The 72089-nt window shown below is 39.1% G+C and overlaps 2 protein-coding genes across 2 annotated transcripts in view; both read left to right on the top strand.

The window, feature by feature from the left end:
* The window catches only part of marcksa (myristoylated alanine-rich protein kinase C substrate a), a 4599-nt gene extending 2248 nt beyond the window's left edge, over positions 1-2351 (top strand). Inside the window, exon 2 of the mRNA XM_077221181.1 lies at positions 688-2351. Within this exon, the coding sequence (XP_077077296.1) occupies positions 688-1284 (597 nt within the window). The 3' untranslated portion in view covers positions 1285-2351. The remainder of the gene's footprint in view (positions 1-687) is intronic.
* Positions 2352-35443: 33092 nt separating this feature from the next.
* Positions 35444-61831, top strand: cebpz (CCAAT enhancer binding protein zeta). The gene is made up of 15 exons (XM_077220223.1): positions 35444-35678; positions 38521-40022; positions 42007-42238; positions 43895-44048; positions 52799-52887; positions 52964-53017; positions 57613-57715; positions 57797-57865; positions 59080-59146; positions 59233-59339; positions 59424-59484; positions 60129-60304; positions 60711-60775; positions 61129-61210; positions 61417-61831. The coding sequence occupies exons 1-15, from the start codon at positions 35532-35534 to the stop codon at positions 61569-61571; spliced, it is 3063 nt and encodes a 1020-aa protein (XP_077076338.1). The 5' UTR covers positions 35444-35531; the 3' UTR covers positions 61572-61831.
* Positions 61832-72089: the final 10258 nt, after the last annotated feature.

The raw sequence follows: 72089 nt of genomic DNA, 5'->3' as shown, positions 1-72089 counted from the left end.
GTGTGTTGATTTCTTGAACGCAATGGCTAATCAGAAGCATTTAAGATAGACTCCCCTCACTGCTCAAAACTTTTTTGTTCAGTGCTGAATTCTGTATGCTGGCAAATCCTCTAATTATAACAAACAAAGTGTGGATATTATGAAAGATTCATTTGTGCAGTCAGCTTCATTGATAATAACAGATGTGTGAGATCGCGATGAACTGTCAGCTTTTTAGGAATTAGACTATTAAGGGAGCGCACTTTGGGCGCATTCAGTCATGTCAGACCATGCACGCAGTAACTTCTTGCTTTTATGTTAAATTAACAGTGGTTTGTGTGTTAATACGTTTATTATTTTACTCATTATTATTTATTTTTAGACTTGTTAAAACAAGCAGAGAAGAAAATAAAAACAGTCTTCTAACCTGTGTTCTAAAATAGTCTTCTGTCTTCTTTTCTGGGAGCCTATAGTTACTTTTGCGGTAGAAATATCGGTATCGGTATCGGCAAGTACACAAATGTAAATACTCGTACTCGTATCGGTTTGAAAAAAATGGTATCGGGCCATCCCTACTTCTTTCAGACAAATACAATCGGAGTTATATAAACAAAAAAATTCCCGGCTTTTCCAAGCTCTATAATGGCAGTGAGTGGAGGTTGAGAGTTTGAAGCTGGTTGTGTAATGATGCTCTGTGTTTTGCTTCAGGAAAACGGTCACGTGAAGGCGAACGGAGACGCGTCTCCAGCGGCGGCTGAGGAGGTTCAGGCTAACGGCAGTGCTGCTGGAGAGAAGCCTGAGGATCCTGCAGAGAAGGAGCCCGCGGAGGGAGAAGAGGAAAACACTGAAGCGAGTGCTACTGCTGAAGAGCCCGCCAAATCTGAGGATCCAGCAACTCCCTCCGCAAGCAACGAGACGGCGAAGAAGAAGAAGCAGCGCTTCTCTTTTAAGAAGTCCTTCAAGCTAAGTGGCTTCTCTTTTAGGAAAACCAAGAAGGAGACTGGAGATGGAGCTGAGGATGTGGTGGAGGAAGACAAAACTGAGGGAGCTGAAGCTGTTGAAAGAGGAGCTTTAGATGAGAACACCAAACCAGCAGAGGAGCCAGCTGGAGAAACCAAACCAGTAGAGGAGAAACCAGTAGAGGAGTCCAACGCTGCCAGTCCTGCCACTGAAGAGCCCAAAGAGGAGGAGAAACCAGTGGAGTCAGTACCAGATCCCACTGCCTCTCCGAGTGAAGCGCCTGCTCCCACGGGACAAGAACCAGGATGCAGTCCAGAGGACCGTCCGGAACCGGCCACAGAGTAAGAGAGAGAGATGGAGAAAAAGAACAGATAATCAAGGAATATTTCCATTGTACAATTGAGTAATGCCAGGGTATTGGACTTTGGAGAACTTTGTCTGCAACAAGGAATATTTTCATGATTTTTTATTAGTCTTTATTTTTTTTTTATATCTGCCCCTCCACAAATCTTGCTCGACCAATGTGGTTATTCCTAGAGTTGTGAAATCGATGGCTGAGTTGAATACAGAAAAAAAAGGGATATTTATCTATTTTTGGCATCAGTATTAACTCTTAGTTTTTTGGGGGGGATTTTTATACAAATAAAACTGTAAACTTATTTAAAATGTCTGGACATGACTGTGGATTACAGGCAGCTTGTTTAGGGGTCAAAAAGGGATGCAGGGATTAGAAATGGGAGGTTTATATACATGACATATACCTGTGGCACCTTGATCACTCATCATTAAACCACAGACGTAAAGAAAAGCCCAAAAACAGAATGACCATCAATTCATCCACTACAGTTTACAACACTAAAGTGATTTAATTTTTTTATATTCTAAATTCCAGCCAATATAATCAACAATGCCAAGTTTTAACCACATATTTTGGGAACTTTAGCTATCTGTGATTTCAGTAGGAAAACGATTTGCATATGCTTTATGGTGTATTGCTGGTTCTATGAGCTTATTAAAGTGTAAGTATGTATAGAAGGGGTGTTTTAACTGTGATTATTGTACAAATGATATCTTGATCTCAAGAAGCACATGCAGCTCTTTTATCATCCTTAGACCATTGGAGCAAATTTTGAAGTCAAACCCAAGCTGTGACACGTGTTCTGGTTCCTGTTTATACTGTGCTTTGTTTTGATTACAACAGATGATGCCTTTTGACAAAATTAAGGAACTTGTCAGATGCAATGTTTGTGTAGCATCTTGTCTCTTTCTTTTGTAAATATTGGAGAATCTTTTACGTTTGACTTAGAGATTGAATGTAACTTTGCCTACAAAATTTCAATGAAACTCACTGAAGGTGTTCTACATTTTTTGTGAGTACACTAAAAGCAAAATAAATGTGAATAAAATTTGAATTGTTTAATCTCTTTTATTTACAAGTCATTAATAATTAGTTGCCATTGATCTTTAAAAAAAAATTTTGTTTTAAAAATGTAAAACAAATATTTCAGATAATAGTATGTTGCATGTGGATCAAGTGAAGGATTTAAAATTTTTAAGTAATTTTGTGTACAAAAACCTTCATCCTTCCCTCGTGTTCTGTGACAAATCCTTTCCTCGCAGGTCAAAATGATCCGAAGGCCTAAAATTATACTTTTTTATTTATTTTTTGTCCAACAAGCTTAATTTATTTCATTTTGATAATATTTTTTCTACATTTGAATGCACTTTTTTATTTTTTATTATATATACCTTTAAATTACTAGATTTAAATAATAAATAAATACATAGTAATTTAAGCACATTCCTTACATTCTTTCAACTTAAATTCAAAATGTCAATTTCATTCATAAACATTTTAAGTCAGCTCAAAAATATCTTCCATTGGATGTCTGCCGACCTCTTGTGGAAAAATATATATATATAACATGATATTTCATGACTCTTGCCACTAGATAGCCTTAGCACTATATGGAGCAAATTAACTGTTTCCGTTGGGTCCTAAAGTCAGTTTTTCTTCAGTATGCTTTCAGATACACATGTAGACATTGTAAAATAATTTTTTGGTAAAGTTTTAGCATTTTTAGTTTGAATTTTGAGCATTTTTAGGTTTTTCTATGTGTACTGAAGCATTCCTCGCATTTACATTTATTCATTTAGCATTCCATTCATTCCTATGGATGAATGACAGGGGAACTCTGATCAATTGCTCCATTTCTTCCTTGCTGCTGGTCTGCATCTGTATGCTCCGTAGCCTATAGCTTTCTGCTTTGAATCTCTATTTACTATCATTCCTTGTTGTTTATATTGCTTTTTATAACTTACTCATCAACATATATTAGTTACACATTAATCTGACAGCGCTAGCTTTTATCTAAATCGTTATGGCTAGCACAACACGTTAGTATCTCGCTAGCCTGTTAACCTGCCATCCGTGCTTTGCGCGCGCTTTTTTCGAGTCAATTAAAGGTGCCTTTCGTAATATCCGCAAAAAAATTCAATTCATACTCCACATTCCATACCAGATGGGGGCAGTGTACCTCCAGAAAGCTAATTGGTCTACTGTAGAGTAACAAACGAGAAACAGCATAGTCTCTACCTTCACAACGACCCTAGAGCCATAGCTGAAGCCGAGCCAACTCCTAATAGAGGACGTTTTGACTCCAGAGGAACGTTGTTTGATGTCAAGTGATTTTTAAATGACATCTTCAAGCTACTCCCCTTCACCAGTGAATGTTCATATTCGTTTTGTTCATATTACATTTTTATTGTTAGTTTGAATTACATTAATTTGACAGACAGGATTCGCTGCTGTTGACCAAGCTAGCGCCATTCAGAGCTGCCTACTCTCACGAATTCACCGTCATCGATTCTGTCAATAATATTACGCAATTCAAACAAAAAATACCGTTTTGGCGCTTGTAAATGTTAACTTTACACGACAGATCCCTAGCGCACGTGAACCAATCATCTCTACTAGCTAATAGTAAAAACACACGAACACTTTTGAAAGATACAGTATGCTACAACTTACCAAAATGTATTCTTCATACATAATACCGACCAATCATTTTTTTAATCAGCGGGCAGAGATCAATAACATAGTGGAGAACAAATATGTCAGATTTACCTCAGGAAAGTAATTTAGTAAACATAATATAGCTCACGTAGTTCTCATTACACCTTTCAATGTAGCCATCGCTAACTTTAGAACTTATATCGAACAGCCTTCGATACATTTCTATGTTATAACTTCCCGAAAAAACTAAATAAACATATAAAACAAACTTCTAGCGAAATACTAACAGCATCTTACTTACCAATCCAAAAGAAATGTTGCAAGTTCGGAGTCAAACCTCATTTCTTTCATTTCCATTAGCTGTCTCCAACGATGGAAAGCAGTGCCAATGTTAACTCTGGTTCTGCTCCTTTTTTTATCCAATTTTATTTGTGATTCCGAGCGCGTTTTTTTCCCCTGCAGCGGGTGGTTGTGGTAAGGGTCTCTTGACAAGGATTCAGCCATTGTTCCACTCTCTTCGCTGAACTGAACTGTACTAGTGGGGTGTACTTTCCACACGATTGACATCAGGTTCAAATAAAAAATAAAAGGTTACCTCAATTCTGACACATGGCACCTTTAAACAACTGTGGTGAGTAGGATCACTCAACAAACAAGGTGAGTAAATGTCTTCTCCTGTTATTGTCACTTGCACTTCGTGTCACATGTATAGTATCGCCTTTTCTGTCAGCGGTGAGGACTACACATGTGATAAATAGAGGGAGACAGTCAGGCTGACGAAGAAGATTTCAGAACTAAAGACACGCATCCAAACTTTAATGGAGGGTAGTAAGAATGCAAGGGCTTTAGATACTGCTTTAGATGCGAATAGCTTAGTGAATTCTGTACATTGTTCGGTTCCGGTGTGGTACAGTGTTGGGTCCCGCTGAAGTGTTGGGTCCCAGCTTAGGACCCAAGCAATCCGATTGGTTCAAAGCACGTTTTATGGGTAATCCCTTTAGTGCCTGGTAACAAATCAGACAAAATCACTTTATTGTAGAAGACTTTTGAACTACGTTATAACGAGTCATTAATTTCTTTTAAAGGGTAACTAAACCCTAAACCAACTTTTTTTAGTTAATGATCTGTAAGAATGGGGCTTTATTAGTACTGGTCATTGATTCAAGTGATTTTTTTGACATTTGTGTATAAAGTGTTTTAATTCTACAATATATGGTGTAAAAACGTCTGAGTGCTGCCCTCTTCAGGTTGAACGGTGGCTACTGCAGTTGAATTTGCCTATTGGCTGTTTGCGTTAGTTCGTGACGTAAGCGGTGAGAACTGACGTAGGCAGCTTCCAGCTTACCACGCCCTTGGTACGAGCTACCACGCCCATGGCAGTATAAAAACCATCTTGTTTCGTCAAAACCACTGTAGCGTGTCAGGAGTTGGAATTGCGAGTATTGAAAACGATCAGGATAGAGTATATTAGCATCTATTTAGCATAGCATTTATATAGTTATTTAGATTATTTCATGTAGCCTAGGTAGGTAATTAGCATATTTGTTAGTGTAGTATTGTTAGAAGCATAGTTAGTAGCATAGTATTGCGTCAGTTAGGATAGCTTCAAGTTAGCGTAGATTATCTGTATTAAGTACAGTGGTCAGGATGGTACGTAGGTGTAGTGTTGCTGGTTGCAACGGCACTGCTGGACTGTATAGGTTTCCAGCAGACTTGGAAATTATGCGCCAGTGGTTGCGGGATTGCTTCTCCAATGTAATGGAGGTGGAAATGGGCTTCTCCACACTGCTCACGCTGAAAAGAGTCACAGTGCCAAACACTGCTCCTCCTGCATGGGGTCCACCGCCGTCTTGAGGTGAGTGATCATATATATTTGAATCACAATTTATGGTTAGGCTAAAGTTAATCCTCTGGGGTCGACAAACGCGCCGGTGCATTTTGCTGGATTTTTTCACATAGCGGCAAAATATGAATATGCCTACAGAGCGCACACTATTGACATCAACTCGATAAAACTCATCAGATCCATGAACATGTCGTCTTGCGACCGTGTTAGGAATAATAATAACATAATAGTAATACTCCTGGAGAAAATTACCTCAGAAGTTTGTGAGTTAATTAACGTTAACTAATAGTATTTATAAACATTTTAAAATCTCTAAAATTACTGAATATAAGACCGTAATTGTAAACCATAACACATTTTTTTTTAGTCTACTATGACCAGAGAAATTGGGTGCCAGACTGAACCAGTCAGCTTGGTCAGCTCCAGACCTGCAGGTGTGCAGGCTAACGTGAAGCCCATGAGGAGAAGCAAAGGTGATTTTGAATAGTATGGAGCTTTTGAATGTTTTTCATCATATAGTTAAGATTATATAATTTTGTTTGGTACTTTCGCTGCTTATTGACAACAAATCTATTATTAATCTGTGTAGCCACCCAGGTCAGAATGCCTAACAGGAGTGTGTCGTGTGACACAGGTACACTGATGGAGCCTTTCACAGAGTGTCCCGGGGCAACCTCTACACCATTAAAGAGGAAAAGATGTGAGGTGTCCACTGATCACTCCAGCTACCATCAAGATGGAGGTGATAGCACCATGAACAGTACAAGGTAATGCGTTTAGTCCCGTTAGGTTTTTCAAGTAGGCTATTTGAATGTTCTAATTTAGCAATTAACGTTACTTGTTTTTAAATACTTTTGATTTGTTGTCATTAAGTTATTTCTGATACATACACATTACATAACCAAATTATGATTATTTATGCTTTTATTTAAATTTGTTTCCTTTTTTTTCCTTTTACATAGAGTCTTTAATGAAGTATTACCCCACAAAGTGACTAAGTACATTGTTTATAAAGATAAACTGCTGGAGCTTTTTAGAAGATGCCCCGTCTGCACCCAGAGTTTGGTTGTTTCACAAAAAACCATTGGGACACTTCTCTGTGTCAAACAGCACTGTGCTTACTGTGAGTACTCCAGTGATTGGTCGAGCCAGCCAATGGTAAACAATATACCAGCGGGAAACCTACAGCTCTGTGCAGCTGTTCTGTTCACTGGCTCATCGTTTTGCCAGATATCGAAGGTGAGAGATAATAACATAGCGCTGTCATAATTGCACATCACCCCTTAGGTTATTATGTGAAGATGTATTTTTTCTCTTTTAGTTCTTGGATGCCTTCAAAATCCAGGGGATCCCTGAGCCGTGTTTCCACAAGCATCAGGCCAAGCTCCTTATCCCAACCATAAACTGGCAGTGGAAGATCGAGCAGGATAAAGCTATTGAAAATGCCATTGCTGATGGGGCTGTGACTCTTGGTGGGGACATGAGAGCTGATTCACCTGGTAATAAATAACTCATTAATTATATGTATGTGTATGTATATATATATAGAGTCCAACAAATGGTTCAATAAGAATACATGTATTGTTACACCCCTATATATATATATATATATATATATATATATATATATATATATATATATATATATATATATATATATATATATTAGACTGCTGTCAGGCTTTGTTGACGTTGGCTTTGTGCAAATAACACTATAGTAGGACATTCAGCAAAATATGGCAGCCACACCATGATGGACCTCAAAGTGGAGGATACATTGGTTTTTAATCAATTATTCCATTTTTTTTTATATACATTTATTTTTTTTATATAAAATTTAACCTTTCTTCCCTGGAACTAACCGGTTTGTAACTGTCTCTTCCATCTCACCATATAACTGTACGTAAGTGCCATATACAGCTTGTAACACATATGGGTTCAGTGCTACAGGCTCAAAGCCTGGATGTGCCGTTACACAGCCCACTCCACCAATCTGGTCACACCTGTGTACTACCTACAACATGAGAATTGTTTATTTCTACTTTGTTAGGATGATTTATTTATTATTTGGTATGTGGAGGCTGTGTTTTTTCAGGGTTCGTACAAGGTGCTGACAATGCTTGAACTTGAATTTGACTTGAAATTTATGAAATGGAGCTTAAAATATTGAAAGACAATATGTGAAATTAGTGTTTCACTTTATTGATAAAGCAACCTTTTCACAAAAAATTATATCTTTATGAGATAGGCTGAAGCTTTAGAACCATTTGCATGGCTATGAGTGTGATATTGTTCATAAATATCCAAGTATACTGTATGATACAGCTTTTATTCTTCAGGTCAACCATATTCATGAGGTGGAAATCTGTTTGAATGCAATATCTTTGTCATAGTAACCTTTCAATTGTTAAAGTTTCCATAGTAATTGCATCTTCTTCACTTTATTTTGTATAGCTTTATTTTATTTTGTTTATTTCTGTTTACCTAATTCTCTGTATGAACTTAAGTTAAGACCGCAGTTTGAGCCAACGGCTCGAATTGATATGGCTCTGGCCCAGTGTCCACAGACAATTCACCCTCCTCCACTTCAGGTGAAGGTGGGGGAGAAAAGTCCTCGACTCCAAATGACCGCTCTGTGGCAAAGCTACTTGCGTCACTCCAATCACTCTCCATTTTAAAGTCTGACAGCAGCTGTCAATGAATCCGTCTCTGCGGGTCTCAGGTGCACGCCCCAACCGACCCCCCTCCCGCAAGAAAAAAAATTCTTGGGGGGAGCGACAGACTCAGGGACAGGTTCTTTGACAGGCTCTGGAACAGGCTCTGGATCCGGGACAGGCTCAGGTGCAGCCTTAGGGACAGGCTCAGAAGGCTCAGGTTCGAGGCCAGAAGGTTCAGGCTCGGGAAGCATGATGTTAATAGTCTCTGGCTCGGTGGCCATGACGTGAGTAGTCTCTGACTCGGCGGGCATGACATGAACAGTCTCTGGCTTGGCGTGCATGACGAGAACAGTCTCTGGATCGGCGGACATGACGTGAACAGTCTCTGGCTCGGTGGGCATGACGTGAGTAGTCTCTGGTTAGGCGGGACTGACGTGAAGCGCAGGCTCGGCAGGACTAACGTGAAGCGCAGACTCTGCAAGACTGACGTGAATCGCAGGCTCGGCAGGGCTGACGCGAAGCTCAGGCTTGGCAGGGCTGACGTGAAGAAACTCAGGCTCGGCGGGAATGACGTGGAGATCGAGGTACGGCAAGGTCGACGAGAAGAATGTCAGGCTCAGTAAAAAAGTCTATTAAATCCATTTCCTTCGGGTCTGACACAATGATCGTTAAGGAGGGTTCAGGAGGGGTGATCTCGGCGGGACGAGATCCAGGAAGGGCGGTCTCAGCGGGAAGAGACTCAGGAAGGGCGATCTCAGCGGGACGAGATCCTGAAGGGCGATATCGGCAGCACGAAACCCTGGAAGGGCGATCTCCTCTACGTGGCTGTTGCAGAGCCCAACAGTGTATCTCTCATTATGCCACAGTACCCACTCCACATACTCCTCGAAGTTCCCCCGAGGCCCATCTCCGGCGTTGAGACCTGCCCAGAAGAACACACAGAGGCTGGTGTCATCATAATGAACAAACGGTACTAAGTCCAAATACCTCTGTGTGTGGGCCTTGAGGGACTGATCCTCCTGGGAGAGTAGGAGGATCTTCACTGCTGCAAAATCCATATTGTGGTCTGTCGTTCTGTCACGGGCTGGTTGAAGCTGGATCAGAAGTGGGATCTCAATTGCAGCAGTGTTTATTTAAACAAACAAGATTTTACATGGACAGGATTCAAAGGAAACAAAAGAACAGAACAACCACACATGTAGTGACGACGACAGACAACTAACAGACTGAAAACACCGGGCTTAAATACACAGAACAAACAAAAGGACATGAAGTAATTAACTGAACACAGGTGAATGACGTGATGGCGATAAGGGACAGGTGAAATAAGTCAAGAAAGACGAGGAGCGGGAAAACTGGGAACAGGACTGAACCAAATACACAATGAAGGGGGGATACTCAGGAAACCAGATACAGGACTAACATAACCCTGACACAGATAAAGTCCAGTTCTGGTTTATTTATTTGAGGGCCAATGTCCTGAAGAGTTTAGCTCCAACCCTAATTAAACACACCTGAACAAAATGTTTTCAGGATTACTAAAAAATAATTTTTGTCAGGGTTGGAGCTAAACTCTGCAGGACAGTGGCCCTCGAGGACCGTAGTTGCCCATCCCTGGTTTAAATCATACTTATCTGACCGTTAACAGTTTGTAGCAGTAAATTAAGAGATGTCTTATCGGTCAAAAGTTCAGTATGGTGTACCACAAGGCTCAGTACTAGGACCGTTGCTTTTCACTCTGTACATGCTACCCTTAGGAGATATCATTAGGAAGCATGGCATTAGTTTTCACTGTTATGCTGATGATACTCCGCTCTATATTTCTTCACGCACTGACGAAACTTACCAATTCACAAAGTTAACGCAATGCATAGCTGATATAAAAAAACTGGATGACTAGTAATTTCCTACAACTTAATTCTGAAAAAACAGAGAGTCTAATTATTGGACAAAAAATTTCCTCATGTAATAACCTAGAATACTGTGTAATACTTGATGGCTGCTCTGTCAAGTCTTCGTCGTCGGTTAGGAACCTGGGTGTGCTCTTTGATACCAATCTTTCATTTTCAAGTCACTATTATCTGTAAAACCGCATTTGTTCTTACAAATATATCTAAATTATATCATATGAACACTCAATTTAATTTTTTTTTTAAATATATTTTCCGGGTCAGATTATGAGTCATAAGACAGATGTTGAGAAATGTTAGGGCCCAAGCACTGAAAGTGTTTTACTTATCACCACATGACCAAGGAAAAAAAAGGGTCTCTTGACTATTTTTACTTTCTTTGTTTTTTTGTTTTTTACAGTGCAAGGTTTTTCTTCTTCCAACCTGCCCCAACAGTTGGCTTTGGTGTTTGTGTTAGAAAGCCTTTTCTAGACCAATGAATGCTTATTTGCAGTCACTTGCTTTAACCTTTCAAAGATAAATCATTTGTTCAAATGGAGGCTCAGTGTACTCTGTCAAACCCTGTGGCCCATTGGTGCTATTCAATGCCGTGATGATGTCATAAAGCAGTACCTGATTATACAGCGGCCCCACCCAACCTTCTCCAATATCAAGGTCACACACATACAGACACAAAGAAAGAGAGATCAAAATATGCTGTTGGGGAACACATTATCACCATAGAGACCAATATGCACAATATGCCTCAACAAAAGTTGAAGTTAAAAAATAGATCTTCAAAAGGAGTAAGAGGATCTAGCCTCGAAGTAACATGTGATGTCATTTCTACAGGTTCTGATGTGAACAAACATAATTCTAGCAACCTCCAAACATGTTACTAAGTTCTTTACATGAATGTGTTTAATTAAAGACATTATCTTTGACACATAAGTTGTCATTTGTAAGCAACTATCGTAAAGGTCCCAAACGAGTCGCACCATCAGATAAAACAGTAGCAGTGTCTTTTCGCTTCAAGGTTGAGATTTGTAAAGACTTCACTGTAAAGGCCAATTCACACCACAATACAAACGCCAACAAAGACCAACAAACAAATTGGCAGTTGGATTTATAGTTTTATTGAAAAATAACAGTCATGTTCAAACTGCCCCAACAGAGAGATAAACGCTGATTGAACATGTTCAGTCGGGTGGAAACAAACCCCACCAACGCCAACAGACACTAGACGCGTTTCCATTACAGATTTGCGCAAAACTTTTGTAATGTTTTTCTAAATGTTGACAAAAAACTATTGCCAAATGACGGCGTTTCCATTAACCGATGTTATGCGACTAAAACAAAATTTGTTTCCTCTCGCAAACAGTCATTCCAAAAATGATGGCGACAGATGTTGGTAGGTTTACGTATATCCCAGCCACTGCACTGGCCATTATTATTAATCGAAGGAGACGTATGTGTGTTATATAAGCATTAAAGGGTTAGTTCACCCAAAAATGAAAATTCTGTCAGTATTTACTCACCCTCATGTTGTTCCAACCCCATAAGACTTCATTCATCTTCGGAACACAAATTAAAATATTTTTGATGAAATCTGAGATCATTCCTCCATACTAGTCCATAGGCTTCTTCAGGGATTGAACTTGCCGGCCTCGAAAAGTTATTAAAGACATAGTTAAAATAGTCAAAAGTGACTACAGTGGCTCATTCTTAAGTTTATCAAACGACAAGAACACTTTTTGTGCGCAAAAAAAAAAAAAAAAACTTTATTTATTTCAACTATTCATTTCCTTCTCTCTGGGCCTCGAGTCAGGTTACTAGTTTAACAGCGTACGATCTGTTGTTGTACGTCACACGCATCACCCACATGACCAGCGTCGGCCAATAGTGAGCGTACGTGTGATGTAGCTCTACGCAATTGTAAGACTGGAAAAACTTGAAGGACTTTAAGAGAGGGCCACTCTCTGAGAAAACAAAGGAAATTAACATTTTAACTCCCCCTCATGCACTACTGAGACGAAGGTCTCACCTCCCTCATCCTAATCTACATTTCTGTCCCCCATTCTTCATCCTGGCAGAGATCTCCCAAACTCACACAAGAATCTAAATGGTTTAATGTGAATGATTATCATCTAGTTTTATACATATTTGGTATTATTTGAAATGTCTCGGTACGACTGGTACAAATGTCTCATTCCCAAAGAAGTAAACCCAAAAGGTAATAAAGTTCTTAGGAAGTTTAGAAATATCTTCCACACCCTCCAATACTGGAGGGTGTGTCTTTGAGTTAACACCTTCGACCATTTGACTGAATGCTAATTTTCCACTGCTAGCAAATGGTGACTTACAGGTAAAATTCCACTGTAAATGATGTTTAGATTTGAAATGAGGTCTGGGTATATAATGAAACGCAGCGAGAGCTCAGGGCCTTTTTCTATATCTGAGATCGGCCCGTGAGGCTGAGAGTTGCGAGTCTCTCTGCCTCACGCATTTCTTGTCGGGTAAACTTTTTCCTCTTTGTTCTAGAGTATTTGATGTTTTGCATTGATTATACTTGAATTGATTATGAAATTATAATGATACATTTACCTGACATATTAAATTGTGACATTTGATTATTCTAATTGACTTTGACATTATTTGCACTCAAGAGTTTAAAAGAATAGTAAAACATTCGCTCACATTTAATGATGCACAGATATCATTGAAAAACCTTTTCATTTTATGGCGTCAGATGAAACGAGTTAATACATAAGATAAAATGTATTACATTTAACCAAAAATACTTTGCCACGAGAAAAGACAGTAACACGCAAAGACCTTCACCGCTAATTCGAATACCGCCATTGGATCGAGTTAGACGGCCTTACAAAGTGGTGACCTCGACGTGATCTCGCAACAAATGAATTTCACGAGCAACGTCTTTTCCAGCAAAGTATGGGGATTTTAAAATCAACACGAGGTTTGAAAATCTTCTCTTTCTTCTGCCGCTGTGGTAAGTCAACTTTTTCTTCCCTTTTGAGAAGTGTTGAGAAAATGTTGTTTGCATTGTTACGGATCGGAAAGCCATTTGTTTAGTCCAAACGTGAGGACGTGATAGTGGCGGCGCAGATGAAGAATGAAACCCCTTGTTAATAGATTTTAAAGATATCCTTGTTTGCCTAAGCAACAAACAAAAAAAACGAAACCTAAAATCGGAATAACATCTTCCAAATGTTTTTCGTGTAACGTAACTTGATGAGGAGCTGTAAAACAAACCCTAAAAGTTTTCAAATCAGCCGCATGTTTGTCGCCATTGTTGTATTGGCTTTGTTGAAACAAACCAGCAACACGTGAAGAGAATCAGCAAACAGAAAGAAAAATCTAAGTTTGTAAACGATCGGAAAACACATGATTTTATAAATAAAAGGCAGGCCGATGATGCATTGTTTATAAAAAGCTAAATTTGGAAAAACAGGATGATATGATTTACAGGCTAAAATCGGATCTCAAGGCTAAGCTAAATGCTATTGTCCATGCTGTTTCCAAAACAAGGCTAAGCTAAATGCTATTGCCCATGCTGTTTCCAAAACATGGCTAAGCTAAATGCTATTGTCCATGCTGTTTCCAAAACAAGGCTAAGCTAAATGCTATTGTCCATGCTGTTTCCAAAACATGGCTAAGCTAAATGCTATTGTCCATGCTGTTTCCAAAACAAGGCTAAGCTAAATGCTATTATCCATGCATTCAAAAAACGCTTAACCCTTTGTGTGACCACCAGCCCACCATGGGCCCTAGGCCACATTGAATAATATTCTATAATAAACCTAAACTAATCTTTACAAACTTTATATTGCATTTGAAAGCTTCCACTTTAACACAGATGGGATTAAAAGGCAATAATGCAATAATTTGTATTTTCAAATTTGGAGTTGTGCTTCACACATTGTAATGCACTCATAGAACACACTTTATAGTTGTTTGTGCTACTATATGTGCACATAGGCTAATTGTAAGTTTATTCTTTAAACACAGGATTGCTTTATTGTGGGTGTATTTGGAACACTTAGGTAAAGGCTGTTGATGTTGTATTCTAGGCCATGTATCCTGTGTGAACTGAATTAAACAAGTGTGTGTCTATGCTGAATGTGGTTATAATGTGATTCACAATGAATTTGAAAGTCAGAAACAACAAACGCGCATCTCATTAATTCTTGAAAGTCCCGAAACAGAAATACTTTTCATATTCGGAGAACGAAATATTATCACGTTTGAACTAATTCTGGATTGCTCTGAAATTATTTTTCAAAATAGATTACAGGATTCGTATATTTCCACAAGTTTGCGCCAGACATTAGTGACGACTAATACTGAATATCAGATTCAAGTGTACTTGAATGAGGGGAACGAGTTATTTCCGTCCAGAATCAGCAAAATGCTGTTTGATCAACCTGGATTCGGGTGCGTTCCATAACCTCTGTTCCTGAGGTGGCGTTCAAGGGGGCTATTCAAGTGTCTGTTATTGTGTACGTGTGAATACGGCACATCTAAGATATTTAGCCAATTACCTCTGTTTTGATAAGTCAGACTGGCGAGATTGTGTCGTGCATCCTTAGAAGAAGGACTGCAAAGTGATATAGTTTCCTGATCTATAAACGAAAAATATAAAGTAAGAGAAAATAGAATAATCAAACGTTAAAATGACTTTGCCTTCATATAGTCTGAATTTTTGTATCCTTGGTGGAAAACTCCCATAGCTGCGATAAAACCACGCAAAGGAACATAGATGAGAATCAGAAACTGTGAACGCGCATCTCATTAATCCTGAAACAAAAAACTTTTTCATATTCAAAGCTTCAGGGAACGAAATTTCCCCAAATATAAATTGGAACATGTATAATGATCCTGTCCTGTTTACATTATGGGCCGAAAAGGTCGAGCCTACACTGTATAAACTCAATAAAAAAGGTCTTAACATGGACGCTATTGAGAATGAAATTTCCACTTGGTGGAAAACGGTGGGTAGTAAGCAGAAGAAATCAAAACATGGTGAAATAATTGAGGCTTTAAACTTCATGAGTTATAAACGGCTAGATAAGTCAACAACATTTCTATCTTCGCTTATGGATATTAAATGTGAAGAAGTGCATTCTAAAAATGCAGAGGCAAAAATGTCTGAGGCAAAGATTCAAGATCTCCAAACACAGCTAGATAAATTACTAGCTGAGCAGTTAGCCCTGACTGAAAAGTGTAAAAATCACAAATACACCATTGCAGATCTTAAGAATAAACTAAATGCTAAAAAGTGCATGTCTCCCAAAACGCTCAACAGCGATGGGACTAAAAATGTGCACTTCTTAAATGAGCCAGCCTGCTCTAACAATCCTGTATCTTTTCAGACAGGTGAAGCATGTGATAAAGTTTTGAACAGAGTGCCTGTTTCAGCCTTTAAGGTGATACGGCACCCAAATGGCACAGAGTCAACCATTCGGCGTCCTCTAACGGTAACTGAATGTAGCTTGTTTAAAACAGAGATCGGACCATTCCCCTTGAAAGGGCCATTCGAACCATGGTGGAGACGCATTGTTAGTCTAAAACATGCATTTCAGCTTGAACCAAAAGATATTTGGCAAATTGTTATCAGCTCAATTCCAGACGTTCTGAACTATAAGATACCACAGGCTTTGATGACAGGGAACATCGTGCAGTCAATGTATCAAGATGAGCCTGAGGATGAAATCTTTAATAGACTAAAACAATGTCTTCGCGATCTACGTGGTTGTAGTCCTGTTGGATGGGAATTGATTTTCAATCGGAAACAGAATACTGAAGAATCGTTCGAGACGTATGCAGAAAATATGTTTGAACTGTTTGAGGAGTATTCTGGAATTGAAGGTGTTAACCACAACAATGTAACTCTCCTTGATTTACTACTTACAAATGCAGGACCGCGTGTACAGCAATCGCTCATGTATGGTGCTTCTCCAGCAAAAAATACATTCGAAGGTATTGTTAGCTGGGCAACAAGAATTGAGTCACGAAAACAGATGCATGGTGAGATAGCTGTGCTAGAATGTCATGAAAATCCTCCATTTGCAGGAGAATTCAGAAAGCCACACAGTGAAAAACTGAGCAGACTCTGTAATTCCTGTCACAAAACAGGCCATACAGAGGAAAAGTGCTGGTCATTGGGCAGAGGCAGACCTCCACCCTATTTCAAAAAACGCAGAAAACCACACTCTGATGACACAAACCAGCGCTCTGCAAGCAACCAAAGCTCAAATGCATCCCTCACTGAGCTAACAACTTTGGTCACTCAAGGCCTTCAGCTATTAGCGTCATTTGCTAGTCGGGTAGCAGCCCAATAGCAAATGGCTTAATAGTTTTAACATCTAAATTCATTGAATCGGTCACATTTTTCCCTTAAATGTATTCACACGAGAACGAGCAGAGACTCTTCAGAGACCAGAAACAATTTAATTTCATTTATATTCTTAAATTATAATATACATTATATATGTACAATATACAATATATAATCGCCAAACAGGGCATTAATTTGAGAAGTATGACATTAACATTAATCCTTACAGTTCGATTTCGTTAACCTGCTACCCAGTGCCAAAAGGGCGGAGGTGTGTTTTAATTTTTTGCCTTTGAAAAACACTCCCGAAAGTGTGGCACAGGTAAGCAAATTTACAAGGAGGGTGTGAACTAAACATCAGACAGACCACAGCCTTTTGCAGGTAACTAGAGACCTGCACTAACCAAATGTGTGAACGACACCATGAACTAATTCATGCCCACAGATCTGGCTGTAATGAAAGCAACTTGTAAAACCCGAAAACTGGGATCTCTAATGCTGTGACACAGCAGACTGTGAAGGCTCGACTGCAAGAGCAGCTTTAAGGTGTCCAACACTGCACCGAAAAAACAGCAATAATTCAGACCTGGTCAATGAAACTCGGTTTCATGTGACAACTGGAATTAAAATTGCAATGGACATGATAATGGAGCAAGCAAAATAATTCCACATGTCTGAATTTGAAACTGTTTGAAAACATCAGAATTAACTGTGATTCTCTCTGCATTTGTTTCTGTCTCAGGTGTTACTACTGCAATTCCTTGAAGGACGGATGCCAGGATGGGCCGGACCCAATCTGCATCAGAGCCAGGACAGCGGGATTGTTAGAACATAACCTGAGACTCGGGAGATGGGTGAAAAGACACTTCAAGAGGCCATTAACATCTCACAATAGCACACCACTATATAAGCATGGCCTCCCAGTATAGAACTGGAACTAAATTTACAACACAATTATTATAGATTAGATTCCACCCATCTCCTAGACATGAACACTGAACACACTCCTCCATCACTACACAATCCTCCATCTCTACACACTCCTCCATCACTACACACTCCTCCATCACTACACCCTCACATCACCATCACCTGGAATAGATCAAATCTATCCAGGCTGAACACTATACATCATAAGAAGATCACCTCACTAAAGACCTATTGTACATCTTCACACTAACAGATCCGGATAGCTTCACACACATAGGATGGGAAAGCTGATCCCATGACATAGCATACGCGATTCACAACACTCCTGAACAAACACTGATTATTATATACATATGCATTTATTGAATAGTATTGTTGTTATTACATGACTTCTTGATCCATAGAATCTATTTGATTGCTTTGATTACACTGACCTCTTGCTGCATTTTCTTTATATAATTCAGACCAAAAAATATATATATTTAAGAATTGGATATTTAATATGAGACATCCTTACCATTCAGGACCTTCAGAAACATATGAGACAGATGTACCATTCGCACTTGTTGACAAGAACATGGTATTTTACATTGAACATGACATGGTTTTGTTGCATTATGCGTTTCTATGCATTTCTTCACGAGTTCAAGTTCATATGTGTTCAATCGTGAAGCGGACATTTAAGATGCTTTTCAGATGTCTCACACAAGGCAGTGTGAAGCCAAGGAGAGCCCCTTCATCCATCGAGGTCTGCCCAGACAACCACACCGCTGAAGGTGACAGGATTGGTCAAGAAGGGTCAGATTATCATCATGGGGAAGGTGCCAGAGAAGCAGAAGTTTCTCTATGAAGGAATGACACGTCGACTGAACAAGTCACAAAGGTCCAGATTGACTCTGAACTTTGCTCACATTCTAGGCTGAAACGCAAGAAGAAAACCTGAACGCATTCATCCACCTGCTGAACTCAAGCTACATACACCTGGCGAGACCAGGTGTTCTGCAGGTGAACAAAGCCCTCTGAGCTTCTACAGATGCTAACATTGCAAAGACAATTTTTGAGTTACGTCTCGAGGATTACAACAACCGTCTTACTGTGACCACGTAAGTGTTCATCTGAATTTGACCCACGTGGTCAAGAGGCCAATCTGTAAGACTGGAAAAACTTGAAGGACTTTAAGAGAGGGCCACTCTCTGAGAAAACAAAGGAAATTAACATTTTAACTCCCCCTCATGCACTACTGAGACGAAGGTCTCACCTCCCTCATCCTAATCTACATTTCTGTCCCCCATTCTTCATCCTGGCAGAGATCTCCCAAACTCACACAAGAATCTAAATGGTTTAATGTGAATGATTATCATCTAGTTTTATACATATTTGGTATTATTTGAAATGTCTCGGTACGACTGGTACAAATGTCTCATTCCCAAAGAAGTAAACCCAAAAGGTAATAAAGTTCTTAGGAAGTTTAGAAATATCTTCCACACCCTCCAATACTGGAGGGTGTGTCTTTGAGTTAACACCTTCGACCATTTGACTGAATGCTAATTTTCCACTGCTAGCAAATGGTGACTTACAGGTAAAATTCCACTGTAAATGATGTTTAGATTTGAAATGAGGTCTGGGTATATAATGAAACGCAGCGAGAGCTCAGGGCCTTTTTCTATATCTGAGATCGGCCCGTGAGGCTGAGAGTTGCGAGTCTCTCTGCCTCACGCATTTCTTGTCGGGTAAACTTTTTCCTCTTTGTTCTAGAGTATTTGATGTTTTGCATTGATTATACTTGAATTGATTATGAAATTATAATGATACATTTACCTGACATATTAAATTGTGACATTTGATTATTCTAATTGACTTTGACATTATTTGCACTCAAGAGTTTAAAAGAATAGTAAAACATTCGCTCACATTTAATGATGCACAGATATCATTGAAAAACCTTTTCATTTTATGGCGTCAGATGAAACGAGTTAATACATAAGATAAAATGTATTACATTTAACCAAAAATACTTTGCCACGAGAAAAGACAGTAACACGCAAAGACCTTCACCGCTAATTCGAATACCGCCATTGGATCGAGTTAGACGGCCTTACACAATTAAACTAATTTAACTGACTAGAGGCCCAAAGAGAAGGAAATGAATATTTGAAATAAAGTTGTTATTTATGTTTGTTTTTGCGCACAAAATGTATTCTCGTCGCTTGATAAACTTAAGATTGAGCAACTGTAGTCACTTGGACTATTTTAACAATGTCTTTAATAACTTTTTGAGGCCGCCAAGTTTCAATCCCTGAAGAAGCCTGTGGACTAGTATGGAGGGGTGATCCTCCAGCTCTCATGACTTCATCAAAAATATCATAATTCATGTTCCGAAGATGAACGAAGGTCTTACGGGGTTGGAACAACATGAGGGTGAGTAAATATTGACAGAATTTTTGGGTGAACTATCCCTTTAATGGTAAGGAAAGACTCTTATACTTGGAGTGGCACAAATAAGGGGTTTCTGGGTGTTTCTCCCTCATATCTGCTTCGAGGTCTTGATTGTGGCACTTCTTTGAGGTTTAGATTCCTGTAAATCTTTTGTCTTCAATGAATTTAATAAAGAACTCTGTCTCGTATTCTGTTCAAACATACCGCGTCATCCATGTCAGGTGACCTGTAAATGCGCAAAAACTTTCCATTGCAGTTTTTTGAAATATTTCTTTTTTTGAATTGCCTGAAAAATCCACCTCATGCGAGCGTAAAAACTTTTTTGCAATAAATGGGAGTTTTTACAAAATTGACGTGTTTCCATTGGGCATATTTGCAATTTGCAATTTCAATTTGCGCATTTTGAAGGATAATGGAAACGTGGCTACTGACAGGGGTGACAGACTGATCCAACAAAACAGCAAATGTGTTTGTTGGCGTTTGTCTGTGCGGTGTGAATTGGCTTGAATAGAACAGAAACAATACAAGCCCTACAGTGACTGGTCGAAAGAGCGGCTTTACATTTCTGTGCTTTCAATACAACTGAAAACAATCAGTTGTACTTACTTTTAATTGAAATAGTGGTGAAATAGATCAAGTGAATTTGACCATTTTTGTTGTATTCTTCACCTCCAGGGATACTAATAGAAAACTTGCTCAGCAGGGTTTACCATTTTGGGGGCCCTAAGCAAAGTCAGGACCTGAGTGGTGAATAAAATTAAATATATGCCTACAACTTTTGATGTTGCTGAATGTTGCTGGAAATGTTTAAAAAAAAAATCACAGTAACCTCGAAGGTTAAATTCTTTGACGTCAGAATAAACCAAAAGTCAGTTAATTTGATTATACATGCTGAAAAAATATAAAAAGTGGGGAGTTTTTATGTGCAGATGTCAAAACAACACCAATAGCAGAATTACAGGCGAATGCCATTGAATCAGCGAAAAATGGAGTAATCTTCCAGGACATACATCCCAGTGTAATGTATTTTTTAATTAATCAACTAACGTTTATTTTCTTGCAGGAACAACATTCATATGCTTTTGAATTTGAAATGTATGTTTCCCCTTTAGTTGGAAACTCATGACTTTGGTTGTGTAAAAATAACAAATATGGGAAATGAAACTAGACGGATGTCTAAACCTAAAAACCTTGTTATTAGTAATCAACAAAAACAGAATTTGCTCCTACCTAGTAACAGGAGAGTTTGCATATGAAGAACTAATCAAATTGTGGGGAAATTATGTAATGTATCATGTTATTGTGCCATAACCCTATTCTATAAAAACTGTTCTATTTGTGTTTACTGATGGAATTCTCAATGGAATTTGTCTGAGATCCTCCGGCCTTGCTTAAAGCTTTTTCTTGGGAGAGATTCTCTGAGAACTGCTTGGGAAGATCTTCCGGCCATGATTAAAGCATTTAAGGTACATTTGCTGAAGTATGTTTGTCGATTATTCCTGCGCAGGAAGCAAGTCAGATAGCGAAGCAAATAAGTTAGTTAGGGGAACAAGTGATAGATTGGGGACGTCAATTGGAGACGTGACCCAGATAGAATTAAAAGTCGATTGGAGACGAGACCCAGATAGAATTAAACGCCGATTGTAGACGTTAGGGGACATAAAGTCAAATATTTGAAATAAAAAAGATAGAAAATATACATTCCACCTATATTTACCTTCTCCATTTCACTTGTCCTGTATGAGTTTGGACTGCGGGGGAAACCACAGCACTCAAACTTGGCAGAACTACATCTAACATTATACTTTCAATAAAAAAGAAATCAAGAAATAATTATGTAATGCACCATCATTTTGTGTAAAACGTTGACTTTCATTTTTGTCCACTAAAGTCAAAGTAAATCCTTCTTTCTATTGTGTAGCCTATAATAAAAAGAATTGTAAAAAGGTCTCCCATCACTAGTCAAGTCAAGTCACCTTCATTTATATAGCGCTTTTAACAATATAGATTGTTTCAAAGCAACTTCAGAGTGATAATAGGAAATGAAAGTAACAGAGATTGTTTTGGCTTTACAGCATCTCTAGAATAAAGTTATTGTCTAAGCTAAAGTTAGTTTTGATTGATTCACTTCCGTCGCAACGATCACTAGTTATTAACTTAGGGGCCACTAACACGACACCATTCTAACAGAAACCCCTTAATGCGATCCGGCCACTCATTTGCACAAAACAGTGCCTGGTTGATCGAGAACGCAAACCATGAAACAGGTTCCAAGGTACAAGCCTATAATACCAAATTTTTTATCGTTTCCGCGTAGCCACATGAACCAGAATTATCCCGACAACGTTTTATCTGTACAAAGGTAAAGGGAAGGAGGCCTTCACAAGGGAGAGACTAGTTGACACTTCAGGATTGGGTTGTCGTCGTGTCCAGGCGATGGTCCTTCGACAGATCCAAATACGGCCTGGATCCGGCGGACTGTGGTAAACCTCGGGATAAACAGAGAGACTAATATTAGCGTAGACACCATCCTTCTTGTGATGTAACAAGTACATCAGGATTTATGGGAAGTGTTCCCGGTTCCGGCTGACCTCATCTATGCAGCCTAACATTGAATTATAGAAGTCTATAATGTGTTATGTGTATGCTAGTTCAAAGAGATATGTTTTATTCTACTAAAACTGACAGAGTGTGTCTGCTTCCCGGACAATGTTAGGAAGACTGATCCAAAGTTTTGGTGCTAAATAGGAAAAGGATCCACCACCAGCAGTTGATTTTGATATTCTAGGTATTATCAACTGGCCGGATTTTTGAGATCACAATAGACGTGAAGGAGTATAATGCGTTAAGAGCTCGCTCAAGTACAGGGGAGCTAAACCATTTAGTGCTTTGTAAGTAATCAGATATATTTTAAAATATATACGATGTTTAATAGGGAGCCAATGTAGTGTTGACAGAACCGGGCTAATATGGTCATACTTCCTGGTTCTGGTAAGTACTCTAGCTGCTTGGACCAGCTGTAGTTTGTTTATTAAGCGTGCAGGGCAACCACCCATAAAAACCTTGATGTCATGAACGCATGAACTAACTGTTCCGCATCTATCATTGAGAGCATATGACGTCATTTAGATATATTTTTAAGATGGAAAAATGCGGTTTTACAGATACTAAACACGTGACCACATATTTTCTATAATTCTCAACAAAAAAAACTTCTGCTGAGATCTTGAGAGATTTATTGTCTTCTTTTATTTGCAGTTGATTTCGGGCTGTATGACTTTAACAGTTGTAATTGTTTTATTTCATTTTCTGAGAGAGCAACCATGATGTTGAACCAACAACACATTGTAACATTACTCGATGCCATTACCATTGATTTATGGATTAAATTCCACATTTTTTCAACATTAATTGCGGGAGGAAAAGAGATGTTGATTAAATGCAGTTAGCATTGACACATTAACATTATTTTGATACTTGCTATCTATCTGGGACCCTAATCAAACACACCTGAAACAGCTAATCAATGTCTTCAGGATTACTAGAAAGCTACAGACAGGCAGAGTTTATCAGGGTTGGAGCTAAACTCTGCAGAGCTATGGCCCTCCAGGACCGAGTTTGCCCAACCCTGCTCTAAACCCATTATAAAACAATGCAAATATTTGTCTGCTAAATTACTACTGTATTTTTACAATAAATAATAATGATGTACTTTGAATGATAATAGTAATTGGCTGTTACTGCTATCAGCTGCTACCAGTTTAATGGTTAACTAAGTAAACAAAGGGGGAAAAAACTGCAATAGCCTATTCAGAGATGAAACTGACATGCCACCTGGGTGCTTCAAATCCATTCTCGAGTCTCTTCCCCAGTAAAAATCCAACAGTTATATGTGAACCACCAGCAGGGTGTTAAAAGTAACACCGGAGCAGTGTTAAAGTTAAAGTGATTAATTGAGTGATGAACATTAACATTAGTAATGAACATTTGCTGTTAACAAGCATGCACCATTATGGTGATCAGTGTATGATGTAGTTGGGCTCTTTTTCCTTGACTTTTTAACATTATTATTATTCTGGTTGGCGTGATTTTGTGTTTTTAAGGCATGTTTGTTATGGCAAAGAAAGCCCAGCAAAAATGTAATCAGGTGTTGATTATATTTTGATGGGTGCAATCACCATGTAGTGGCCTGAATCAATGATCTCACTCACAGTATTTGATTATATGGGTGATGTGCTGTTTTACATTATTACTTAAAATAGCCCTGTGACTTAACAGTATGAGACTTTGCACAAAACTATTTTATCATTCAGACACACACAGATCAAAAATCAACATATGAATCTCAAGCTCTGAAAAGTCACATCAAAACAGCAAAAAGAAAATAGTAAAATTAATAGAAATTACTAGGAGAATTCAGCTGATAATATATTCATGCCGCAATGCATGCTGGGAGCCATGGATGAATTCTGAAAAAGATTTAATGAGGTTAAACCATAGCCACAAACACATGACCAGATTTTTTCATGACTTTCTTTGCCATAGCAAATGTGTTACAAACACAGTTATAATGGTCAAGAGCCTAACTAAAGCAAACTCTGATCTCCATAATGGCAACTTAAAAACTAACTCTTGACTCTTACCTTCAGTGATTTTGCTTGTTAACATCAGGTGTTCATCACTAATTATCAATCAACGCTCAATTAATCACTTAATTAGGCACTGTAATTTGGCTATGGCCCCCTTCCTGTTCGAACGAGTGATGAGATAGTTAGCAGATTGTCATCACTCAATGGCTGGTTGTCTAAGTGGTGTCCGCAAAATAATATAGAATTCATAGACAATTGGAAAGGTTTTTAGGGCAGACCTGACCTGTTGAAAAGAGATGGTATTCATCCCTCCTGGGATGGTGCTGCTCTTCTCTCTAGTAATATGGCACATAGTCTTAGAGCTCAAACATGACAATCTGGGGCTCGGGTCAGGAAGCAGACAAACTGGCTAAACCGACCGTCTGCCAGCTGTCTTACGTTACCAAGGTCAGATAAATCCCATCACATAGAGGCTCTTTCACCTAGATATCATCATATGTCTGTGTCTGTTCCCCGAATTAGGAAACACAAAAAACTTCCAAACCCATCTAAGGGTAAAAATTGAATTGATGTTCAACAAATAAAAAACAGAAATAATACAAATGCTTAAATGCTTACTTTCTATCAGAGTTAGTACTGGCTGCAGATAAAGTCCTAATTGTTGGTGATTTTAATATACATGTAGATAATGAAAAAGATGCATTGGGATTGACATTTAAAGACATTCTTAACTCTATTGGAGTTAGACAACACGTTTGTTACAAAGCATAGGAGTCATTCAGATCCAAATGCAGCTTTATTATAGAAGGGTCGACAGGCAGGGTAAATCAACTGCAGGCAGTACAACGGAGAGAATCACAGAGGAGAATCGAGTTACAGGCAAGGGTCGAGGCAGGCAGCAGAAAGCAAGGTCCAATAAACAATCCGGGTCGAGGCAGGCAGCAGAACAATCAGGAAACGGTGTAACAATTCAATATCAGAAAAACCAGAAATCAAACACGGGAAAATAACGCTCAGAGATGCAGTAACAATACAACAAGACTTTGCACAAAGTGAATGTGAAAAACAGGTATTTATGGTGTGAGTGAAACAAGGTTATAAGACACAGGTGACTGAGATGATGAATGCTGATGAGTCCGGGCAGTGAATTATGGGAAATGAAGTTTGTGAGGAAGTGATAATAGTCTAATGTGGAGCGCCCTCTGGTGGCTCTCGAGGGGACTCCAGTTGGTGATCGTTACAACGTGTCAGGACCTACTCATTGTCGTAATCATACTCTAGATCTAATATTATCACATGGAATCAATGTTGATGCTGTTGAAATTCTGCAGCAGAGCGATGACATCTCAGATCATTATCTAGTCTCGTGTAAACTTCATTTAGCCAAAGCTGCAAAGCCGACTCTGTGTTACAAATATGTCAGACCTATCACTTATGCCACTAAAAATTGCTTTATTAATAATCTTCCTGATCAGTTTCATCATCTCAGTCAGCATCCCAGATAGCTTAGAAGAACTCGATATTGCAACAGAAACTTTTAACTCTCTCTTTTCCAGCACTTTAGACACAGTTGCTCCTTTGCGCTTAAAGCAGATCAAAGAAAATAGTCCAACGCCGTGGTACAACAAGCACACTAAAGCCCTAAAGAGAGCAGCCATTCAAAATTGAGCGAAACTGGAAGAAAACAAAACTAGAGGTATTTCACATTTCATGGAAAGAGAGCTCAACCCTATTAGAAGAAAATAAACAAAAACCTAGGTATTTATTCAAAACAGTTGCTTAACTGACGAAAAATCAAGTTTCAAGTCCAGAGGTTTGCAAGCAGCACAACAGTAATGACTTTATGACCTTCTTCACTTATAAGATTGATAATTTCAGAAAAAAATATATAACTATGCAACCGTCTACTACAGTATCGCATCAGACAGTGCAGTGTAGTCTCACTGATGAAAATTCGATTCATTCATTGCTATAGGAGAGGAAGAATTTTCTAAACTCGTTAAATCATCTAAATCAACAACATGTATGTTAGACCCTATACCAACTAAACTATTGAAAGAGATGCTTCCAGAGGTCATAGATCCTCTTCTCAATATCATTAATTCATCTTTGTCACTAGGATACGTACCGAAAACTTTTAAGCTGGCTACGATTAAACTACTAGTTAAAAAAACACAACTTGATCCTACAGAATTAGTCAATTACAGGCCGATCTCAAATCTACCTTTTCTGTCAAAGATACTAGAAAAGGCAGTATCCTCACAACTATGTTCCTTTTTAGAAAAGAAATGGTATCTGTGAGGATTTTCAATCAGGATTTAGACCGTAACATAGTACTGAGACAGCTCTCATTAGAGTCACATATGATTTGCTCTTACCATCCGATCGTGGCTGTATCTCGCTATTGGTGTTACTCAATCTTAGCGCTGCATTTGATACTATTGTAGGATTACAAATTTAATTTAAATGTTTAATTTAGATTTCCAATACAATAGTATTTTATATTGAGAAAGTTTATAAATGATCAGACCAGGAAATCTCTGCAAACGGAAGGCTAGGCTTTTCCTGTTCTCATTATTTTACCGGGTGAAGAGTAATGCTGAGCAAGTTTGAACACCTGCTATTTTATTACTGAGACCGTTTGTCTTGGAGTTCTCGTCTCAGTGCGAGAAGTCCTGCACCGTTATGTTCTCATGAATCAGCTCATTTACATGCTTTGTTCATTACAATGTAATCTCTCCCCCTTTAAATGTATATAAACTACAATATAAAGTTCCCTTAGTTAGACTTGATTTGACTTGGGTAAGATTTTGGCCCAAGCAGACAACAGCAAATAAAGAATCCTGCTTAAATAAGTCTCCTGGTTTTCGCTTCTGAGTTTTACTACACTGAAGAAGGAAGTAACATTGTTACTGGTTAAGTAAACTCAGAGCCTTTAATGTTATGCTACAGCACAGGCCCTTCATCAGTAATGGTGTTAGGTCAGACTGTAAATGTAAAATGCCTTCATGCAGTGTCCACACTGATGAATGACAACGTGCACCTGTCACAAACCCATCCTCATGTATGATGTCCTGGAGAAATGACTCACGATTGTGTTACGCTTACATACAGTACATACCTTCGAGGGAAGTAAAAGAAACTCCCATAGAGAATTCAGAATTTGAGTTGTTTGTTGACGGTTCAGCTCAAGTAATTGAAAGTAATTCCTATGTGGCATGGACCACATTAAGTGATGTTGATTACAGCAGCTGCAGGATTGTGTCAGGGAAGGAACCTGGACTAATGTCACACTGTAAAGTTGTTTCCCCCACCTACAGGGATGGGTTAGGACACGGAACCAGTGAGGAGCCCAGAGAAGAACCGAATGCAAAAGGCTTCGCGGGTCAAACTCTGCGGTGAAGACTCCCTCATAGGCCTTCCCCATCCACTAGTCCATCCTTACCTCACTGTTCCTTAGGTGTCAAAGGAATTAAGAAATAGGGAAAGATGGAACAACAATAGCAGACTCAGAAAAAGTTTACAACCCTAGTGTTTGAACAAATACTGCTCTACTGTCTAGCAGACTCGGAAAAGTTTACAACCCTAGTGTGTGAACAAGTACTGCTCTCCTGTCTTTTGTTTTCTGTCTTACTCTGTGCAGATACCACTGATGACTGTCCGGGACCAATATGCACTGACCTCGTTATATGCGTATGAAGCCACAAGAAAACCTCAAGAAAACGACTAGACCCACTGCCGAACCAACTATCACGAAAGAAAAAAAAAAAAACACAACGCAGAGACTCACATACGAAACCTTCAGTCATCCATCAACATGTTCAAGATTGTCATACCAGTAACATCACAGACACTCTCGCGTCGCACAAGATAATGATTTTACAGAACAGAGTGGCCTTGGAGTACATTCTAGCAACGCAAGGAGGAGCCTGCCCCATCATCGGACCTGAGTGATGCACCGGGTTTTAATGGATCCAACAGAGAACTTGAACAAAATCCAACAAGACATTCTTGATCTTTCAGCAAAATTACACCAGATGACTAAAGATAACTCTTCATGGTTCGGAAACTTGTTAGATAAACTGTGGATATGAATAAAGGAAATAGCAATTCTGCTGTTGTTTCTTCTACTAGCGTACTATCTATGCGTCCACAGTATCAAGTGTTTCATTCAACAAATGACTCGCGCCCCTCACAAAGAAATGACAGTTCCAAACAGAAAAGACTATTACCCTTAAGAACTTCACGGACCCTAAAATTGCATGTTTGTTTCTGTGTCAGCATGCAATTGCAGAAATAGCATCACAGAAGCATGTGCCTGTAACGATCACAAGTTACAAGAATTAACTTTTAAGTGTCTAAATTTGTATTTTGTGAGAGTTATTTAGAACTCTCAAAGGGGGAAATGTAGGATTACAAATTTTATTTAAATGTTTAATTTAGATTTCCAATACAATAGTATCTTATATTGAGAAAGTTTATAAATGATGAGACCAGGAAATCTCTGCAAACGGAAGGCTAGGCTTTTCCTGTTCTCATTGTTTTACCGGCTGAAGAGTCATGCTGAGCAAGTTTGAACACCTGCTATTTTATTACTAAGACCGTTTGTCTTGGAGTTCTCGTCTCAGTGCGAGAAGTCCTGCACCGTTATGTTCTCATGCTTTGTTCTTTACATGCTTTGTTCATCACAATATAATCCCTCCCCCTTGAAATGTATATAAACTACAATGTAAAGTTCCCTTAGTTAGACTTGACTTGACTTGGGTAAGATTTTGGACCAACCAGACAACAGCAAATAAAGAATCCTGCTTAAATAAGTCTCCTGGTTTTTGGTTCTGAGTTTTTCTACACTGAAGAAGGAAGAAGTTTACAACACTATTGACCACAACATTCTTTTAAATAGAACCAAAAATTATGTTGGCATTAGTGGAATTGCAATAGCATGGTTTAAATCATACTTATATGATCGTTATCAGTTTGTAGCAGTAATGGAATGCATAGCTGATATAAAAAATTGGATGACTAGTAATTTCCTACTACTTAATTCTGAAAAAACAGAGATTCTAATTATTGGACAAAAAACTTCCTCATGTAATAACCTAGAATACTGTCTAACACTTGATGGCTGCTCTGTCAAGTCCTCGTCGTCGGTTAGGAACCTGGGTGTGCTCTTTGATACCAATCTTTCATTTGAAAGTCACGTGAATAGTATATGTAAAACCGCATTTTTCCATCTAAAAACTATATCTAAATTACGTCATATGCTCTCAATGACAAATGCAGAACAATTTGTTAATGTGTTCATGATATCAAGGCTAGATTGTTGTAATGCTCTTACGGGCGGTTGCCCTGCACGCTTAATAAACAAATTACAGCTGGTCCAAAACTCAGCAGCTAGAGTTCTTACTAGAACCAGGAAGTATGACCATATTAGCCCGGTTCTGTCAACACTGCATTGGCTCCCTATTTAGCATCGTATACATTTTTAAATATTGCTGATTACTTACAGAGCACTAAATGGTTTAGCTCCCCAGTACTTGAGCGAGCTCTTTACGCATTATAATCCTTCCCGTCTATTGCGATCTCAAAATTCCGGCCAGTTGATAATACCTGGAATATCTAAATCGACTGCTGGCGATAGATCCTTTTCCTATTTAGCACCAAAACTTTGGAACAATCTTCCTAACATTGTCCGGGAAGCAGACACAGTCTGTCAGTTCAAATCTAGCCTAAAAACACATCTCTTTGGCTTAGCATACACATAACACATTATAGACTTCTGTAATTCAATGTTAGGCTGCATAGTTTAGATCAGCCGGAACCGGGAACACTTCCCATAAATCCTGATGTACTTTGTACATCATAAGAAGGATGGCGTCTACGCTAATATTTGTCTCTCTGTTTATCCCGAGGTTTACCGCAGTCCGCCGGATCCAGGCCGTATTCGGATCTGATGAAGGCAACAAAGACAACGCAGTCCTGAAGTGTCAAATAGTCTGTCCCTTGTGAAGGCCTCCTTCCCTTTACCTCTATACTGATAAAATGTTGTCGGAATAATTCCGATTCACGTGGCTACGCGGAAGCGATAAAAAAATTCTCAGAGCCACCAGGCACTGTTTTATGCAAATGAGCGGCCGGATCGCATTAAAGAATTTTCTGTTAGACCGGTGTCGTATTAGCGGCCCCTAAGTTAAAAACTAATGATCGTTGCGACAGAAGTGAATCAATCAAAACTAACTTTAGCTGGACAATAACTTTATTCTAGAGCTGCTGTAAAGCCAAAACAATCTCTGTTACTTTAATTTCCTATTATCACTGTAAAGCTGCTTTGAAACAGTCCATATTGTTAAAAGCGCTATATAAATGAAGGTGACTTGACTTGACTTGATTAATTATCTCATGAACTTTAACACTGCTTCTTGAGTGTGGACTCAAAGGCTACGTTCAGACTGTCAGTCCAAATTCGATTATTTGTGTATCCGATTGGATCAATCGGATATAAACAAAAATTGGATTTGGACTGACAGTCTGACCGTAGCCAAATAAACGCTGAGCTAATTTAACACTCTGTTTTTTCCTGTGTAGTGTGTCTGAAGGTCTTGATTAGCTGGTCTAGGTGTGTTTATGTATGTTATTTTATTTATTTATTAATTAATTTATTTTGCAAGCTAAACTCTGACAGTGGCCCTCCAGAAACAGCTTATCGGAATGATTTGTGGAAGATCATGTGACACTGAAGACTGGAATAATGATGCTGAAAATTTAGCTTTGCATCACAGAAATTATATTTCAAAGTATATTAAAATAGAAAACAATTATTTTAAATTGTAGTAATATTTCACAATATTACATTTTTTTCTGTATATTTCATCAAATAAATGCAGGCTTAATGAGCATAAGAGACTTCTTTCATGGCATTTTTTTTGTTCCTTTTCATTCATTTTTGTTTCCATGTAGTTGTAAGAACTAAGTAAAGTACTATATCATTTTTGATGTGAAACTAACTAACTAGGTATGTGATATTAGGGATTATCTTTAGCCCCAGGGTTACACCCCTTATTGTTTGGGGTTTATTTTAACCCTTTATTCAGTACAGTTGGTGACTGTACTGGGGTGTTAAGACCCACTCAGGCCTCAGGTTGATCAGTCCTGCTGGCCTCTCTAACACATCTTCCAGCAGCTGCCCAGTCTCCAGGAGCTCTACCATCCAGATGAAGACTGGCGTCAACCCTCCTGGTTTTCCGTTTGAGTGCAGGAGAAAGCTTCAGGTTGATCACTGCTGACTGGTGCCTCAGATCTCCTCACCACAGCTCTCTCCAAACATTGATGGTTTATTAATTTTTTTTTTAAATAAAGCAACATATCATCAGTATTTCTTGGTCTTCTGCTGGACCGAAGCACATGCTCTACTCTTCAACACAATGGTGATTCACAAAACTCAGACAACAGAAACCCTTTAAATCCCAACAGAACATTAAACATTAACAGATCTCTCAAGATCTCAGCATCTTCACTTATTACAATCCAGACTTTATTTATTTCATACTAACATTCTTATTGAGAATTAACAGAGGTTTAAAAGTTGATGTTTTATTTAAAATAGAAAAGTTTGATGACCAGTGTTCGCTTTCGTTGTGCTCTTGACCGTTCAGTTTTTAACATTAGTGTTTCTCTGATACATATTTGTGGTAGGAATCCAAGAGAAACTCAGATCAGATGATCTTGGTCACTTTATAGTAATGATAGTCATCATTCAGTGGCCTGATTTATTGATACCACCTGAAGTCTAATATCTGATTACATTGTTAAATATGGTTGTAAATTTTGCATGCCAATAATAATAATTTGTTACATTTATGTAACAAATAAATGCGCTGTGATAAGTATGCCCCAATACTGTGCTGTGATACTCTGAAAGATTTCATGAAGTTAATATACAGAAAATGTTTTGACAGGATCATATAGACTCACACAGACATCAACAATCAGCAAATGAATTGCAACAATGTGACAGTGAAAAAATTCAGATCAACTCTGAACTCGTCACAAAACAAGCCAAGTCACAAAAAGCTTTTTTGATTGTCACCATTGTTGAGATTCATATGTTGATTCTTGATGTCTCTATAATCCTAAAAAAAGGAACAGCTCAAAACATTTTCTGTATAATATATATTTTTTTCATTTCAGATTGTCATAATACTGCTGCCACAATATCACAAGGATCATGTGAAAAATTGTTACATTAAACATACAATATAAAATCTCTCTCAACTATTAAACTTTGATTTGACTCAATTCATATCAGTTAAGACCACAATATAACATCGTCAATAAGTGACCAGCATCATCTGGTGAGACTTTCTTCTGCATTTTTCTCTTGCATTGCCATAACAAATGTGAATCAAAAACACAGTTAAAGCAGCCAGGAAAAATCTAATGTAAAAAATGCAAGGGTCATGAGCCCAACTAAAGCAAACAATAATCTCCATCATGGGGAAATTTTTGTTAAAGTTGTTTGCACTTTATTTAAATGAGCATATTTTCCTTTAATTTTATGTTTTGTTTTGTTTTTACAAAGAAGATATTTGATCGTGATAATTAAGGAAATACCTGTAAAATAAAAGTGTGTTTCAGTTTATTTAATTTAGAATGTTTTACTTTAATGTTAGAGGTTTTTTTTGGGCTGTCAGTCATTCCACCGTTTTATCATTAAACCGCTTTGTTACTGTTTAATCACAGATTATATTTGTAATTTTACTTACATTTACATACACAAAATACTGTATGAAAATACAGTACATGTTTTGTATTAAAAAATTTTGAATTTCTGCAATTTATCATTAATGTCACAATACCTAAAATAAAAGCAGAATTTTGAATTCACAGATATATTTGTAATTTTTTTGTTGAGTTTTGAGTACAATAAAATGAAAGAAAACTAACATAAAAAATCAGTTATTTTCTGTAAAATTTGGTTGTTGTCTTTTTTTTACAGTGAATTTGATGCTTTGCATTCTATGGAGCTAGAATTGTGTCTTTATTACAAGTTTTGTGTTTTTATAGCAAGAAATTGCATCGAGAGCAAAGAAAACAGTTTTGAGAGAAACACTTTTTTTGAGAAAAAGATTTAGAGCAAAAAATAAAAATTTTGAGATTTTTTTCAAAGTATATTGAGAGAGATTTTTTTTCTCAGAAATAATTGTAAAAATTTCAAATTTATATTTGTTTATGTTCTATGAGAAAATACTTTCTCTCAAAACTTTTTTTAGACTCAAATATTATTATTTTTTGCTATTGGTATGATACATTTTTCTCTCAACCTTTTTTTCTCTCAGATCATTTATATTCTCGCATGTAATAAAGACATGCTAACTTCAAACCCAGGCTAAAACAGTTAGCTAAGTTATGCAGGGGTGGGGATAGCTGTAACAGTTCATTAAAATCTTTACTACTAAACCCTTATAATGATTCCAGTTATCAATCACATCCTCTAAGACAAAATCTTTTTTTTTCTTCTTTTTTGTGCATTGAGGGATTTATGTGGTAAAAATATTTCCATTGTTTATGCACAGGTTTTCTTATCGGATACAAACATTATCCACTTCAAGTGAGCACATAGGATTTTCAAACAAGCCCCAGGTAAATTAAAACCTCTGTCTGCAACTGCTGAATTTTGATGACAAATGTTTACAGAGGGTGCTAAAATGGTAATAAAATAAAATTAAAATAAATAAAAAAAGAAGGGAAAAAAACAGCACTGGCTACTCAAATATAGTAATACAATTTGTAAGTAATACTAGGTCACTATGCAGTGGAATAAATCAGAACAACTCATTTCATTTATTCATTGGTGGCTAAATTGGGAGCCCTAAAACTGGATGGCAGGGGCAACTATCTGTCCATATATATCAAAATAACACTCACTGAAGTGAAATATTGATTCATTCCAGAATTTACATGAAATTCTAGATGAACTGCATAATATAATGTTCCAATCCAATCTGACTTCTGACCTATAATGCTGCCTGAATCATAATCAGACACTGTTCGTTCATTGGCCAGATGAGAACTGGCCCCCTGACTGAGCCTGGGTTCTCCCAAGGTTTTTTTTCTGTCACTGATGGAGTTTTGGTTCCTTGGCACTGTCACCTTTTTCGCCTTTGCGCCATTGGCTTTTGGCTTGTGGGGACATTTAATTTATATTTAACAATATTATTACAACATTATTTTCATGTTATCTCTGTTAAGCTGCTTTGAAACAATCTGCATTGTAAAAAGCGCTATATAAATAAAGGTGACTTGACTAGAAGTTGTAATAAATAACAAGTGCCAAAAATACTCCATGCCAGAGACAAGACTATACTTTAATAGCAAAGGAACATATAAGTAAAAGTCACACATAACATCAGCAGAGAGGCACAAAATATTTTCACACTGTCGCAATGTTTAAAAGTAATGCTACCTTACACATCTTGAAAAAGTAGCCTATAATACAGGTTTATGATGACTGTCACAAAGCAAAAACTGTTGAAAAAGTGTGTCCTATTGAATTTAGGAAAGAAATACAAACCTCAGGATATCAGGCATTTACAATATTTAGCATCTTAAATAATGATCCAGACACAAAGAAATGTATTTTAGAAACAGATATGATGCAATTCAGACTTGATTCTCTCCACACTCCAGTACAGTAGGCCTAGCCTAGGTGGCAGTATCCAACTCGTTTGCCACGGCCAGTAAAACCCGGCGAAGAAGCAGCAGCACACGTCCACTACAGGCTTTTATTTTGATTTTTGAGGGACTTTTCTTGTGGATGGTGAGCGCACACGTGTTGCTCTGAGTCCACGCGGAAACGTGCGCCAGAGATCATCATGGAGGAACACGATCAGGAGGCCAACAACAGCATGGACACTAATAACGGGCAGGAGTGTGAGGATGAAGACTGCGATCCCACCGAGGATGACAATAATGAAGAAGAGTTCTCACTGGAGGATGTATTGCGTTTGGGCGGGACAAAGGTGAGCTTTTAGCTTGTATCCAACACACGTGCCATTCCTCTATCTAAGATTAAAACATGTTCACACGGGAAAAACTGTGAATGTATTCTTCTTATAAATTCCTGAAATTCGAAATTGAAGTTTCTTCAACTGAAGGCATGTGACGTTGCAGCCACATATTATATTTAATATTTCAAAATTCCGTACATATATATATATATATATATATATATATTTTTTATTTTTTTTATCTGACATATATTTTACAAAAGCAGGGCTCTGTCACAAATTGAGCGTGACAGTCACTCATTTCGGTCTTTAGTCACGCACTCCCGCCACTTATTGTATTTCTCGCGGGAAAACTATTTATAATTATATTTAATATACCGCAGCGCCCAAAATTTCTCTTGCCGCGCCGCTCTCACTGTGGAACCGGTAGGAATCAAGCGCGTCTCCCCTGGAGTTCTTAGTCGAGCATGCCCAATCAAAAAAAAAAAAAAAAAGGGCTACACAATAGCCAATCAGAAAATAGCACTATTGTATCTGGTTAAGATTTAACGCAACAAACAATGAAAAAAAAAAGCATATCCTGGAATTGTTCACGTGATTTTGCTACAACATCTTCCGAAAGTTTCGTTTTACAGCCTTTTCAACAGTTCTACAGCCTAGTCATATTTTCGTTATCACATGATGACTGACATATTTGTCACATTATAAACATCTCTCTCTCCAAATAGGCTTAATAATTTTATTAGCACTAAATACATTAAAGTGTATTGCATAGTCGATGTTATAGGTCACTTTTTTTGTAAATTCATGTCATATTTTAAAATTATATCCTGGCAATGGCTGCATGAATAATTGCATCTGTCTTTCAAAGATGTCAGATAAAAAGCAATTAAGCATCCTCTCATTGGCCCTGAGAGGAAAGCCCCTAAAAGGCCCTTAGAGGATGCTGGCCCAGAAAAGGTGCAGGGTAGACACAATAGAGGAGGAGACAGGTGGAAGAGGAAGAGACAGTGGAAAAAATCGTTTCTTCAGCAAGTCTGATCAATTATAAATAACAATAAAAATTTAAACCCTGTCATTCCTGTGATCCGAAGAACTCTGATAAAACTAACTGTTTTATGAACTATTCTTCTTCTTTATAAATTGTTTTGAAAAGCAACCCAAAATGTAGGGCTGCAACTAACGATTATTTTGATAATCGATTAATCGGACGATTATTTTTTCGATTAATCGATTAATCGGATAGAAATTAAATTAGATTTTTTTTTATTATAACTAAATAAAACCGTAAATCAGGGTATTTATGTGTAAAAGTGTACTTTAAAAAGTGCAAAAGCCACACATTGAGTTTTACTAATATCAATATTTGCATTGTTTTTAATGATAATTGCTGATGGCAAGTTGACAAACATGATTATTGTTAAAAAAATGATATCCAACATATTATGTTTTAACACAATTTTGTTAAAACAAATTTACACAGACATGTTGTTCAGATGTGAATATCTGAACTAAAAACAAACTAAAAACATCTAAAATATATAATTCATTTAATTTTTATTTAAAATTAATTATATATAAGGAATATAAGGATAAAGAATATAATATATATTATATATATAATATATAAAAGAATATAATATAAGGATAAATTGATTAAATAAATATAGAAAGACTGAAAACAATTGTGTGAATGTAGAGCCGCAGTAGATCGCGTTTGAAAAACAATTAAAACTTAGTAGACAAATGCTATAAAAAGAGAACGGAATGGAGGTAACGTTACCCAGCAAGCTAACAGGCTTGAGTAAAGGACAGGAGAAATTATGCATTAGTGCACAAGCATTCGCTGAAAACCACTGAGTACAGTGACTAAAAAACAATATTTTACTGCTGCTGTTATTAACTGCCTTTGTATTTAATGCTTCACTTTGTAAACACCGTTTTAATTTAACCTATTTCTGCGGTAGCGCTATTTTAATCCATCACTTACGTTGCGAGCGAACTGATTGCACAACCTGATGCTCGAGACAAAATACAGACATCCCGGAAGTCCCGGGAGTCTCCCGCATATTGATTGCGGCTTCCTGATGCCCGCGGTTTAGTTCAAACTCCCGAAATCTAGAGCGCGCAAGCAAGAGCGCGCGCGCTACACGGTTTGGAGCAGTCTCTTCTGTCTCGCATAGACAGAAGAGACTGCTCCAAACCGTGTAGCGCGCGCGCTCGGCAGAGCGCCTGAGGGAGAGAGACCTTGCGTGTGTGTGCACCAGTAAACGCTCCCCGTGACATAACCAGACCAACTAATCGATAATGACATTCGTTGACAACGATTTTCATAATCGATTATAATCGATTTTATCGATTAGTTGTTGCAGCCCTACCAAAATGACTTTGACAATTTGTCAAAAAAAAAAAAAAAAACTGTTCCAGTGAATTGTATAAATGCCAAATGAATAGGTAATCTAACATGGATGTCATTGATAATTCAGGACTGAATCAGTCTTGGGTAAAATTTGTCAAGTAAGCAATTTTGTTCTGAATGATTCTCATCACTTTCTTTTGTAAACTCAATCTTTCTTTTTTTATATATAAGAAATAATTAAGGTAAATAATTCTTTAGACATAGACCTTAACTATTTATCACAATTTATCTTTATGTGTCTGGTCAGACTGATTAAAGCAGGAGTTATGATACTCGCTCGTTTCTTTATTTATTAATTTTTTTGATCCACTTCAAATGTTTACTGTTGTATTTTTTTCTCTCAACCCCAAATTTCCCACAAGTAATCAAGAATATGATGTTTAATATGTAATGTTTATTGTTTGCCTGATAAATCATGTTGTTGTGTCATCATAGGCCGATTATGTCATGCTGGCCAACGTCAGCGACTCGAACGAGCTCCTCAATGGTGGAAAGAAAAATGCAATTGATGATCTGGAGAAAGGAGAGCTGGAAGATTTCATTACAAAGCTAGGCATTCGTGCTTATGCAGGGCAACAAATCATTCCAGATGGACAGGATGAAAAATCCTTGGAGCCAAGTAAAAAAGAGGGGAAAAAGGCAAAAAGCTCCAAATTAAAAGAGGATTCGAGGCCTGTTGTGAAACATGCTGTTAACTCCTCGACAGAAGAGGTCAAACAACCATCTGTAAAATCTACACAACTTGAAAAAAACCAAAAAAAGCAAAAACAAAAGAGCACAAACGTGTTTGAGTTTTACCCACGGCAGACTCTTCTTCTCAAACCCGGGGGTAAGTGGTTTGACATGGAGTACACCTCCGAGAGCACCACTGTAATTCAGAACGAGTCTCTGGTTACTCAGTACAAGGCTTTAGCTCAGAAACTCTACGAGAATGAAACTGTCCTCTACAAAACCAAGAAGAACTTCCAGAAAGGTGCCAACTCCACCTGGATGAAGAGCGTGGTGTCCACGGGGACTCTGACCGATAGGATGGCGGCGATGACCGTGTTAATTCAGGATGCTCCAATTCACGGTCTCCAGCACATCGAGAGTCTTGTGTCCCAGGTGAAAAAGAAAGGGAGTCGCAGACAAGGCCTTATGGCTTTGGATACTCTCAAAGAGCTGCTTCTCAGCGACCTTCTACCGAATAACCGCAAACTTCGGACTTTCTCCCAGCGTCCTTTTGATCAGTTGGAGGAAAAAGCCAGTGGAAACCGGGACGCCCGGGACCGCAGGCTCATCCTCTGGTACTTTGAGCACCAGCTAAAGTTTCAGGTAACAGAGTTTGTCGTCGCACTGGACGCATTGGCTCACGATACGGTCCAGACCACCAAAATGCGATCGCTTGCCACTGCCTACGAGCTGCTGTGCAACCAGCCGGAGCAGGAGAAAGCGCTTCTGGTGCAGGTTGTTAACAAACTTGGTGATCCTGAATACAAAATCGCTTGCAAAGCCTCGCACCTGCTGGAAACCGTGATTCACAAACACCCCAACATGAAGACGGTGGTGTGCTGTGAGGTCGAGCGCCTCATGTTCAGGTCAAACATCAGTGCGAAGGCTCAGTACTACGCCGCATGCTTCCTGAACCAGGTCATCCTGAGTCACGAGGAAGCGGACCTCGCTGCCAGACTCATCACCACCTACTTCACGTTCTTCAATGCGTGTGTTAAGAAGAAGGATATAGAGTCTAAAATGCTCAGCGCTCTGCTAACCGGGGTGAACCGAGCGTATCCGTATGCAAAGAGTGGGGATGAGAATGTGTGCAAGCAGCTGGACACGCTTTTTAAAGTGGTCCACATCGTCAGATTTAACACGGCTGTCCAAGCCCTCATGCTGCTCTTTCAGGTCATGAACTCCCAGCAGACCATTTCAGATCGCTATTATGTAGCACTCTACAGGTGAACCAATGCTCATTATTCTTCTGATGAATGACTAAAAAGTTGAATGGTCAGTAGGTGCAATGAATTTAAACCTTGGCTGAATCCGAAATTGCCCCTTATACCCTTAAAGGGGTGGTTCAGGATTTTGGACATCAGACCTCATTTCCAAGTTAGCCTGGGTGTTATTTATCAGTGGAGACAGTTTTCAAACATTGTCATCCGCAAGAGTAGATTGATTTCTAACATTATTCTCTCAACAGACATTTACATCGATAGTGTTATAATTTATTTGCTTTTGGTGTACTGTGGGGTGAGTACAACGTTTTTTAATGGCAGGCTAGCAGATACCGTTGACTCGCGCTAGCCTAGCACCGGAGAACTATGCAACTGGAAGTACTGGATGAAAATTTTTGAAAACTGTCTCCACTGATAAAAAACACCCAGGCTAACTTGGAAATGAGGTCCGATGTCCAAAATCCTGAACTAACCCTTTAAATAGGGCATTATTTGAGGGGATGGCCTTATGTAGTGGTGTCCCAATCCATACTGGACGGTATTGAGTCCACTTATTCAATCCCACATTGCATAACGAGTGTACAACTAATGTATGCTCAACGGCTGTCTGAATTCACTCACTCCTTTTCATTCACTCCTTCAAGTAAACAGTATTAGTGCATTAACTTAGGGAATAGTTTATGATTTCGGATTCAGCCCTATTTTAAGTATACCAACATTTCAGTGCTTGGTACCAATCCCATTTAAATAAGGTACAAAAAAATGCTATTGATCACTGCTCACACAGTTTCATGCAATGAGTGCTCTTTAGAGAGCGAGTGTGTGCACATATGCACAAGCATGTTTTGAAAGCAGCCACCTGTCGATCAGTCAGTTGTGTGTGTATATAACATAAAAGATCCCTTTGTAATATTTGTAAGGGAAAACACTGACAGGGGAATGTGAAGTCTCCAAATGGAGTTGGTACCTCAGAAAGACATTACTGATCTGTAATGATTCTTATTGTAGTATTGGCTTGGTATTGAGGTGGCAGTACTTCGTTCTGACATCACTACATTGTGTTGCAAAGAATTACAGAGCAAAGCATTTAAATACAAATATGGTTTACACATATAAGATTATATTGCTTTGAAGAAGCAATGGAAAAGGAATATTTGGCAGATAAACAACAATCCCTAACCCCATGTGGCTTTTTTCATCTTTGACAAATGGGGTTAAAGGGATGGTGAATTGTAACTGACAAGCTCCAAAAAAGTGCCATAAAATTGGTCTATATACATTTTGTTAGTCAAAGTCTGAATTAATCTGATAGCTTTTTTGCAAGAACAATTGCTTGTTTACATAAGTGATATATTTAAAAAAGAGAAGGAACTACATGTATTGTCAGTGCAGACTATCTAACTAAAAGTGAAGAAAATTTGAGAAACACTTTTCCAATCATTTAGTCTGCATAAACTGTTAGCATTTTTGAGTGAAAACCCAAAACCGTAGCATTTTTTCACTCTCAGATGAACATTACCGTAGGGAAAATATATATTTTACTAGTATCGGCTCTGCACAATTCTTTTTATTGCCTTTCTTTAAACTCACTATTATTGCATAAGCAAAATCCAGTATCTGCTGAACCTCCAATTTGTTGATATAAATTTGTATAAAGCACTGTACACTAATACATAAATTAATATATATTGAATAAACATGTTGTCTTGAGTATTTTAAACTTGCAGTTAACCTCTTTTGCTGTTGAATGTGAGCTGAAGCCTGTTTAAGTGAAATAATATGAGATTCATTATTCTTTGATATTGTAGGAGTTTGCTATGGACACATGGTATTGTTTTTGTGCAGGTATTAAGAAAGTTATAAAGCCTTAAATTTGATTTTAGAAACACTGCAGAAACCGTTATACTGTATATATACACCACATTTCATTGTTAAATTGGCACATAGAGCATTATGGTTCATGTCTCCATTTGTTTGCTCTCCACAGGAAATTGCTGGACCCAGGATTATTGTCATGCTCAAGAAAGAGTATGTTTCTCAACCTCTTGTACAAGTCTGTAAAAGCTGATATAGTGATCAGACGGGTGAAGGCTTTTGTGAAAAGGTTACTTCAGGTGAGCTGTGAGCAGACCCCTGCCTTTATATGTGGTGCACTATTCCTTGTGTCAGAGGTGATGAAGGACAAGCCAGGCCTCAAGTTACTGCTACAGGACGAGGGGGTAAGTCTACACGCACACCCTCACAATCTACAGTGTAGAGTTTGCTCAGAGAGTTTCTCTCTTATCTCAGAGAGTTTCCGCTCATGTATTACCCGCTGTACCACTGGAGAAAGTACAGGTCCTTCTCAAAAAATTAGCATATTGTGATAAAGTTCATTATTTTCCATAATGTAATGATAAAAATTAAACTTTCATATATTTTAGATTCATTGCATACCAACTGAAATATTTCAGGTCTTTTATTGTTTTAATACTGATGATTTTGGCATACAGCTCATGAAAACCCAAAAGTCCTATCTCAAAAAATGTGCATATCATGAAAAGGGTCTCTAAACGAGCTATTAACCTAATCATCAGAATCAACTAATTAACTCTAAACACCTGCAAAAGATTCCTGAGGCTTTTAAAAACTCCCAGCCTGTTTCATTACTCAAAAGCGCAATCATGGGTAAGACTGCCGACCTGACTGCTGTCCAGAATGCCATCTTTGACACCCTCAAGCAAGAGGGTAAGACACAGAAAGAAATTTCTGAACAAATAGGCTGTTCCCAGAGTGCTGTATCAAGGCACCTCAGTGGGAAGTCTGTGGGATTGAAAAAGTGTGGCAAAAAACTTTTGAACCAGAAACAGCGGCAGAAGCGCCTGACCTGGGCTACAGAAAAGCAACACTGGACTTCAGGCATTTTGGCATTTCCTTCTCCCCAGTCTTCCTCCAGACTCTGGTACCTTGATTTCCAAATGACATGCAAAATTTGCTTTCATCTGAAAAAAGTACTTTGGACCACTGAGCAACAGTCCAGTGCTGCTTCTCTGTAGCCCAGGTCAGGCGCTTCTGCCGCTGTTTCTGGTTCAAAAGTGGCTTGACCTGGGGAATGCGGCACCTGTAGCCCATTTCCTGCACACGCCTGTGCACGGTGGCTCTGGATGTTTCTACTCCAGACTCAGTCCACTGCTTCCGCAGGACCCCCAAGGTCTGGAATCGGTCCTTCTCCACAATCTTCCTCAGGGTCCGGTCACCGTTTTTTGCCACAGTTTTTCCTTCCCACAGACTTCCCACTGAGGTGCCTTGATACAGCACTCTGGGAACAGCCTATTTGTTCAGAAATTTCTTTCTGTGTCTTACCCTCTTGCTTGAGGGTGTCAATGATGGCCTTCTGGACAGCAGTCAGGTCGGCAGTCTTACCCATGATTGCGGTTTTGAGTAATGAAACAGGCTGGGAGTTTTTAAAAGCCTCAGGAATCTTTTGCAGGTGTTTAGCGTTAATTAGTTGATTCAGATGATTAGGTTAATAGCTCATTTAGAGACCCTTTTCATGATATGCTAATTTTTTGAGATGGGAATTTTGGGTTTTCATGAGCTGTATGCCAAAATCATCAGTATTAAAACAATAAAAGACCTGAAATATTTCAGTTGGTGTGCAATGAATCTAAAATATATGAAAGTTTAATTTTTATCATTACATTATGGAAAATAATGAACTTTATCACAATATGCTAATTTTTTGAGAAGGACCTGTATGACAGTCAACTTAAATACATGTGTGCCTTGAAGAAAAAATAACATTATAGCCTTGGTGTCGTTGAATCACTGTTTGAGGTATAGAATAAACATGAACCCATCATAGAGTTATCTGTAAAAAAAAGGTATTTCTGCAGGATGACGAGGAAGAGGTGTATCAGGATCTCAAAGAGGATCGTGATGACAACATTGATGAGGAGGGGCCTAAGGATCCTCACAGGGACGTACAAAAACATGCCAGATGCCAGATGAAACCCACTGCATCATGGGTACATCATCAAAATTTGGAAGGTGAGCCTGAATTATAGGCCTGTAACTCTTGATGGACACACTGAAGCTCGAGTCGCCATTGGCTAGTACATTTGTTTTATTTTACTCGCCGGAGTTTTTACATGTAATATAAGAACAATGCAAATGAAAATTCTATGTAAATGTAACATGAAACAACATTATTAAAGACACGTAAACAGTGTTTAATAAATTAAGAACAAATAATTAAACCACAAGCAACAGCACAAATAAACACAATAGAACAAAGATACAAATTAAATAAACAGTGCTTTTCAGGTAGTTAGATACAGATGAGGTAGATTAGGAACAGAAAGTGACAGTTCTGCCAACTCTTGGCCATCAGCCAGTCCTTATTTTCGAGTACTGCGTTTGTCTTTTATTTTTTAACTTAATCACAGGCGAGTGAAATGGTACAATTTACTAGCCATTGGCTAATCAAAGACATTTTAGTCACCTAGCGTGAAATTTGTTTCGCATTGTAGAGGGTTGGCCTGTCACAATAAATACTTTATCGACTTGTGCAGTATATTGACATGACAAAATACTGACCATTGGTTTACATGCGTGTTTGTTTACATAAAGTTGAATGTCACCAACGTTTTAGCCCCCTGCTTTTTGGAGACCGCAACCGGGCATCTCCTCTAGATATCTTCTCACACACACACACGTCTGGTTCACTATGTTTGTGGGGAGTCTCCATAGACGTAATGGTTTTTATACTGCACAAACTATATTATATCCCTTTACACGAAACCTATCCATCACAGAAAACTTTCTGCATTTTTACATTTTCAAAAAAACTCATTCTGTACGATTTAAAATGTTTCCTCATGGGGACCTCAATTTGCGTGTTCCAATGTCGGAATCTTTGCCTTTGTTTTGGTCTGTGTGACTCCGGCCACTGCCAATTTACCCAATAGTATTTCGACACCCTGGGTTGTAGGTGTGTAACAATACATCGATATGGATCAATCAAACGTCTCACGATACGATGCATCGATGCCACACATAAAATATCGATACACGGCAGCTTTATTTTGACACTCTCCACATCCTCGCATAACTTTTCTCAGCTGAAATAGACACCTGACAAGATTGATTGAACCCTTTGTCACAAAAGCTGGTATTTTCCACTGTCAGGCCATCCTTAAAAATATTCTTGTTTGCCGTAACCCTACCGACCCTGTCAGTTTAGGACCGACCCAATTTTTTATTTTTATATTCCTTTTAGTCTGACCGACTTGCCGGTTGTAAACTTGCGTTAAGACCGACCGATTTCTTTTTTTTACTCTTCAAACAACTAATACAATTTCAATAAAATAATATTAATTATATTTTAGTAAGTATTGTGACTTTTAGTAAGTAAGTGACTATCACTGATGATGTGTCCAAGAGTGCATCACAAGGTGTATGTAACAATCATGTTAGTCTGGATAGGCCAGTGACTGCCAGGAACAGGCTGGTTGACGACCACGAACAGAGTGGCGACAGCTGGAGAGACAGCGGACAGCACGGAGAGACGGCAATCGGGGCGGGAAGGGCCAGCAACCCGACCCGCATCTTCTGTGAGGAAGAACCCAAACATAGCTACGAAGAGTCCCAGAGGAAAATACCCCCAGGGGAGCCTGAGAGGGGGGGAGAATGAGCACCCTGAACGGACGGTCAACCAGGTAACGAACCATGCAAACGGACAATCGACGACGAACACCATCTGTGTATGTGGAAAGAGCTGCAAAAACCCACGAGGTCTGAAGATCCACCAGACCAAAATGGGATGTTTGGTGAAAGTGCAGCCAGAGCAGCGCTCAAGGAATTACCTCGTTGTGACGCAGGAGGAACTATGCCGGGAGACATCCCAAAGTGCCCAGAACCTTCACACTCCAGAGGACCTTGGTGAGACGCAGGAGGAGCCGAGCCCGGAGTCACCCCACAGCGCTCAGAACCTCCATGTTCCGGAAGCCCAAGAACCAGGCATCCCACAACACCAACGGCGGATTAAGTGGCCTCCAGCCAGCAAAGAAAGTGAGTGGCAGCGATTTGATGATGATGTGGATGGTATCCTGGAAGCTACGATGAAGGGAATGGCAGACAGGAAACTCCAAACAATGACGACCATGATAACCAGCATCGCCACCGAAAGGTTTGGCTTGGCAGAGAAGCACACTGCTACAAACCAGTACTCCAAGAACCGCAGGGCAGAGAAGATTGCACAGCTGAGACAGGAACTCCGACTCCTGAAGAGGCAGTTCAAGGGGGCAACCGAGGACATGAAGCCAGGGCTGGTAGAACTACGGGGCATCCTCAGGAAGAAGCTGCTGACCCTACGCCGAGCAGAGTGGCATAGGAGGCAGGCTAAGGAGAGAGCCAAAAGACGAGCTGCCTTCCTTGTAAACCCTTTTGGGTTTACCAAACAGCTGCTAGGCCAGAAGCGCAGTGGCCAACTCACTTGCTCGAAAGAGGAGATAGACGCCTATTTGCATGACACCTATAGCGATGCAGCACGGGAAATTGACCTTGGCGAATGCAGACACCTCATTAATCCACCTATACCAACCATTGACTTCAACATCAGAGTACCCAGTTGGAAAGAAATTCAAGCTGTTGTTAAGGCTGCCAGAACCAGCTCAACACCAGGACCTAATGGTGTGCCATATCTTGTGTATAAGAGGTGCCCCAAGCTCTTGCATCGTCTGTGGAAGATCCTGAGAGCCATCTGGAGGAGGGGTAAAGTTGCCCAACAATGGAGATCTGCAGAAGGGGTGTGGGTTCCAAAGGAAGATAAGTCAACCACCATAGAGCAGTTTAGGACCATCTCGCTGCTAAACGTTGAGGGGAAGATATTTTTTAGTATCCTTTCACAACGGCTGTCAGACTACCTCCTAAAGAACCAGTACATCGACCCCTCAGTGCAAAAGGGAGGGATCCCAGGGGTTCCCGGGTGCCTTGAACATAGTGGAGTGGTGACACAACTGATTAGAGAGGCTCGTGAGGGGAAAGGAAACCTGGCTGTACTATGGCTGGACTTAGCCAATGCATATGGCTCCATACCCCACAAGCTAGTGGAGGTGGCATTGGGGAGACATCATGTTCCGAGCAGCATCAAGATCCTCATAATGGATTATTATAACAACTTTAATCTGAGATTCACTTCCGGCAAAGTTACATCTGAGCGGCACCGTCTGGAAAAGGGGATTATCACTGGATGCACTGTTTCAGTGATTCTCTTTTCCTTGGCCATGAACATGCTGGTCAAATCCGCTGAGCCGGAATGCAGAGGCCCCAAAACCAAGTCCGGAATCCGTCAGCCCCCCATTAGGGCATTCATGGACGATCTGACAGTAACAACTGTAACAGTCCCAGGATGCAGATGGATTCTTCAGGGCTTAGAGAGGTTAACCACCTGGGCGAGGATGCGTTTCAAGCCGGAAAAATCCAGATCCATGGTACTGAAGAGAGGGAAGGTAACAGACCAGTTCCACTTCTCCTTAGGAAGTACCCAAATCCCATCAGTCACAGAGAAGCCTGTGAAGAGCCTTGGGAAAACCTTTGACTGCTCTCTAAAGGATGCCGCTTCCATCAGGGCAACAAATGAACAACTGGAGAGCTGGCTAACTACAGTTGACAAGTCAGGCTTACCGGGGAAATTCAAAGCTTGGTTATACCAACATGGAATCTTACCCAGGATACTGTGGCCACTGTTGGTGTATGAATTTCCAATTTCCACCGTGGAAGGATTTGAGAGGAGGGTGAGCAACTACCTGCGACGGTGGTTGGGCTTGCCAAGAAGTCTGAGCAGCATTGCCCTTTACGGGAAAAATAACAAACTAACGCTACCAATCAACAGCCTTAGCGAGAAGTTCATGGTTACCAGAGCAAGGGAGGTGCTTCAGTACAGGGATTCCAAGGACCTAAGAGTATCTCAAGCTGGTATTGAGGTCAGGACTGGCAGAAAGTGGAGGGCACATGAGGCGGTGGACCAGGCAGAAACACGACTGCGTCATAAGGAACTGGTGGGTCCTGTAGCTATTGGTCGTGCAGGACTGGGAAGTACTCCAACAACCCATTACAACAAACTGAAGGGTAAGGAAAGGCGGGACCTGGTCCAAAAAGAAGTGAGGGCTGGGATCGAGGAGCAGCGTGCAAGTCAGATGGTGGGAATGAGGCAACAGGGTGCATGGACCAGATGGGAAGATGCCATGGAGAGAAAGATTTCATGGGCAGAGCTGTGGAGGGCTGATCCCTATCGCATCAAATTTCTCATTCAGTCTGTCTATGACACCCTGCCCAGTCCATCAAATCTCTTTTGTTGGGGCAAGGTTGAAACTCCGGCATGTACCTTGTGCCAGGGAAGAGGATCGCTGGAACACATCCTCAGTAGCTGTCCTAAAGCACTTGGGGAAGGTCGCTACCGCTGGCGCCATGACCAGGTGCTGAAGGTGGTTGCTGAGTCCATCACTACTGCCATCAATCAGAGCAAGCGTTTAAAACCACCAAGGCGCAAAATTTCATTCTTAAGAGCAGGAGAACCTCCGCCTTCCCGACCAACAGTTCAGACAGGCCTGCTGGGAACAACGAATGACTGGCAGCTAAGGGTCGACCTGGGAAAACAACTCAAGTTCCCCCGAGACATCGTGGAGACCAGCCTTAGACCCGACATGGTTCTGTTCTCAGTAACATCGAAACAGGTTATCTTGATGGAGCTAACAGTGCCCTGGGAGGAGAGGATGGAGGAAGCGAGTGAAAGGAAAAGGGAGAAATATGCGGAGCTGGTGGAGGAGTGTCGGAGATGGGGGTGGCGTGCCCAGTGCTTGCCCATCGAGGTTGGGGGAAGGGGCTTTGCAGGAAAGTCACTCTGCAGGGCCTACAGCCTCCTGGGAATCACAGGAGCACGCAAGAGAAGAGCCATCAGTGCAGCTTCAGAGGCTGCGGAAAAAGCCTCACGATGGCTGTGGATCAGGAGGGACAAACTGTGGGCGAACGCTTCTTGGACACAGGCCGGGAACTGATCACTCCCGGTTGGGTCGCCTGGGTGAGGAGGTCTGAAGTTGAAAGACCCGAAACCCCCTATGACCCCAGGTACTATCACTGATGATGTGTCCAAGAGTGCATCACAAGGTGTATGTAACAATCATGAATATAAATTGCTTATACCAACATACAAACGTAGGCTACGTTCTTTCTTTTAAATAAAAACCCGTGGCATCATCGTCATCTATGATTGTTTACACCATTGGCTTATGCATGTCACACTATGGCTTGTACGTTCGCTTCGTTTCATTCACTGTTCTAGCTTCGTAATGATGGCTGCAGCTGCAGTAAATAAAATGTTCGTGGTCACCGTTCAAAGTCATACGGGTTTGGGCACCATAATACATCTAAAAACTGCATTAAAAAATCTCGAAAATTACTGCGAGACTCACCCAATGTTGCCAATGGCGTTGAAGCACCTTCAAGATCCAACTCATCCATTGAAGCTATTGATGGGAGAATTTTTCTTTCAGCCAATTTAGTTCTAACAGTCTGCCTTATCTGTGCCAATTTAGCATTTTTCTTCAAGCCCAATTCAAAATTATAATGTTCACTAACGTCACACAACTGCTCCTAAGGCAACGCATCTACCTGATCTGATGGAGCAGCGAAAAAATTATCCAAAGTATCCATTTATTTACTCTGCCCTTTTGCTTTAACCCCTAAACTGAAAGAAAAAAAATATATACGTATCTTTTTTTTTAAGCACATTTATCAATGTAAGTGCGGCCACCAAACTGCAGCTACAAGACAAAAACAAACGGAGCTACCCTGCACACATCAATCCACTTCATGCACCCCAAGAACAGAGATTTTTAACACACGATATCAGTGGCACCTAACTTAAAGCAGGCATCCACGACTGTGCCCTCCGCCCAGGGTATAGCACAAAAACAAATAACTAAAATAACAAACAAGCGCTTAGCAGGGGTTTGCAAAGCTCCAATGGCTACACCATCAATCAATTATTAATAATTTTTGTCTTGCAAACACTGCAGCGAAGGCCCGCACCTACCCAACCATGAACCACCCCCTAATACTATTACCTGGCTGTATTTAAACAACCCCAGGCCGAAAAAAAAAACAAATTTTGTCTCCCGCACCGACGTACTGCAAAAAAAAGTTAAAAAAAAATCCAAACCTAATTAAACTGATCCTTTGTCTTTCCCAATAACCATGTGTTAAATGCCCAATCAACCTTACTGCGCCGGATCACCGTAGGATCCGAATACAGTTTACAAATTTGGCACATTACGGCCTACATTCAATATAACTACTCAAACCCAATTGAGAAATGCAAAACAGACAAAAAAAACCCGCATATTTACCGATCGATGGTTCAAAATCCCAGACGAGATCCCCAAATCTGTTACGAGCCTGGCTCAAAGCAAGCAACAGAGCAGGGAAAGGCCACACACGGAATAGTAATATACTAGATTTATTAAATGAATATAATTTTAACAGAATAAACTTTGTACAGCCAGTAATGAAGTTGGCTTTGACAAAAATAAAATGTAAGCAATCAGTGCAATGAATTAAAAAAACAATATCCTAAACGGTGCGGTAGAGATGCAGCGGAGGCTGGTTGTCCTCCCGGTCTCATCTAAAGCGTCTTTAAAGGCCCAGACCAGGAACTTATTAGCACAACTCCAAACACCTGCGCCCAGCTCACCTGTAGGAGACAGACATAACACACAGCCAGGAGGAGGAGCCAGGCAAGGTCGTGACTGTGCAGTTTTCAAAGAGTTAAATTCTACTTTCATGTTATATATTTGTGGATGCATTTGTGAGTTAATAAACGTAACTGGTTGTGTACCAGTGTAAATCATAATCGTATCGCAGAATTTTTTGAGGTATCAGCAAATATCGTATCGCTGGTTGAGAGAATCGATATCGTATATTTATATCATGATGAACTGTCCGATTTACACCCCTACTGGGTTGCCAGTTCGGGTAAATCACACCTTATTGCAGCCATGAGAGCCAGAAATTACAACTGGATAAGACAACACAGATTCTACCCGACCTAAAAAGCCTTGGGATCGATCTAAAAAGCTCTTTGTGCACAGAAAGAAATTCTCAAATTCACATCTTTATTGGCCAGACGTCGAATTCTCTTACAGTGGAAATCTCCAAATCCTTTGAGAAGTCTCGCAGTGGCTAACTGATGCTATGCATTTCTTAAAACTTGAGAAAATTAAATACGTAATGAGAGGAAACACTAACAAGTTTTCTTACATATGGCAGCCTTTTCTATCATATTTTACAGACTTGCAGGTCTTACCAGACTAACTCCTGTTATATTCTATATTTGTTTATGATTTTAAGTACCGTATTTTCCGCACTATAAGGCGCACTTAAAAGCCTTTAATTTTCTCAAAAAACGACAGTGCGCCTTATAATCCGGAGCGGCTTATATATGGATTAATTGGATCAATTGGTTAATAACGCTCCGTGTTATTAAATTCGCCAGCGAACTCGCGCTCGTGTCCATCCTATGTCCGCTCTGTCACACGGCCAGTTCAACCTCGTATAAATCAGGTTATGTGTGTAAGTCACGTGCCTGCTCACGCGTGCTCACTCTTACTAACAGACATACGAACAGACACACTGTCCCCGGCGCTGCTCGCGCGTCACAGAATGTTCATAAAGCGTTCCCCGTTCACAGTAACCGGGTTGTCTCATTCACAACAGCCAGCTGTTGCTGTCAGCGAGCTGCCGCACATGAATACTCATATGAGTCAGGCTGCGAATGTAAGTTATGTGCCCGCCCCAGCGCGCTCACGCTTACTAATAAACGCCTCGCCTCCGGCACCGCGCACTCGCTACAAAGCTCTCAGAAAACGTTCCCTGTTCAAGCCAAGGTAACCGGGGCGTCATATATGAAACAGCGTGCCATCGCTGTCAGCGAGCCGCCGCACATGAATACTCATATGAGTCAGGCTACGAATGTAAGTTACGTGCCTGCCCCAGCGCGCTCACGCTTACTAATAAACGTATCTTTATTAATACTACTTAGTAATAGCACATTAAATAGCACATCTAGTGGATGCATAACGCAAACCCAGTCAAACGTTTGACCGCAGTATCTTATGCGCCTTATAATCCGGTGCGCCCTATATACAGTTAATGTTCTAAAATAGGTCATTCATTGAAGGTGCGCCTTATAATCCGGTGCGCCTTATAGTGCGGAAAATACGGTAAGCCAGGGTGGGGTAGGGGTGGGTTTGGTTTGGTTATGTCATGTCTTTTTCCTTTCTTGTTTTTTGTTTAAAATCTAAATTGAAAAAGTTGTCTATTTTATGTAACTCGATTCAGTTTTCAATAAAAACATTTTGCAAAGAAAAAAAGCCCTTTGAGAGGTATATTAAAACAACAATAAATCAACTCGTCAACTTATTGTAAGGGCATTGCCATTCCATTGTCAATTGCGCTCGCTTCTGTTGCGTGTCCTCAATCTGGCAACCTGTGTGAGCATCGCGTGAAGAGGAGGGTACGGGGAAAAACCCATTTCCACCGCTAGCTGTCAATATTACATACTGCACCTTTAAGCCACTTTAAGAGTTTTTGACATTAGAATGTCACTATTGAGAATAAAAAGAGTAAAATCACCAAACGCGAGTATAAAATTTACTTTCCATTAAAAATGTATAATTTGTCTCCACATGCCACTGTTCTCTTATGAGCCTTTTTCTTTATTTTAAACCCCTCATTGTCTTCAGGTGGTGTAAAAAAGGAGATGTATGACCCCATGAACAGAAACCCTTTGTACTGCGGGGCTGATCACACGGCCCTCTGGGAACTGCAGAAGGTACCAAGACTAACACTGTTTTTCTATTCTTCCCATTACTGTGATTTGTGCTCTGACGTCATGCTCTCTCTTTCAGCTCTCCCTTCATTTCCATCCCTCCGTGGCTCTTTTTGCTAAGACTCTATTGCAGGTAACAACTTTCAACTTGTAACAACTTGTTTAGGGTCACCCTTAAAATGCTCCCAATTCACTCTCTTGGTGGACACTCCTGGTGTTATTGTGAATAATTTACCAGTGCATGGAAAAAAAGTTTGTCTTTTGTAACCTTTCATCCAAATGTAGAAACTTACGCCCGTTTCACACATACTCCGTGTGCAGTGTGTATGCGCTGCGTGTTGCGGTGCGTATGCGGTACAGGAGCAGCACACGCTATAGTGCTTTCACATGTGCTGCGTTTGCAGTGCAGTGCGGAACTGATCCGCAGCTGTACCACAAACACATAGGCTACTCACTATTTTTATTTCAAATCCAGAAGTTATGCAGCAACTTTTATAAAAAAAAAAAGTTGTCAGCATTGCGATTCTCTTTGTATACAAACTTGAATGGACGTATGCATGTTTAAACACAATTTAAACAACATAGGCCTATAATTCCATGCATTACTACTATATACGGTATATTAAGTTGCTCAAGCAAGTGGTGAAATATTTAACCATGTAGCCTACTTATATTAAAATAGCAAACATTTTAAATTAAAACTTAAAATTGACAAAAACAGCCGACTCTCATGTTTTTCTTTTGCATTTAAATTTTAATACAATAAATCTTGCATTTCACAAAGAACTTGTTTCTCCATCTCCACGAATGAGACGAGTGTCGTTCATTATGTCCTTTTTTGAGGTAAATTGTAATTTTCCTTGCTTAAAACCCCGGTCTTAAAGTAAAAAGATGAAAAGTAGTATATTAAATAAAAGTATTTAATTAAATACATGGTGAGATTACTACCTCTTATTGAATTAAATGCATTTATGGTGAAATACATTTTCAGGTCAATCGGTGTTCATTTTGACCACGAACCGTGCGTTGTCCCTTTAATTCAGCGTTTGCAGCACAGCAAAAATAGACTCGGTGCGGAAACGATCGCTGCACTGCTGTATACGCACCGCAACTGGAACGGATCGACGGACTGCATCCGCGTGCAGTGTGAAAGCTCTAACCTGTTAACATGGGTACGGAAAAAAATACGCACTGCAAACGGAGTATGTGTGAAACGGGCGTTACTTCACCTCGAAACAACGCATCCAGTGTAGAGAGCATCAATGATTATAATGGGGTCTGTTGTCGCACCGCTCATGTCTAATGTAGACGCGCATTTTAAGAGTGTGCAGAGACAAGAGAGCATGTTCTTTCTCTGCTATTCACTGTTGCTTGGCAAAATAGTGTGTGAGTGCCACCTAGTCAGTTTTATGACAGTAGTGGCTCCGGGCACATGACCAAAAGCATGAATCTTATTGTTTGGCCAGTTTTTTTGCAGTGCGACTGAAAAGATCTAAATAAAAAAAATTAATCGACTGCATTCGTTTTCTGCGGTCAAGTCGAAATAAGTTTAACTTTTAAAAACACATTTCTAGACCTTGCGCATAAGTCAAATCAAGTCCCCTTTATTTATATAGCCTTTATACAATACAGATTGTTTCAAAGCAGCTTTACAGTGATAAACGGAAATAATGATTCAATAATGCAAGCTGATTTCAATTCTGATAAGCTTGGCTTGAACTATGGAACTTTTAATTAGATTTCCCTCTGTTCCCACTTTGGAAACTGTAGGCTTATACACGCGTGAGCTCACACATCAAAGTATCTCCTGCTATGAGAAGACTTTCTTTGATGGGGAATGACGCTGACAGAGGTCACTCATACTTCATTAAATAAATAATAACTGTTACTTTTGCTTAAATGCATAATACAGGAAACTGTTTTGACTGTATATTGATTGAGTTACGCACAGTAGGGCTGTGCTCAGAATATCGATACGACGATACATCGTCATGAACTCCTGATGATGCGCGTATCGATACAGCAACTGCTGTATCGATACTGTCCAGCTTTTGAATGTAGCCAATTCAGGGCTCGAATTTCAGCACGGGATTGCGAGTATTACGCATTACTCTAATCATTCCCGCAGGTCTCCCACTTATAATGCGGGAAATTCCTGCAAACATTGATTAAGTGTTCCGCTGTGCCGCGTCTTCTGTCTCTCAAAATGGGTTGCTCAAGGCAACCGTCAAACGCGTTGAAGGCGGTGATGCTACACTCTCGCTTTTAGGAGTTGGGACATGACGGAATACTAACTTGCATATTCAGGCGAGCATTGCATTGTCACTTAAGTTTACCATTTGCTTGTCTTTTTAAGTCTTACCACGCTAAACATTCAAGCGGTTTTAAACTATTCAGTACTCGCACGCTCTCTAAGAGATGGTTTTCTCTGCATGCTTACATAGAATAAAGCCGCCTCACAAACCTTTTGTGAGTGACAAAAGTTCTTTTTCACGGATTATATCGCTTTTACAGAAAAAAACAAGCAAAATTCAGTCGGTTATGTCTTAAATAAGCATAAAATGCATGTGACAGTATAATGAAAACAGGATCCGTGCACTATCTCTTAAAGTGACAGCAGCCATATGTGTGTCATTAATATTGTTGTCAAAAGAACAAAAGATAGCTTTAATTATAAGGAATCTGGATATATAGTCGATGTATTTAATTTAGTCAGGACTAAAATTACTACCCAATGTTATTTTACATTTAATTACTTTAAGTGTCTGTAGTATTTCTGAATACTAGTGCTAGACCTATTCAAAAAAAAAATCTCTTTATTGGTAGGCTATCTTTATTCTATTATATTTATTTGTTTAAAATGATTTCAACATAATGTAAAGAAATTACTGTGTTTGCACATTCCAACACTTATTTAATTTAACTCTCATTGTTTTTTAATGACAAAAACTAAATAGTTTTTCAGTTTTCACAACTGTTATAACACTGTTTATTCAATAAAGATATTACTGTTACTAAACTCTGCTCAAAAGAAATTTAAATTCCAAATTGATCCATATCTTGATGCGTATCGTGGCTTTAGTATCGTGATGTGTATCGTGACATTGTTGGTGATACACAACCCTAACGCACAGTGATACAGACCAGTGAATCGGTCATAGCCATGCATCATAAATAAAACACAGCTATTGACCAATCAGCATCAATGCCTGGAACGATCCATTTTATAAATGCTTATAGAACACAGTACAATTTATACAGTACAAGTTTTGTCATTTTATTTCTCATTCAAACCTGTTGTAGTTCAGTTATTTTATAGCTATTAAACCATGTTAAATGCGTAAAATGTAAAATATTGGTTATCTATATATCGACCACAACAATCAATGAAATATTGACATCAGCTCAGAATTTCCATATCGGTGCATCCCTATATAATCGGTGCATCCCCACTCCAATAATTTCAATTTGAGGAAAAAAAATCTCAGTTTTTAGTTTATGCATTTAATTGTTGTCAAAGGAAAATAATGTTTTTCCAGGTGAGTTTGTGTTATGGATGCCACTACACACTGATTAAGTGCTATACTTCAAGTAGCATTCTAGTTAATTACTGTAGGAATGTAGAAATAAATATAGTTGACAAGTAACTGTCTGTCTGTCTGAAAACGTCTGACCTTCAATGTTTTTAAACGACAGAATTTTTCTTCAGAGCTTGTCTTGACATACATTTTCACTTATTTATTTGGTCACTCTTCATCAGTAGTGGTGTTTTTAACTACTACTAGTGCAATGCCCGTGCGAAATGCCCGTGTTTTTGTGTGTTGGTTTGGTATATTTGAGTTGCTGAATAGCCTAGGCTACTATTACACAGGAGCCTAAACTCTGAGAAAACGATAACGTTAAGCGCACCAGAATAAAATATAATATTCAGAATTAAACAGTGTAGCTGACTTACAGATTCAGTTAACATCCACAAATGAATAAGCGTGACGATTCAGGGGAGGTTCAGACCTTGGCTGGAGCAGCGGAACAGTGAACTCGCTACGCTACGCTTGAGCAAACAGTTTGTGAATAGGCTACTACAAATGATGGCCGTGAATAAAATATAATATTCAGATATTTTTAAACCACAACCCTCTAATGTCAGAATGTTTATTTTGGGGAGTGGCCACTGAGTGTGCAGTGTGAGCCAGAGTGGCCAGCGGCTAGAGTGGCAAAAGCTAATGTGTGCTGCTTTTACCTATTTATTTACCGATATCTTTGCATTTCTAATCCAAACAAAGTCAAACTTGGCACCGCACTTACTCGTGCCCGTAGCGAGACACCCGTCAAGTTTGAGATCCATCTGACTAACGATTCAAGAGATATGCGATTAACAGCCAGCCAGACAGACAGATGTTCCTGTAATTTATAGATAGATGTACTTAAATAAAAAAACAAGTACAATGTACTTATTGTGTTCATTCATGTTGTTATGTAAAACACTTTATTGAGGTGGGACACGGGTTTAGGACGGGTTTGGTGGTGTTAAAATGTAATGGAAAGTCAACAGTGTGTAATTACAGAAATTAATTGGAGTTTTAATTACATGCAGGTAGTAATAATAATAATAAAGGTACAATTTTAAAACGTGTAGAAGTACATTGTATCAAATTATTAATTTAAAGGTTTGTACATATAAAGTTTAAGATGTCTAATATATAAGTGGGACCTTCTTTTGACCCCCAGGGAGAGTTTATTCTGTACACAGGGGATCCGCTTCAGGACTTCACACTCATCCGATTCTTAGATCGCTTTGTGTATAGGAATCCAAAGCAAATGAAGGGAAAACGTAAGCAAACTCAACAGACTACAATTTAAGCTCTTGAACTGGTGACTATTCAATTAGCTAAATCTATTCTTTGTATTCTAGAAAACACAGATGCTACGCTGATGCAGCCCAAGTACAGGAGGACGCTCAGCCATGTAAAGTCATTACCTGGTGAGTCCCGCAATTTACATTTATAGTATCAAACTGAACTGACAGGCAGCTTCAGTGATTATAAAAGAGCGCTCTTTACTTTGTGTGATTCTTCACAGTTTGAAGTTTTTGTTTTTCATGACACTACTTTTCCAACTTCATACTAGTAGTGGGAAGTTCGGATCATTTTACTGACTCGGATCTTTGAGTCTCATTCAGCAAAATGAACAAATCTTTTTTCTAGTCATTTAGTTCATTTCAGTAGAATATAATTAAAATGTCATGTTAAATAACCCAACACATCTAGTACTTGGGAAAATATTGATTACATTTGAAAAAATAAACTTGCAGCCAAAGCCAAATTATAAGAAACCGAAATGTTTAATTGATTGATTAGTTGGGTCTTACGTTCAGGCTAATGCAGTCTGTAAGTTCATCTCACCTCCTGATCCTAAATGTTCTTACTTTTGTTTTCCATGTATTAGTTTTTGCATTTGTTTGCCATGTATTAGTGGTCCTACCTCTTAAAACTTTTGTTTTTACAAACGGGAGCAATCTTTGATAGATGAACAAATACTGTTTTGGTTCTCGCATTAAAAATAACATTTAAACTGGATAATATTTATAGCTTTGAAGTGCTGGAAGAAGTGTTTAGTACTTGAAATTATTTGAAAAGTGCTTGAATTTCACTCTTAAAAGGTTGTACGAACCCTGAAATTAATAATGTATAAACATTTGACTATTTCTGCCACAATACCATGGTTACAGCCAGCGTTGGTCATTTGTGGATTGAAGCGGTGTTAGTTCATGGCACAATGCTTCTCCTGGTCTTCTCTCTTTGTCATTTGATGTTTCTCATATGCAACAGAAATTGTCACTCTTAGCAGTTGGGCAATGTGGTGGTGACACCAGTGTGACCTCTCTCAAAATTTTGTTGCACCAGCTAGAAAAAATTGCGACAATTTGGCTGCAGTCTAGAGCCCTGCCCCTAAACAATTTTTAATGAAGGTTGAAGTAATGAAGCCAATACATGTTTGATGAACAGAACTTCTCTTAGCTGTAATGCATTCAACTTTTGGACCTTATTTGTAGACAAATTAAATGATTACAATTTGCTCTGTAAATTTAGATCTAAAATTGTTTTTATTTATTTATATATATATATATATATGAACGTTGAGTTTTATGGTAGGTCATGAACAACAACACATTTTTTAAATTTGTTTTTTGTGCAGTTAACTGTGATGAATACCTGGCCAAAGAGGAGAGTCAGATACCTGTGGATGAGGTGTTCTTTCACAGGTTAGTAGAAGCTTCAAGCAAATACAAAAGACTGTTACTTAACAGTAAAGTTACATTGTTTTCATCCACTCTTATGTGTAATTCAGGTACTTTAAGAAGCGCGATGCAGAGAAGCGGTGGAAAAAGCCAAACCGAAAAGACGACAATGAGAGTGTGGAGGACGTTGACGATGATGAATTTGATCGGATTCTTGGTAGGCCCTGAAATCAAAACCATTCAGCATTATACTTTTGAGCTTCCTGTTGTGAGTAACCTGCCTGAAATTTTGTCTCCTCAGATGCTTTTGAAGGAGACAGCTTTTTCACTGAGTTCAAGGCTGATGACTTGGACTTTGCAAGGTATGTTCAGTGCTGTTTACACTTCTTATCCAAAGAAGAAAACATAATCAAATGGATAATCAGAAATGATCCATTTTTGATACTTGACCTTGAGTCGAGTTGTCCGGTATTTTGGTGCTGATGTGTAGGGTTGTGTGGTTAATCGAAATCATAATAAGACCACAATGCGAGCATGCATGATTTCTAAATGGCAGAAAGCACGATTTCTCCGCCACTCCCCTCAGTGTGCAATCAAAGCCAATCAAAAGTCAGTTTATATCGGTCAGTTGAACGAAAAGAAAAAAAACGCAAGGTCTAGAAATGGTTTTTTTTTTTTTTTTTTTTTTTACATTTAACATATACATAGGTCTAGAAATGGTTTTTTTTTATATATAAATATATAATCTCCTAAAAAAGTGGGTCGTGTCTTGATGACCATCGGAAAGTGTGGGTCCCATGGTCAAACCAGTTGAGAACCACTGTTCAAGGATAGTCCATGGAAGGTTGCAAATACATTGCACAATTATTTTTGTGTTCCAAAGCTGTGGTGATGTTTTGTTGTGTTAATGAATATATTCTTTGGCACAAATCGTTTCAAATGATCTTAAAATCTTTATCCAGTAATGTTAATAGCAGTTAACGTGGTCAAACGATCTTTGTTGCAGCAATGTGACACCTAAGTCGAAGAAAGGTGAAGATCCAGAAGACTCTGTCTCTGACGATGACCTTGATGATGAGGAGGTCTCTCTGGGCAGTATGGAGGATTTTGAAGATGAGTTGGAGGATGAAGGTGGAGAGTTCATGGAAACAGAATATGCTGCTGATGATGATGATGAAGCAGGTATAGCAACTTTCATTATCAAGCTTATTAGTATGATTTTGTAATTCCAAAGATAATGCAAAATGAGAAGAAATGGAAACTATTTCCATGGAAAATATAAGAAAGAAAAAAGGTAATTGTATCAGCTGGATGACTGGCTCTGATTAAAGAATCGCTTTTTTGGTGAATATCACACAACCTGGTGAAATCCTTCTTTATTGTATCCATTGGGAATGGTAACTGAAATACTGAAAACACCGTAGCTGTACATACCAGAGTAAATTTGAAGCAGATGCAACTTTACACAAACTCTCATTACTGTATATAATGTGTTTATGTGAGTTTACCCTCATGTTTTTTCCTCACCAACTGAATCGAGTTTTTTTCTCTCTCGTGTGTGTGTGTGTGTGTTTCCCTCGTCCCAAAGGCGGTCAACCTGCAAAGAAAAAGAAAAGAACAAAGGACCAAGCAGTGTTTGCATCAGCTGAAGAGGTAGATGGTTTATGGATTAAATACAAGATCTATAGAAGTATTTTTGACATGCTCAATGTTTTTTTTTTTTTTTTTTTACTAAATAAAATCAATATTTGATGTGACCACTCCTTGCCTTTAAACCTGCTTTGTCTTAGTACACTTACACAGTTAAACATAAGAAATGTTCTTATCTTTTTTTATGACGCATACAGCTTGCTAATATATGGAAGGGCTTAACCGTAACCTTTAATAAACCAGTTTAGAGTTGAAATAATTATTAGTGAATTAGATGTGCTCCTACATCAGAAGAAAGGAGATTTTAAGCACCTTTCTAATGCAACTGAATGAACCGGAAATGTCTTTCTAAACAGTTTGGGTGTTTGCTGGAAGAAAACGCAGGCTTGAAGTTTGAAAACACTGGTATGAATGCAATGGCCAATACGGACAAAGCCGGTGAGTGCTGATAATAGATATTTTTGTTTTCCAGTGATATTTATATATATATATATATACACACACAATAGTAGAGAATTAAAATGCTTAATATCATTCCTGCATGAACTGTTTCTGTGAGTGACATCTATTGACAGAAGAAACTACAGACGTGCTGCTTTTGTGCAATGAAATTTTTCCTGATTTCCCTGTCTCTCTTCCATCAGATGTTAAGCAGCTGAAGTGGGAAGTTCAGCGGAATGACTGGGTCTGTGGGAGAGATGTCCAAACTCTCAGGAGGAAAAAGGCCACGTTCAACAAGAGAAAGTTTGGAGTAACCAAAAAGCATCAGAGTGTCAATAGGAAGAAAATAAAAACTTAAGTCTTCAATCTTTTCTCCAGCTTGATGGACCAGACCTCCTAAACTGCTTTACAAAAACATTACATCCCGGCCCACTGACTGTACCTGTAATATACGGGACAGGGATGAATGCTATGCCATGTTTTTATTATATTATAGTTGTAGAGTTGTTAAGTGGTTCAGTCTAGATTGGCTGTTTCCAGGGTTCCTACAATCTTTGGAAAATGCTTGATTCTGTTATGCTTTTAAAAAAAATGACATTTTAACATCTCCCTTGAAAATGCTTGGTGTTTTTTCTTTTTTACAATAAATACAACTAACCTGGAAACAAATGGAAAAAAATGATTAGATAAGGGTTTCTGCGGGTCTTAAAAAGGTATTAAATCAGAGCACAATTAATGGCATTAAATATAGCATGCACTGCAAAAAAAATTTCATAGTACAAATATCCTTAGACAACAAGACGTAACATATGTATTTTGCTTTTTTAAGAATTAAAGATTAAACTAATTGTTTGCATGTAAATCAAAGAGCAAATGTCAGGTTAATTTAAGCTTTGAACTAGGTTGATTTGTCTGAGCCCATTGCCAGATATTTGTTCTCGCTGTAATCATAAACTCTTCAATTTGGTCAGTTTCACAGACAACTAGACTTGTCTTAAATCATTGTGCTTCTCAAGTAAATGCATCTGGATTTAAGAATCTGAAATTAGAAATTTGGAAAAGACGACAAATACTGAACACCAATTGTAAGAAAGGCCGCGCAGATGACTGTATAATCGTGTATGCGCAACTCTGGCGCATATTGACGCGCACGCAACGAGCAGCGCTCTGCTCTGCAGATTCACGGACGATGGTGAAGCAAGTGTGTGACTGGACGACGCTGCTGAGATTATTCATCGTTTGGAGAGTGTTTAGACTCATATTGTGTGCGTCACTGCTGAATAGTAAGTGTTTCTGTTTTTTGTGTGTTATAATTTTATATTTATCACTAATGTCTGACTGACGCGATGCTAGAGTTATTGTGCTAATCACCTCATTTATATTCATTATTCTCCATGCATATTTACGTTATGCATCCAGTGCAGATATGATTTATCTATATTGTGGATTATATAGTTCGATACTTTGAATCCTCTAAGTAGTTATATTCAGTATAATATGTTACTCGTGTATTATTGCCACCAGGGTGGGAAATTAACTTTTTTGTCCACCAGCCACTGTGGTGCCCAATTTTACCAGCCACTTATATTTTTTACCAGCCACTTTTTCCGGAATTCAAATTGCAAGAAAGAAATTCCCAGACAGCAAAATGGATTTGGGCCAGATTTGGGCCAAATCTTCATTAGCATTTGGCGCAGATCCGCTAAACGGACCTGGGCCGGGCTCATTCTTTCCAACGGCCCAATACCGGAACAGGTTGGAATTACGGATCAGAGACAGATCTGGGCCAGCACTGGCCCAGTACAGTTATTAATGCCATGACATGTGGTGCAGATCTGGCCCAGATCCGTGACTCATATTTTACATCTGGGGCTCATCTGGCCCTGGTCTGTGATTCATATTTAGGCTATCAGACAATTAAGGCACAAACACCCAGACAATTTGTAATTTTCAAAAAACTTTTTTTATTTTAATCAAATTTATTGCTCATTAGTTGGGTGTGACCGGGCACGGCGGCCACCCCCACGGTCGCATGCCAGATTAAACCACCTGATGTTATACTGGTTTATCTCGGTGTCTGTGGCTTTGTCAGACATGGGATTCTTCCTCACTGCTCCTGTAAGACGTACAAAAAGGACACAAAGCAAAGAAACAAAGAGTAAATATTAGATCCAATATTCAAAGATTCTTTATTACATGACATTATAGTACAATGCTTGCACAAATAAATAATAATAAATGTGACTAAAGTCTAAAGTGGTGTAGAATGAGTAGTATAAAGGTAAAAGAGTAACAACACTCAAGAGCACGTAAATGTGAATTTGAAAACTTGTACAATAAATATTCATACTTGTACGTGAACATTTACACTCACAGCTCCAATGTGAAAACCTGTCAAATTAAAATCTGAAGTTGAATGTTGAAATTTGCACTCGCAGACAAAAGTCACAAACCTGTATTCTGAATTTGAAGCTGCAGACAAGTAGTCACAAATGTGTAAAATGCCATTCACAGAAATACGACACGCACAAACTTGTAATATATATTTGCATTTAATCGCAGTACAACCTCAATTAGGCACTTGAAACTTCTCAAATCTGTCACTGCAATTTCAAATTTCGCGCCTTGAATTTTGCTACTCTTTTCGTGCAAGTTGCAAAACTAACTTGTGCACTTGCAACTCAGTGGCAGTAAGAGAGAAAGGGGGACGCTCTGAAAAGCTAACATGACTTAATGCATTAGACTGATATTTAAAGAAATAAATGATATTATCAAACTCAGTAAACACCATACTAATAATGCAATCAACAGAAAAGCCGATGAGCACAGAATATGACTAAATATGACCAAATTTGTGTTCAGAGCAAACCTGCTGCCTGTGTTTTATTAATAATTTATAACGAATCGTGTTTTATTTTTTATAACTGTTGGTCCATTAAGCCTCATTAAGCGTTTTCTATGGGAGGGAGAACCCCCCCCCCCCCCCCCTTCTCTCTCGCCGCCACTGAGTTGCGAAAAAAGAGTAGCAAAATTCAAGGCGCGAAGTTTGAAATTGAAATTGCAGTGACAGATTTGAGAAGTTGCAAGTGCCTAATTGAGGTTGTACTGCGATTAAATGCAAATATATATTACAAGTTTGTGCGTGTCGTATTTCTGTGAATGGCATTTTACACATTTGTGACTACTTGTCTGCAGCTTCGAATTCAAAATACAGGTTTGTGACTTTTGTCTGTGAGTGCAAATTTCAACATTCAACTTCAGATTTTAATTTGACAGGTTTTCACATTGGAGCTGTGAGTGTAAATGTTCACGTACAAGTATGAATATTTATTGTACAAGTTCTCAAATTCACATCTACGTGCTCTAGAGTGTTGATACTCTTTTACCTTCATAGAGTAGTGAGTGAATGAATGAGAGAGTGGTGATTAAGTAAAGTGAAAGGCATCTATATATAATACTTACGAGCCATAATAGCCTTGGTTGGTTATGATGTTTTTGGTATCTCTTCCACCAATGAAGGCCAGCATTCCCACCTGTGGAAACAAGAGACTAAATTAGTGAGAAGTAAAAGATTGATAAATGATAGAGAGGTATGGGCAACATATTCATAGACAGTATATTTTGATTTACAGGATTACAAAAGTAGATATCCATAAATCTCTCTGTAATTATTTCTCCATCTAATATGTGAACACAATGAAAAAATAATTTTGAACCTAATGAGAGAAAATGTCTAGATCGCCTTAAGAGGATTTAGCATTTCAAATTTATGCATTAAATTATTATTAGTATGACTGTATTATTATTATTGTTGTTGTTATTATTATTATTATTAGGGAAGGCCTACTTTTATTGTTAAATTGATAGGCTATTATTATTATTAATATGCCACGCAATAATTTAACTGCGCATCACCGCATAGACACGCTGGGAGGATAATAATATTATATAGGAGCTTGCTTGGGCTGAAAATTATCTAAAAACATTTAACGTTAGATCCATTATACAATGAATTATAGGCCTATAATTAAAGTTATTAACAGCCTATAAATAGTATGTCCGAACACTGCAATAATCAGTCATCAATGGAAATTAAAAACCGCTTTAGGCTATTTCACAAACAGCTTGTTTAACAAATTAATAAAAGAGGCACATCGCAGTGGCTTAGAAGACGTGGGTAACGTTAATATGGTTTATCCATTTTGCAACACGAACTGGAGGTAAGCAACAGTAGGTAGTTTGATAGCTAACATATCGACATATCACATATATGTCGCACTCTACAGCCGGTATAATACAGTGAGAATTGATATGATACTGACATCGAACTAGTTTAATGTATTTGGACGTGGGAAGTCATTAATTTGTTATTGTTGCAGTTGCTAGCAGCGGTCACCGCTGGTAACGTTAGTGGGTAGGCTAACGTTATACGATTTTGCAGATAACACACAATGGACACGATATTCAGCAATTTTGGAGAATAATAAGCAAATATCACCCATTCAGCCTTAAAGCATATGTTCACATTAGTTGTGGATGTTTAAAATAACCTATACTACCAGCTAACCGCCTGCTACTACCCAGCTTATCTGACACGTCTCAGGTTGTAAGAATGTCAGTGTAAACGTTTGTAAACTTTCATTTTTAATATAATTATGTAACAGACTAATATGACATCAACACCAGTTTACTTTTATAATGTACTTACTAAATTATATGTGTATAATGCACTTACCAATTAGCAGAGACGGTGCAGCCTGCACTCTTCCACTCTTGTCAGCGGGTTTATGTGGGGTGCCGCCCGCGCGTCCGGTCTGCGCAGCTCGCGCGGCTCCGGTCCACAACCGGCAGGCGGACTCAATTCAGTTGTGGCGCGTATGGTCTGCGCAGCTCGCACGGATCCGGTCCAAACCCGCCAGGCGGACTCAATTCAGTCGTGGCGCGTATGGTCTGCCCCGGATCGGCGCCGCACCCGCCGGACGGACTGTCACAGTCGAAGCTACAGACAAGTCTGGCGCAGAGTTGGTGCAGATCTGCATATTGAGTGCGACTGCTGCGCGAATCTACTGATTCGAAAACGGACCTGGCACAGATGTAAATGCTGTCTGGGTTGCTTCAATACGTTTTTTTAATTTATTATTAATACATTTTATTATTATAGGCAAATACAAAGGCCTACATGTTTCATGAACAAAACAAATAATTTTTACTCATCTCTCAGTAACATAGCATTAAAGTGTCACTTTAGTCTTCTTCAGTGTCACTTTAGTCTTCTTCAGAGTCATCATCATCTTCCTCCTCAGACGTCTCCTCGTCTTCAAGTTGAGTCTTTCTCTTATTGGCTCCTCTTTCCATGAAATCTGGCCTCCTCGCTCTGACGCTGGCCTGATGCCACAGCTGTATGGCTGAGTCAGGATAAAAGTCTTCAATGTCAGGGCTGGACAGCTGCACTGTGAGCAGGTCAGATAGTGTGTCCGACCTCAGACCTGACCTCCAGTCACTCTTCACTTGTTTCATCAAATTGAAACCCCGTTCACAGTCTGCTGTGGAGGCTGGAATACACAGTAACACATCGACAAGCTGAAGGAAATCATGGCACTGGCCTCCCAGTCTCCGATTTATCTCTGGCCAGGTCAGCTGGTTCATGTTCGGATGCTGCTGGTACAAACTGCTCTTGAGGAATGTCCACTGGTCTGGAATCAGATCCAAATTGGCCCCAGAGGAGGCCAATAGTGGACCAAAGTGTTTTATAAGACACTCCACATCTGCATCTCCAAAATCTGCAGACACACACAAGGAAAACTTAAGGTTGCACAAACAGTAAAAGGTTTCAACTTCAAGATGTAAAATACATATCATGTTAAATGTGCTAACATTGTGCTTGATAATAACCTTCACATCTGTCTCTATCAGGCCAGCTTGTGATATCCACCAGTTTGGAAGCATGTAGTACTCCAGAGCTGAAGTCACAAAATCGTGTCGCCATACTGCTGCAAAATTTGTCTATCAGCTTGTCCTTTGTGGAGTTTACACGAGCCAGGGAGAGGTCATCTCTGGGTGCTGCCAAGGTTACACCCTCAAAGGTGTCCGCTGGATTTTCTAGGCATGCCCTAAGCCTGGGTCCAGGTCTTATAATTGAATACACAACAAAACAATGTTAATTATATTTCAAAATATTCTGCCCTACACACACACACACACACACACACACACACACACACACACACACACACACACACCTGTTCTTGTGTTTAGATAAGACAGCCTGTGTGGCTAAAAGGCTGGTCTGAACCTCTGCCACTGTTAGAGTTGGCCGTTGCATGGATGCAGACAGGTTGCTGAGGTGGGTCAGGCAGTCTTGCATAAAGCAGCTGAACATCACAACACATGGATCCTTTGCTGTTTGGTAAAAGTTGCGTGCCTTGCTCCTCTGCACAGGATTCACCCCCTCCGAATCTGGTGACTGGATCTTACACACACAATTGTACATTTGAATCAATTATCTTCAACTATTAAATTATTGATTATTAGTACCATTATGTTGAGTTGTTAACTTTAGTCAACTAATTTAAACTAAAATGATCAGCCTATACTACTGTACCTGCTCAAAATGCTGGATTAGGCCCCTATAGCCTCTGAGGAAGTGGTCCAGTGCCCTGAAGAGATGAGCAAGCCACCTGGTACCTCCAATTCTAGTTGGAATGAGTGGCTTTATTCCTAACACCTTGAAGCTGTTTTTCAAGTTTGCTCTGTTGAGTGGACTGTTGTGATAGAACACATAGAGGGAAGACAAGAGGTCATCCAACTTTATGCACTGGGGGCAACTCTTCACTGCATCCTTAAATGTCAGCTCCAGCCTATGGGCTATGCAATGGACACCCACAATATAGGACTTGTCGCCACGTAGTCTGCTGACCACTCCACTTCTGGACCCTGTCATCACTGCTGCTCCATCTGTTGCACAAGCAACCAGTTTCTCCTGCCAACTCTCATCATCCTCACACACCTCTCTCATCATCCGTATGATGACTGCTGTGATGTCCTCTGCATTTGGCTTTTCAACAGCCTGGATTCCAACAAACTGCACCTCGACTTTCCCTGCTTGGCTCATTCTGGTGTACAGAAGCTCTTCCTCCAACACTGCACTGTCAGTGGATCCATCTGACATAATTGCCAAATACTTTGAATGATCAATCTTATTTTTAAGCTGCCTCCTCGACACCTCAGCAATGTAGTGCATAAAAACCCTGGCCTGCTTCTTGTTCTGATAAGTTTTCCCTATCACCAGTCCTTTCTGCTCATCCACTCTGAAAGGAGTTAGAATGAGAACCAGTGGCGTCATGCCCATTCAAAGTGAGGGGGCACGTGCCCCCTCAGATTTTTCCTCCCTGATAATTTTTTTGTCACAAATTACCAGAGCCTATAACGACTCAAATGGGTTAGGGGGGTCTGCCGGAGTGAAAAGGAGAGGATATGAGGACATAACAGGCTGACATGCGTACAGATTTTTTCCTTCCTTTCCAAGTATCAACAAGGCCGTATTTGCGTTCAGCTTGTTCACCTGCTCAATTTCTTACCTCAGTCGCTCTCGCGCTACAGTGATATCGTTGTCAGTTGACAAAAACATCGCTGTTAGGCCACCAATAGGGCTGGCCGATATATCGATATAAATATATATATTTTTTTTTAAATGTGATATGGAATTAGACCATATCGCATATATCGATATAGTTCAAATTTGCGCTATGAACCTTGCTCCAAACAAGCTGACTGCTTTTGTTGAAATATGTATATCGTGCATTCTATCAGTTGCAGTTCTGGCGCCTCCGTCTCAACAGCATTAGTGTACAACGCGACAAATACTCACATCAAATGTTAACGCAGAGGAACGGGACACATCAGTTCAGTGAGTTCACAAAAGTTAATTATTTGCATGTGCTTTAAAGCCTTGCCGGTTAAACATGTCATTCACTGCAGATGCGCTGTTCTAACATACTGAGCGCGAACACCCGACGCGCACATGCACTAAAAAAGCCTATCTAACAGCGCCTGGTTACTGGACTAAGTTATATTTCGAGTCTTATTTCGCAAATACTCTCAAATACACACAAGGTTACACACAAATACATAAGGAAAGTTGGTTATGTCTAAACTGAAAGCAAACCGAGGAAATTGAGAGAAATCTGTTTGTCAAATGCGTGTATATTAGACGCGTCGCGTACAGGTCTTAAAGAGACAGTAGCCCTAATAATAAAGATGCAGCCGCTTGTCCTTAAAGGGATCGTTCCCCCCAAAAATACAAATTCTGTCATTATTTATTCACTGTAATATTGTTCCAAACCTATATTAATTTATTTCTTGTGCTGAACACAAAAGAAGATATTTTGAAGAATGTGGGTAACCAGACAGTTGCTGGTCCCCATTGACATCTATAGCGAAAAATATACTATGGAAATCACTGGGGTACATCAACTGTTTGGTTACCCACATTCTTCCAAATAACTTCAACAGAAGAAAGAAACTTATTCAGGTTTAAAACAACTTGAGAGAGTAAATGATGAAAATTAAAATTTTTGGGAGAACTATCTATTTAATGCTAATAAAACAACAAAATCGGTATATTTTCCTGCTTTTTTGTCCTTAGCCAATCACATGCCTGATTCTTCTTTATGTGTAATAAATCGGTCAGCATCAGCCTGCCCCTTTTTCCTAATATGGTGTCTGTGTATATCAAATCAGCGTTCTAGAATCTTTGCTGTGTATGTTCAAGCAACTCACTCGTCTCGCACATTGAGCTGGCAATGTTTTACAGATGGTTTTGAAGTGGTAAGTGGGCAAAGCAACAAATCGGCATTGAATAAGTTGTCGGATGATATTAAAAGATAGTGGGATTATTTGTGGTTGACCTGGAAATTTTAACTTGATCAAAAAGTTATGGATTTGATGTTAGCTGCGAATTCAGAGCATTAACTTAAGTTGTGTCAGTGTAACGTTATCGATAGCTTGCCTAGTCTAACCATCAGAAAACAATTGCCTCAGATTGTGCCCCCCCCAGAATTTTGGCTTGCATGACGCCCCTGATGAGAACTATGACTTTGATAACATTGACCTCCATTACAAATATGTAGGGCTGGGCGGTATATCGGGTTTGTATGATATATCGATATATTTTTTGAAATTATATGGAATGAGGCACTAACGTTTATATTGATACAGTAGTTTGATACGAGCACATCTGAAAAATACTGTTGCTGATTGACTGATACTTGCGCTGTTTAATGCGTCTGAGATGTGGTGCTTTCCTCATTGCTTAACTTATATTTCACAGGAACATTCAGATGGAGGAGCACAATAGAATAGTAGCACAATAATTCTGACTAAAATATAATTCAGACTAAATAATATAAATAATAATATATATAAAATAAAATACAGTACATATTGTTAAAATATTTGTTGTTGGAGACAATACATGTTCCATATGTGGAATTTTAAACATACAAGTAGGGTATATTTTTATGAAAGTGATCATTATAATGGGGTAATCAAATGCAGGCTAATATAATTAGTTTGTAACATTACAATCTAAAAACAAAAATAATGCTTTTGTTTTTACATTAAAAAAATTCTAAACTAAAAATGAAAATAAAAACAAAAGCACAATGTTAGAATGTAAAAAGTACCGAGATATATTGCCATTTAACCAATAAATACCGAGTTATGATTTTTATCAACCCTACCCTAGGGTCGCCCAACCCTACTACAAATATGTAATTCGTTTTATCCATTTAACAATGGGAGTAATGCTGCAATCATAAGGGCCTTTCACACAGGACGTGGCATGCGCGACGCTGCGCTCTGTTACGATTACAAGCGTGGCCAATAGAAACATGGGCATCCAAAAAGTTTTGAAACTCCGCCTACTTTGCTGTGGCGTAGCAGCGCAAATCGCGTTGTATCTGAAGGGCAAAGCTGAACCCAGCGGCCCAGCACCACCGCGCATTCCGCGTCCTGCGTGAAAGGCGCTCTGTGGGTGCTCACGGGCGCACGCCTTTAAAAAAAAATCGGCTGCTAAAACTATCTAGCCATCACAAAACACAACTTCAAGTTAGTTTGTTAATAATAGTTAATTTACTTACTTGCACATCCAAACGTAGTCCCGAAACGGTCTGCCCTTTTTTCCGATTGCATGGACGTTTCTGAACAGAGTTCTCATTCGGTCCAACTGCGCCGATTGCATAGAGCAGATAGCCTTCATTGCCACACTCTGCTCCTGGGGTCCCGTCTTCGCCAGCTGTATGGCAGTGCACTTAATATGCGACTTGGAAGACTCGTGGTCTTTTATTGCCTCTAATTTAAGATTAGACGTTCCTCTTACGAACGAATTATTTACATTTTCTGCTAACGCGTAGGTTTGACAGTAAGTGCAGTGCATAGACTGGTCGTCGGGAAGGTAGGATAACCATTCCCTCGGTTTCCCTTGGTCATCAATGCGTCACTTGTTAGAAAAGTACCTTTTCGTTTTCTTTACTTCGCCCTCAGTTTGTAGTTGTTCATTTATAACTGCTGACTCCGCTGCGGGCCTCCTAACACCGGGAATATGTCGCCACATTTTTTAAAATAATTTCCCTTTCTTCTGCACCAGCTCACCTCAGCTATATACACACTTTTTTTTTATTTTTTATTCTCAGCTTAGCTTTGTGTATAAGTTATACAGTATAACGGTCTCTTTAGCGCCGTGACACACAGCGCTGAAAACCAATCAAAAGAGTTACTCGACAAAAGTGTATTATTGTTACTTAGCAACCGCATTCTTTGACAAAGGCTGTCCAATCCGTACAATGAAACCACTCGCAGCATGTGTTTATTGGTTACT

This window comes from Siphateles boraxobius, unplaced genomic scaffold (genome assembly GCF_051911475.1).
Source record: "Siphateles boraxobius isolate OS27281-9 unplaced genomic scaffold, OSU_SipBor_1 8, whole genome shotgun sequence".
Taxonomy (NCBI): Eukaryota; Metazoa; Chordata; class Actinopteri; order Cypriniformes; family Leuciscidae; genus Siphateles; species Siphateles boraxobius.
Note: the sequence above shows the minus strand (reverse complement) of the source record. Positions and strands in the feature narration are given on the sequence as shown.

Excerpts from the sequence above, each read along its gene's own strand:
- cebpz (XM_077220223.1), top strand. The coding sequence starts at position 35,532 with ATGGAGGAACACGATCAGGAGGCCAACAACAGCATGGACACTAATAAC. Across the intron at positions 57,716-57,796 it reads AAAGCAAATGAAGGGAAAAC|AAAACACAGATGCTACGCTG; the intron begins GTAAGCAAACTC and ends TTTGTATTCTAG. Across the intron at positions 59,485-60,128 it reads GATGACTTGGACTTTGCAAG|CAATGTGACACCTAAGTCGA; the intron begins GTATGTTCAGTG and ends TCTTTGTTGCAG.